The sequence below is a fragment of the Pinus tabuliformis genome, chromosome 7 (assembly GCF_031772625.1).
Source record: "Pinus tabuliformis cultivar Carrire ecotype Pingquan chromosome 7, CPIR1, whole genome shotgun sequence".
NCBI classification, from domain to species: Eukaryota; Viridiplantae; Streptophyta; class Pinopsida; order Pinales; family Pinaceae; genus Pinus; species Pinus tabuliformis.
The window spans coordinates 1,701,324,968-1,701,397,056 of NC_142293.1; positions in this window are offsets into that span (position 1 = coordinate 1,701,324,968).

Consider the following 72,089-nt stretch of genomic DNA (forward strand, 5'->3'; position numbering starts at 1 on the left):
TGTCATTGATGAACTATTGGATGAATTGAATGGATCAATTTACTTCCCCAAGTTGGATCTTCGTTCAGGATATCATCAAATTAGAATGAAGATTGTAGACATTCTGAAAACAACATTTAGAACTCATGAGGGTCATTATGAATTTTTGGTCATTCCTTTTTGTCTTACCAATGCACCTTCTACATTTCAAGGTTTGATGAATTCCATTTTCAAACCCTTCCTTAGAAAATTTGTGTTAGTATTTTTTGATGATATACTAATCTATAGCAAGTCTTGGAAGGATCATGTTCAACATGTTGACAGGGTACTCAATCTATTGGAGGAGAAACAATTATATGAAAAAGGCTCTAAATTTTTCTTTGGAGTACAAGAGGTGGAATATTTGGGTCATATTTTATCTCATGAAGGTGTTAAGGTAGACCCTAACAAAATTAAATCCATTAAGGAATGGAAAATCCCCACATCCATAAAGCATATGAGAGGATTTCTCAGGTTGACAGGGTATTATCACAAGTTTGTTAAGGAATATGGGAGAATAACAACACCTCTAACAACATTATTGAAGAAAGATGCATTTTTATGGACTTTAGAAGCAACGAAGGCCTTTGAACATCTTAAAGAGGCAATGTGCCAAGCACCGTTTTAGCTACGTCGGACTTCACAAAAAACTTTATTGTGTAATGTGATGCCTCAGGAAATGGAATTGGTGTTGTTTTAATGCATGAATAAAGACCCATTGCTTTTGAAAGTCGTCCAATCAAAGGAAAGTATTTACACAAAGTTATTTATGAGAAGGAAATGTTGGCATGTGTATCATCTTGACCCACATCAATTATGGAATCCTCTTTTCCATTCTTGCCGAAATCTCTCTCCACCTTCTTTAAATGTCGTGGATGACTTGTTGGATGCCAAGTCCAACAGTTGTCTACAAGATGACCTTGCTTATGGAAATGAGTGCAAAATAGTTGCATCTTCTTTTCAACATGGTTTCCATTATCCAATGGACCTTTAGCTTTCTGTCTCTTTTGTTTTGAAAGTTTCTTGTGTATGGCTATCCTTTTCCAACACCTCGAAACAATATGGTTATTCAAACCACAAAAGGAACATGTAAATTCTCCAAATCTTATGTGAAGATTCCCATGTTTATCATAATCAAAAGAAACTTGATTAAAGGCAGATTTATACCTTGCACATTCACCTTTTTTGCCTTCTTGAAGAGGTGAATTTTAAGAGGTAGTGGCTCTCTTAGGAATACCAACAATGGTTTCAATGACCTTAGAGCTTTCAACATCCTCTTGTTTTCCATTTCCACTAGTTGCATGCTTATGAGCATCTTCTTGCAAAGTGGGTATAAAAATTTTGCATTCCTCATGAACACAAACTTCATAAGCTTGAGGTAATTAACATGTAATGAAAGTCATTCTTGGGACACCTTCATGTGCCTCCTTGGATTTGGAGCATTCTCCATCATGTTGTCCATAACAAAGACCCAAATACCTAGTTCTTTCCTCAACAACAATTGGCTCAGCTACGCCTTGTGCATGTTTTCCTAACCCTTTACCTTCATAACCCATATTCATCAATAATTTGGACCCTATTACTCTAGTGTGTCTTTGACAAGCACCAAAACATTCATTTTGAGAGGAAATTGAAGATAAACTTGAATTTCAGACCACATTTTCATGCACATACTTGGCTAGGGTTTCCTTGGCATCATGGAGTTGAATCTCCATCTCATGCATCTTTTCAAGAAGCTCTTGCTTCTCCTCCTTCATGGCCATCAACTCCTCTTAAAGTATAGTGTTCTCCTTCCTATCTTCATTCATCTCTTGCACCATATCTTTCATGATGATAAGCTCTTGCAACATCTCTTTATCAAAGAATATTGCTAAGGAAGATGGATTAGAAACATCAATTGTTGAAGTTGTCATCACACTTGTAATGCATCAAAAAGCTTCACAAATCTTCAAAAATTTTCTCAACAAAGAAGCATCTTAGACCATCTCCCTTCTTTAGCTTACACACATAAACTTTCACACAGTTAAATTCTCCTTGCACAAATACAAAACTAATAGCTAATTTTCTAGCTAACCTTGGCAAACCATCTCAGGGTTAAAATGAGCTAACAGTGCTCTGATACCAACTTGATTTGAATGTTGGGAAAACTTTTTAATGCTATGAAAGCTCCCTCATCAATTAAAAAAAAAAATGCATTTAGGATCATCTCAAATTAGCCAAAATGTGAGGAATTATGAGTCAAGTGTTGAGTGTCTTTTATGAGCAATTTATGAGGTTAATTAGGTGTTTAAAACACATATACAACAAGTAAATTGCAGACAAGTAAAACACAACAACTCATAACACCAAGCTGATAAAGGAGTTCACCCCTCCTAGGCTACATCTCCTTGGACCTGCTTCAATGGCTAGTCCCTCTTTGGATTAATGGTCAATTCTATGATTAGATGCACATGTAGTGATCAAATGTCTTTGAAACCTACTCCATTGGATTCAGAAAACCCAAAACCCCAAAAATGACTATCCAAGCTCTACAATTGGACTTCAGTTGATCTAGGTTTGACCACCTTTTCTGGTGGCCCTAGGCTTCCTTAAAATTCAATGTAGCAAAATCACGTTAAAACGTGCCTTTTTGCCTCTGAAACCTGTTCCATTGTGTTTAGAACATCCAAAAATGGCTATCTAACCTCTTTTTGCACCTAATTTGGTCGAAAACTAAAGAAGTTATGACCTCTTCTAGTTTTTCCACTATTCACTCCACAAATTGCACCAAATCTGGCATGATCCTACAATTTCGCCCGATTTTCCGCTAACGGAGTGACAAATTCCCCAATTTTCAGGCGAATTTGTAGGATCGGTAATTGGCCCACTAAACCTTGCCAATGGTTAAACTAAATGTTAGCGGTTAATATTGGAGCGTTCACATGCTGGCAGTTACCCCAGCGGTTAGGCTCCCCTGACAGCTATGGTAACTTCTAGCGGTTAAGGTTGGAGCGTTCACATGCTGGTGGTTACCCCAACGGTTAGGCTCCCTTGACGGTTACGGTAACTACTAGCGGTAAAGGTTGGAGCGTTCACATGTTGGAAATTACCCCGACAGTTAGGCTCCCTTGATGGTTACGAGAATTGCTAGCGGTTAAGGTTGGAGCGTTCACATGCTAGCGATTAAGGTTGGAGCCCACCTCACAAAATCTGCGGCATTAACATTTAAATATAAACACAAATGTTTATTGTTAAGTCACATGGTTGCGGCATAGTGGTAGGTCTTAGTGCTTGTGTGGGCTAGGTCGTGGGTTCGACTCTGCCAACCTACCAAAACATTTTACATGACCTTTGAGAGGGCACGTGGCAACCTTCGGGCTTGCCACATGTCAGCCTCTCATTGGTCCACCTCAAATGCCTTTGACCAATAACATGCCGACACTTGTCACAATTGGATTGAGCCACTTATCAAAATATTTTTGGAATATTCTTTTTGCTGACTGGGTTGTACTGATGCCTAGTCAGCATCCCAGTGAGCCCAGTACCCAAAATTTTGCTTGTTTGACAAAGCAGACAAAAGTCTATCTTTCCCATACGAACTCTATTTTGAGTGAAACGAGTTGCGTTGGGATCGTATCGCTGAGACGGATGCGGTTGTTCAATTTTTGAGTGATTTTGAGCACTTTGATTTTTGAGCAAATTTTTGCCCCTAATCCAGATTCTGATCAAAGAATTTGAAACTTGCCAATGATTCCTCAAGCATTGATATGACGAAGAAAAAGAGTGCGTTTTCCATAACATCATTTATGTTCAATGTATTTTTCAAATTATCTTATTGTTAGGAGTAACCATCCAATGTTAACACTCCCTCAATCCTTTGTTAAACTTAACCTATAATATTACCACAATTTAAATTTTTTTATAAAATGCATAGAAATGACTACACATGGTTTCTTAAATTGAACTTATGTCAGTTGTACGTTAGTTTTTTGGTCACATAGCTATGCTTTTGCTAAACAATTATTTACTTTATTTTAGTTTATTTGATTTCATTATGAAATATAGTAAGGGTTATCTTTTCACAATTTTATTTTGATCATACTTTAAAACCCATTGAACAATTTTAGTCATTTTTGGACATTGACATGTCTTCTTTCTTTTCAATGAAGATGTTGGGTTGGGTTTCATAAAAGTCTTTGAAAGGTTTATGGAATCAATGAATTTAAGGATGTTGGTCCTCAAAGTATATGAGACACTAAGACTCTAAAAAGTTTCAATCAACTAAGTATTTTGCACACTTTGGATTTATCATTATACGAATTTTCTCAATAAAATGGTTCCTTTTACTATTAAGACAAACAATATGTACACATAAAGCATTTTATATTCAAAAAAGAAGAAGAAGAAGCTTGTAAAGGAAATTTCACAAGCTAAGTGCCTTGGAACCTATAATCAAAATTATCCTTGCTCACAATACAAATTTACCACATAGACTTAATACCCATATATAAACGTTAACAAAAATTAAACTAGATGTTTTATATCAAAAGATGCAAGTTTGTAAATTAACCTTCACAAGCTAAGTGTCTTGGAACTTGTGATGAAAATTATCCTTGCTCACAATACAAATTTGCTATATAGACTTAATACTCATATCTAAACATTAACAAAAATTAAACTAGATATGTTTAGTCATCTAGAACACATAATAAGAAGTGCTAAAATATTAAAACATAATCAGTACTAATAAAGGACTCAAAACTACATTGGGTGGTAGATCATTACAATCTTGGAGTAGTTCCTACCCATTTGGGGCAAGTTCAAGGTCCATGAGAATGGGCTCCCATTTGTCATTGTCTTGTTTAGGGCCAAGATGCTTCTAAGCTCTAAAAATTGTTAAAGGTAGCTGAAATTACTTGTCATTTCATTGTAATGTAAAATTAGTGCCTCTTGTGAAGTTCAATTTAACTAGAAAAAAAAGTTTATAAAATTTATTTGTACTAAAATTGCTTAAAAACCACTAACTAGTTGTAAAAATTAATAATAAAAACTATGAAATATGAAAACATAAGCCAAGAGTTACCCTCTTAAAAACTGTAGTGAAAATGCCCCAATTTCTACTCACAAATGTTACATACATTTTTGTTATTGTGCCCACCATCTTGAGTCACAACAATTTAAAAATGAATAGGTGATACGCTGGCCATGTTGAACACATGTATAAGTCCATCAAAATGTTAAGTCATACTTATTTGTATTCCCAAAACCTCATTAAATATACTTAAATCTCATATGCTTGGTCACCATACCCAAATCCATAAATGGCCAGTGCAAATTAAGAAAATCAAAATGAATCAATGATTACTGTTGGCTAGATAAATCATTCTTGCGGACAAGACCGATATCTCTAGTATCAAAAGATATCTAGCAACAAATAGGACAAGCAAATCTACCTTTCTCTAAACATATTGCGATTCATTAATAAAAACTAAATAGGTGTTTTAGACCCTACCTCAAGTCCAACGCTAGTTTGTGGTAGCCATGCTCCAACCGTCTGAAAGAGTTTCCTTTTGAGAACCTGCAATCACAAACAAGCACACATCAAATAACACCTGCATAGCTAATATAATAAATCATGTTCATCATGGTGATCAAGGAATCCATGAAATAAACCATAAAACATAGCTTATTGAGAAAAATAAACTTGATTGTATTAACTTTGAAATAGAAGAACTTTACAACCTTGGTGCCTTGATGTTGTACAAGCTCTTCCCAGGGTCCAAACAGGAATCTCCTCTACTTTGACAAGCCTCACTCTCTTCCAAATGAGATCAAAAGGTATGTAATCTCTCCTCTCAAAAGCTCAATTAAGAAGACTAAGTTCCAGCAGCATTTCACCTCAAAAATATTCAGCTTTCAACCTCCCAAGTAACCAGCCCAATGCTTCATTTTATAGTGCAAAGGAAGGAGGTTACAGGTCCACCTATGAAGGGATAGAGTCCTCCTTCAAAGGGATAAGCTCCTCACATCAAGGGGTTAGCTCCTTAAGGTATGGGATGCATGAACCTTAAAGGAGCGAACTTGCCACCTCAAGATTCCTTCTAGAAGCTTCCAGAAATGACTCAAAGTGAGTTTTTAAGAATGTACTTGCGCCTTTTTTACTTTTACAAGGGTCCGCACCCATTACACAAAGACAGAGCGGTCAGGTGCATAGGGGACATGACCATTAGGTGCGGGACCGCAGGTAATGCTAAGAGAAAGTGCGGAACCAGAGTTTTAGAAAATTTTAAGGGCTTTCTCTTATTTTCAAGGCTTGACATGAAAAACTAAGGTTTAAGACTTGCAAAGGAGGAAATTATGAGCGGTGATAGACTCACACAGATTGCAGAATGTCAAAGTGACGTTTTTTGTGCAACAGATTGCCCCCTAAAGTGCGAAGTCTGTAATAGATGAGGATAGTATTTGTCATCTAAGAAGAGTGAAGTACTTTATCATTTCAAGGATCATCATGTGGACACTCTGGTCGGAACCTGTAAAAACATTCAATACAATATATATATATCTATATATATCTATATATATATATATATATATATATATATATATATATATATATATATATATATATGAAGATATCATTGCTGAGGTAGGCATTCCCATACTCAGATCAAAACTGACTAGAAAACTAACTAAATTGCTCTGATACAAGAATGATTTTGTAATACATCACAAGTATAGACATATGTAGACATAGTATGGACGCAACCATCTGTTTATGAATAGTCCACTGTATAATGAATAACAAAATTCCTCGCAGCCTGGATGGTGGAAACTAGATCCAGGGTCTTGATTTCTGCTTCCCGAACTAGTACGATTCTATCCATGTGAATGAATGTGTCGAAGTCGAACATGGTAGAAACCACTTGATTACCAGTCAATGATGTAAACTGTTAACAAGTGTGAGAGAAACCACCAGTAATGTCAATGGCTCTCAAAGTACTCAGTACAATCCATGAAATGTGAATAAATGAGTTGATGTTGAACACGTCACAGAATCCTTTGATCGAAGGTCAATGATGCAACTTGTCATCGAAGGCGAGAAACCTGCCATTGAGGCATGCAGATTCCAAGGTACTGACGATTTCTAGATCATCTTTCTAGATAATGAGCTGAAGTCGATAGAAAGCGATCTGTCGTAGGCAAGCCCACAACATGAAATCATAGATCAAGTTTGAAGAAATATATTTGGCAAGGACTAACTCAGGGATGGTCAAAATGGATGACAGATATTTTGCAGATGAATGGTTTATTTGAACTGACCTCTTGAACACATAATGACACTGCAGATGGTTTGGTGACAATTAACCCAAAGCTAATACCCAGAAATCGGCTGAAGACTTTCAATATGGTTTGATTAACTATTAGGGAAAGGATTTCCCAACCCAGGTGAACAAAAAGTGTCGTGTTCAAGAGTGGTTAAATGCTTTTCTAAAACACAAAGTATAACAAACAGGTTCATTTTTCTCTCTTTTCCCCCACCATTTCTAGCAAGTACCTCTTTATTTTTGACAAGCTTGAGGAGGATAACATTTGCTTGATTATAAGCTCATCCTTCGGATGAGTCCAACTTAGTTTAAAATTCGAACCCTAAGAAGGAGTGGTCCGTTCCTGTTTAAAATTGAACAAGTCCTTTACTGTTGAATTTTAACGAGTCCAGTATAGGAAAAACTCGGTGTTTTTCAATTTTAGGGAGTTAGAAGAAAAACATAAGGAAACTCCATGGTTGTCCTTTTTTGTAAATTTGTGTCTCCCAAGCCCGAAAAAGTATAAAATAATACTTGAGAGAACCGCTTGACCATTACGATCAAGGAGTAATTTTCATAATTAGTGGCCCTGATCTGAAAAAGTAAAAAAGCGACCAAAGACACGTCGCTTATTACCAATATCAAACTTGAAACGACAAAAGTCCGGCAATATTTTCATGTTTTTACGGTCAGAAAAGCGCTGTAAGTGGACCGTCTTTTTAATTCCGTTTTAACGAGTTTAAAAAGAAAAACTCAGCAATATTTTCATATTTTACGAGCCAGAAAAGAGCGTAAAGAGGACTCCAATGTTTTTGTTGAAAATGACTAATTATCCCTAAAAATCCAATATTCTGCACAAAAACTCAGAAAATTATTCATACCTGTTTAAAATAAATAAAAATGCATCAAAAAGTTACCTTTTTAAAGTGAAAAATAAACAAATTAAAAATTCATTTATTCAAAAAATCTTATAAAAAGGGCTTTTGTAAATTCATTTTTACCGTTTGACTTCAGAGTAAGAAAAAAGAGCTTTTGGGTAAGAAACTTCCTATGAAAATTGCGGAAAATCCGACCGTTGGAATAAAAAACCATCAACTCTAGGTAATCCACATCATCCCTATCTTGCATTTCAACCGTTTAACTTTCATTTTAGGGCTTTAAAAATGATTTTTTAAGGAAAAATTTTGATTAAAAATTCGCTCGCGGGGGGTCCGCAGGTGCACCATGCGGCCCCTGCAGACCCATAATTTTTCGTACAAAGGAAAAAGTCGGAGTCGCGCACCTGCTCCTAAGGACTAGTGCGAACCTAGGCACTGTCCTTAACTAGCGGGTGTTGACCCCGCGAAATACGTTTTAAAACTTCAATTTTTTTTCATTTCCGCCCAAAAAATTTGAACTAAAATGTTCTAATCTGCCTCTTTTGCAATGTAGGTCATACAAAATGCTCATTTGGCGGGAACGGGAGCATGAAGATATGGATCTATCACATTAATTCATCCACCTTCAATATGAGCATTAAAAACATGCGGACTATTTAAATTCTGGGCCATACCCGACATGAGGGCTTAGGTAGACTTCCTGCAATGGCTGGTGGACAGGTGGAGTACACAGGACCAATGTTTCATTATTGGTGGCCACCGGCTCAAAATCGAGCTAGAGGACATATACTTCTTGACTAGTTTGCCCAAGAGAGGTGAACGATTATCTCTATTTGGGACTAGGCCAGGTGGCCAGTTTGTCGCTAGTCTTCGACTAGAGTTTTGTAATGACCAAACAGAGGACAAACGGATAGATATTAAAACTATCTCTTGTCCTGAACTTAAAGTGATTGCATTTACTATCACCAGACTATGCGGGAGTGCAGCATTGCATGTAGCTACTGGATCCCAGATGCGAATGGCAGTAGACTGTTACCGAGGCACCATCTTCAACTGGTGCGAAGCTGTGTTGGCGAATGTAAAAGGCCAACTCACTAGAGCAAAGAATGGACAACTAAAAAACTTTGGATATGGTTTCCTAGTCGTCAGCTTTGGTCTAGAGAGGGTCCCTATGTTGGTCCCACAGCAGCTTTCTATTGAGGATGGACTTCCTCGAGAGCCTAGGATTATGCGCTGGGTTGTAGTGATGGCCCGTCATCCTGAGGAGGGTTCAGAGGTTGTTCGATTTCCACCTGAGTATTTTCGTTGGTTGAGAAACCAAATTTTTGTGATTCAGGATTTTCCATATGTTGGGATGGATTATCATGGTGATCCAGACATGGCTATTCCACCATGAGACCAATGGGATGATTCAGGTAAAATCATTTTCAACACTTTCTAGATTTTAACTATTTTTTTGTTTTGTTTTTAAATCATCCAAAATTGATAGTAAAAAGTTTTAAATGCAGATGTGGGTCCACCGCGACCAATTACTCTCCAACCCTATGAGAGAAGACAACCAGCTGCCGCAGCACCGGCCCCACAGGACCCATCTACAGAGACCTTAACCGAATTGGAGAATCATCTAGAGCGTTTGACAGCAGACATTCCAGAGACTAGCATAGATGATATTCCACTTAGGTTACAACGTTATGTGATTGGGGTCCCAGGACCTTTTAGGAGGTTCCTTTGTAGGATGGCCCAAGCAATGGTTTCTTATCGTGATCATCATCAGTGATAGGATGATCACCTTTGTAGACTCATATGAAATTTTATGTCTTTTTGTACTATCATTTCTGCCGATCATAAGGTTTTTTTCAACCTATGATCGAAGAAGATGTATATTTGACACACTTCTATGCTATGATATATCACTATTACTGGCTATCTTGTATAACATGTTATGGAATGTTTTTAAATTTACTGTCTCGATTATTGCAAATGTTTATTTAACATTCGAGAAGCAACTGCATCTGCTAATGAATTTAATATCTTGGAATATGTTAATATTCAATGTATTCAAATTCACGTTCCAAGAGACGAACTCTCAAAAATAATCTTAATAACACTGGATTTCTAATGGCATAAAATCTGTTAAGCTATAATACAACGAGTTCAGAATCTAACCTAACAATCAAACTCTGAATCCCAAATGAAATGGATTCAGATAATAACTCAATCACTGCACTATACTCTGCAATGTTGTTCGTTGTTTGACTGAGGCTTACCCCATGCATAGATACTAACTCGTTAGAGGGTGAATAGATAACCCAAGCTGCGGAAGAAATGTCCCGTGTACTACGACAAACACCATCAGCAAAACCAATGTATGTTTGAAGAGACGTCAACATCTGCAATATCAAGATTAAAATCAAGATAAGTAGGAATAATGACAAAAGAACTCTCTAAACTAGGCACACATTTCTAATATAAACACACCAGCTAGAAAGAAACTAATCTAACAAAACATCTCCACACCAATCTTTAAGCATAATATCTTTTCAGATAAAGCCCATTTCTAGGTCTACCTAAAGAGACACCATCAAAATCTTCCAATTCATAGGCCCCTTTTGCCAGCTTTCGCTTAACAATATACGGACCATGCCACATAGGTACAAATTTGCCAGCCCCTAGCTTATCGTTTGCTTGATCGTATAGTAAGACTAGATCTCCTTCCGAAAAATTACAGGGTGTAACATTTCGATCGTACTGAGCTTTTATTCGTTTGGCATGAGTCTCGATTGCTAATGCAGCATCACGTCGATTCTCATCTAGCTGAGCTAAGTACAACAAACGTTTCTCCTCTTCGGAAGTGGCTGGGAGTAATTCTATGGCTATTTGCAATGACGGAATTTCGCATTCAATGGGTAACACTGCTTCCAAATCGTAGACCAGTTGAAAAGGAGTGAAACCAGTTGATGTTTTTACTGAGGTTCGATATTCCCAAAGTGCTGAAAATAACATGTTATGCCAATTTGACCTATGAATCCCATTGATTCGTTGGATCATAGTGACTATAACTTTATTGATTGCTTCAACCAGACCATTAGCCTATGGGTAATATGGAGTAGAACTATCGTGACGCAGGCCAAGCTGATCTGTTAGTTTAGTCATCATGATGTTTCGAAAATGACTCCCATGATCAGTAATAATCACTTGAGGAACACCGAATCTAGCAATTATATGATTGAAAACGAAAATTGCAGTAGTTTTTCCATCTGCCGAAAATGTAGGCATCGCCTCGGCCCACTTAGTAAAATAATCTACCACAAGGATGATATATGCATGCCCCCTGGCCGAGTGAGGGTTACATGTAATAAAGTCGATACCCCACTTTGCAAAAGGACCGACGACAATTATAGGGTGGAGAGGAGCAGGTGGAGCACGCATCTTACGATCAAAAATTTGACAATTGTGGCATTTCCGGACTGCATAGATACAATCTTTAAATAAGGATGGCCAGAAATAACTAGCGCGCAATATCTTTTGGGCTGTGGCATACCCAGACATATGACCGCCACATGCTCCAGAGTGACAGTCATTAAGAACCTTTTCAGCTTCTTCATGAGTTAGACAACGTTGGAAAACAGAATCCGCCCCACGACGATAGAGTGTATCTCCAATAATATTGTATTGTTGGGATTGGAAACGTATTTTCCTTCGCTGAGATCGTGAGATTTCAGGCCGAAAAGATTGGGTTTGGAGATAGACAATTATATCTCCATACCATGGATCAAGAGTACTGATAAGAAACAAGGATTCATCCGCAATGGGTTCTTCCGCCATAGTTTCAGACTAAGCGGGAAATCACACATCAGTTCCGCAAAAACCAAAGATTTCTTTGCCTTGGCTTTTTCAAATTCCAAGTCAAATTCCTGCAGGATAACTATCCATTTGGAATATTTGTCCCCTATTAATTGTTTAGTCAAAATATACATCATAGGGTTACAGTCAGAAATTACCGTGGTTTTGCGTAATAAGATGTAATGACGAAATCATTGGATAGCTTGAACCGCTGCCAAGGCCAATTTCTCCACATGCAAATATTTAAGCTCAGTCGGATTCAGAGTTTGACTAAGATAGTAAATCACGTGTTCACTATTGAATTCATCTTCCTGAACTAAAACCATCCCAATGGTGGAATGAGAAGCGGCGAGGTACAAGAAGTAATCCTGGTTGTAGTTGGGAGGATGCAATAATGGTGCATGGGTCAACGCATGTTTAAGTGCATCAAAATATTTGTCAGCTATCTCATCCCAAAGGAATGGAGTGTTCTGTTTCAACAACTTGGTAAAACCTTTCGTTATCTCGGTGTAGTTAGGAATGAAACGACGTAAAAAGTTTGCTTTCCCTTGCAAACTTTGGAGTTGGCAAAGAGTTGAAGGAGGAGGTAATTTGACAATAGCTTCAACCTTCGAGGGATCGACACGAATGTCGGCTTTCGAAACAACAAATCCCAGTAAACGACCCATTTCTATACAGAAAACACATTTGTGTGGATTCAACCTAATTCGATAATGCCTACATCTCATAAAAATTGCTCGTAAATGAGTGAGATGGTCGGCTCTACGTAATGAATGGGCAGGTAAATCATCGAGATAAGGTTGCACAATGTGCTTGATGTCATGAAATGCGTAAGACATAGCCCTTTGAAAAGTTGCTCCGACGTTCTTCAATCCAAAAGGCAATTTGCAATAAGCAAATGTCCCCCATGGACAAATGAAATCCGTTTTTGGTTGATCAGCAGGGAGTATGTTGATTTGATTGTAACCGGAAAAACCATCCATAAAGGAGAACATTTCACTGCCAGCACAATCATCAATAATTTGATTGATATAGGGGGTTGGATAATTGTCTTTAGGACAAGCTCGATTAATATCCCTATAATCAATACATATTCTTATCGTTCCTTGCTTTTTGTTAACAAGAACAATATTCGATACCCAATCCGTTAAAGGAATTGGATAAATGAAACCTGCTCGAAGTAATTTCTCAACTTCAGCTTTAATAGCAGCAGCTTTTTGCGGATGTATCTGACACAAACATTGCCGGACAAGTTTAGCATCCAGGTAAGTTTTGATTTCATGGACAACAATTGATGGATCGATTCCTGGCATTTCTTCATATGACCAGGCAAACATGTCATGGAATTCTTGAAATAGGGCTTTATAAGTTTGGATTTCATCGTCCGTATAGGAAGCACCTATATGAATGTTTTCAATAATTCCGAGTTTAACTGAAATGTCAATAGGAACCGTTCGAGAAATATTTCCCAAATTCATCTCAAAATCAGGATGTTGCAATGGATTCTATGGTTCTTTGACATAATCAGCAGTAAAAATAGATGAAAAATCATTTTCAAAATGATCAAGATCAGGTAAAAATGAAGATCAATGATGAAGATCTTCCCAGGGTAAATCATCTACAGAAAAAAGTTCACGAATCTGCTCATTAGTGTGAACAGGATCAGAAAATGTTGTTGAATCTGAGGTTGATATTGAAAGTGATTCTCCATGGACCACATTCATTGGATCGATTTCAGTTGAACAAGAGTCGGAAAATGACTGTACGACCTAATATGCAATTTCAAAGGGACTCAAAGGTATGGCATTGCCAAATGACTCCACCTCAGAATCAGAAGGTACGATCCAAGGATCATCAAAAGCGATGGTGTTTGATGAAATCATATGAATAGTTGCAAAAGAAGGTGATACATTAGGAGGAGGAAATGAAAAAGTGCCTAGTAAACCAGAATCTTTAACCAAACCTACCCCAACATCCTTGTACGGGATAGCTGTTTTACCGACATGTTGAATACTCTCAGAAGAGGCTGGGTCAGATGGAAAATAATTCAACTGGTCTATTGTAACGATCTTTATGAGGAAACTTGATAAGTCGAAAGACCGATGAAACAATAGCAGTCATTGCGTAAGACCAACTGCGACCCAAGAGAAGGTTGTAATCTAGAGGGGCATCAACCACTTCCACATCTAGATTAACAATTTTTCCTTCGACCCCTATAGGTAGATCCTGCAAAATTCCATCAGGATGAAACCCTCAGCCATCAAAAGCCTTTAGAATAGTCAAGGATTGATTGAGTGTAGGAGAACCTAGCGATCTCCAACACTGGATCGACATAATACACGTAGAATCTCCCTCATCAATCACAGTCCTAAAACAAGGTCTGTTTTTTACTAACACTGGAATTTGGAAAGCCATTTGATGAGGTAGGCGAGGTGTACCATTCTCTAAATCGAAGATTATAAGGTTCAAATCCTGAATATCAACAGCTCCTATAGCCGACAATAGTAATTTACGTTGTGCTGGACATGATTGCGGCACCTCCAAAGCCGACATTGCTGAAGGGGAAACAACTAAGTCTTCAACAATGTTATAATTCTGAGCAACTCTCGCATGTGGATTGAAAGCTGACTTCTGAAGTATACCTTTAGCAGGCAGTTTGATTACTAAGTCTGGGTTAGGTTTCTCGATCTGTAGTGGATCGGAACCAGAAGGAGTTGAAGTTGATGGGTTTGAATTAGAAGATTCTACTTCCTTACCACCAACAAGACTTTTACTACCATAATCTTGCAATCACGTCGCAATCCTGACATGGGACATCATCATTATGGGTTCTTTTGAGGCATTTGAGGAAGAACCTATCATCTTACTATCTTGACTATTAAAAGGATCATTCAAGACAGCAGGTATTTGAGAACCTTTGACGATTTTCGCAACCTCATCTCGATGTGTGCAGTCTCTTGTAAAATGCTCCTCGTCACAGATGAGAGAAGGATAGCGAGGTTTACATTTCTCGTCAGTAGATTCAGTTTTATCTGATTTCTCTTTTGATTTTTGTTTATTTTTCTTCTTCCCCTTCTTTTTACCGCCGGATTTTGATTTGGCCATAGATGATTCTACGACATGGACATCGACAGGAATTTCAGCGGAAGAGTCTCCTATCGGGGAATCTGGTAAAGTTATAATAGGAGAAGAATTCTTTGAAGATTTATTCTTGCTTTTGGTACTAACTGAACCAATCATACCATCAGCGGCATGAGACCCTAAAGGAGCTGCATTTATTTGATTGTGTTTCAGAAGGTCGGGGATTTTTTATGTAAAGTACCCGACTGTGTATAAACGAGGTCAAGGTACTGAGCTTGAGCAATTACTGGCTCTTCAGTAAAAACTCCTGCCTGAGCTACATCCTCAGTGATTTTAGGTAATAACGATTTAACAAACCATTCTGCCAAAATTTGATCCAGAATAAAAACTTTCACTAAACGTCGTCGACGTCGCCATTCATGAATATGATCTGAAATATATGTAGACGTTGACTGTTTAATGAAGTTAATAATTCCGTGCCATTTTCATATCTGACGGGAAACTAAAAATGAGTTAAGAAGGAAGTGGCTAACTGACTAAAATTGTAAAAAGAGCCTCGTGGCAACTCAATGTACCACTTGGCAGCAAGACCAATCAGAGTGCGTTGAAAAAGATGTAAGCGAATTGAATCATCGATAATGGAATTAGATGCACACCAGAGGTGATAAGTCATCACATGGTTAGACAGATCTTCTCCTAACTTCCCCTCAAACTTTGGGATATCACTGGGCAACTTACTCGGCATTGGTGGCCAAAACGGAAGATAATTAATTGGATCGTTTGTAAGGCGCGACAAGTTAGGTAAATCCAAAGTTTCTATGAACGGTAACTGACGGTTCGGGTCTCGAAAAATTTGGGTCATAAGACTAGCCCCAGGAGGAGGATATCCAGGATAACTTGGAATTGGATTTGCATTTGGGATATTATATCCTCTTGGGAAACCAGGATTAACCAGACCAAACTAGGGTTGTTGAGGTTGTTGATAAGTATATCCAGGGTATGGTTGATACTGATAAACTGGGCTTTGCACAACAGGACCGTATTGGTACTGTCCCTGGTACGGTTGATAAGTAAATTGTAGTTGACTTGTGAAAACTGTACTTGGACCAGGTTGTCTTACAGGCATTTGAACCGAAGTCTGAATGGTAGGTCCCGACTGAGGTAAAGAGGCTTGAGGAGTTGATACAGGAATAGTAGAAATCGGAGCTGCCGATACTCTAGAAGTAGGTGGGGTAGATTGAACAGAAGTTGCAGTAGTTGCGGCAGTCGTTTGACGTGGAGTCCGAGGTGAACTAGGCCCAAACTGATGAACTAAACCAAGTGCAGAAGTTTGAATGGTAGATTGGATGGGTTTCTGGGTTGGACCAGAAACCAAAGGTTGTCCAGATTGAGATGACAACTGCACATTGGGTTGCAAAGTCTATTGAGATGAATCCCACACCACATTCATTCTGGGGTATGGACCCATAAAAGGTTGAGCATATTGAGGACCATAATAGGGTTGAGTGTAGGGCTGATAATTAAATGGTACATTTCCAGCTCCTTGAACAAATGGTTGACCAGAAGGTGGTTGGAAACCTTGAGTTAAGTACTGACTCTGAGGTTGATAACCTTGAGGCATGTACTGAAACTGGGGTTGACCTTGAAGTGTATATTGATACGGGGGTTAACCTTGACGTATACATTGAGTCTGGGGTTGACCTTGAGGTATGTACTGTCCCGAAGGTATGTACTATCCTTGAGGTTGCCCCCCAGGCGGTAACTGACTACCTTGAGGCTGCCCCCCAGGCGGTAATTGAGCACCTTGAGGTTTCCCCCCAGGTGGTAACTGACTACCTTGAGGTTGCCCTCCAGGCGGTAAATGACTACCTTGAGGTTGCGGATTTGGAATAGTACCAAATATCATAAGAATTTCTTCTACGCTCAACGGTTGAGTTCCGTTATTACCTGTTGATATCACATGTTCAATTGGTTGAGGAGATCCTCCTGAAAAAGTACCAGAAATTGACTGATACCTAGAAGGAACAGAAGGACCGCCATATAAAAATGTTTCTGGCGTTTGGGAAAACATGGATGACCGTTTCGACATATTCAAAGGAGGATAATAACCTCTGGGCGTAGGATGGAAAGGAATTCGAGGTGGTGAAGAAGCAAGACCCGGATTTTCTAAAAAGTTCATCAATGATACGTACCAAGCGTCACTTCTAAATGGACTGTAGAAGATTGATTCACGCTCCCTAAGTTCTAAAGTTGGTTGATTTTCAGGGAGAGTTATATCTTCGTCCGGACTAACAAGTTCTTCAATGGAAATGAGTCCAGAAGGAAGATTTTGGGTAATAACACTTCCTACCCTGGGTGAACCAGGACCACTAGAAGTTGGAGAAGCAAATCCTGAAGATGGAGTAGCAGCAGGTTCAGTTTCAGGTTCAGAAATTTCAGGTTCTTCAGCTAATTCACTAGTAGGAGAAATACTACCAGTAACTTCGGAAAATGAAATCGGTTCAGAAATGTAATTTGTTGCTTGAACTTGATAATCAGGATGTATAATTAAAGAAGACTCTCCAGCCTCCAGTGACCCAACTCTACTGTCACTAGGTGATACAAGGGCTCGTAGCCCTTCAAGCTGACTTGGTGTATATTCGGGAGGTTGCCCCCGAAGTCTACGGGATTGTCTTGGTAATTCAACCATGATTAAATATTTAATTACTTCACACGCAAACAAAGAAAATCTCAATAAAACCACCTAAAGTCTCTAAAGAAGCAAACAATTGAAGCACACGCCTAAAAAATCTAAGAGGTCAAACCACACACAAACAGTAACTTTCCGTACGGAAAACATTAGTTGGTGATGAAATCCAACGTCGCCGAATTCAATACAGAAATGGCGGTTGGAACAGTTACCCCGACAACCTGCTTAATGAAACAGACTGGCACAAGTTTCTTCACAAAACCGTCTCGAGTGAAGAGAACCCCCCAGAGAGTCCAAGTGAGTCTAGTCGACGTCTGCTCCAGGTACAGTGAGACCCGTCCTTCACCATCACCTTAGGAAAGAATCTTAAGATTATGGTCACTAAGGTTACCAACAGTAACAAATACAACTGGGGGAACAGTCTACGATATGATCTACGCTCAAGGGCAGAGTAACAAAGCTCAATCTCCTTGAAGGCTCCTCCACATGATCAATCCGAGGTTTTCCAACAAGTGACCCCAGGCTCCTCGAAAATGGTTAATCCGAGGTTTACCGTTTTTAATACGAGCAAATCTTCTATCTTTCCAAATGAGACAGACTTGATTGTCTCAAAGGTTCGAACATGATCTCGTGATTGACTCCTTTAAGAGGAGCTTCCCAGATTATATCAATTACAATTGGATTTATTTCCTACCGCAATATATAGCTACTTGTTTGTTTTAACTATCTTAGAGAGTTAATTACTCCCTACTCCAAGATACTGACCTAAGCTATGTTGGTGATAAGAGCCCTAGAAATAAAAGATTGCTAGATCGATTTTAATTAAGAGTTATTTTTATGGGTTGTTTCTTAAGTCAATTGGCATGGAGATGAAACTTTGATGGTGTGAAGACTCGACTCCAAAAACACTAAAAAAAACACCTAAAATGATAAACAATTCATTTTTCCTTCAATGAATTTCTAGCTAAAGGAAAGAGTTTAGAATGCAATTGTTTGAAAAACAAAACTTTCCTTCAACATATAAATGAAAAGAAAATCTTTTTGTCTTTTTCAATAAACTCAAAACGAGACTACTAATTATGCTTACAGAAAATCCCTTTTCTTTTTCAACACTCAAAACTACAGAAAACAATTCTTTCAAAAGAGAATCTACAATTTCTAGAAAACACTCAAAACTATGAAAATATAATCTTGAGATCTAAAAACCTAATTGATAAAAGCTTCAAATCTTTTTGAGGACATTTTACTTAGTTATTCAGTAACTAAGGATTAATTCGTTCAGAATAACAAATCAATAAAAAAACACCCAGCTATGTTTTCTTTTATAAAAATGAAATTCAAAACTTACAACCAAGTTCGTTCAAAGTTTTGCAAAGAGAAAATGAAATCTATTTCTCTGTAAGGACAGATTTCACAAACCATCCAGACTCATCAAGAAGATAAAAGACACCAGGGTGATCTAAAGTTTATTATGCTTCTAATCTCCGAGTCACTACTAAGACCAAGCGAAAATCAATCTGGGCATGCAAAGCTTCTAGAAAATCACCTAAAACAAAAATGCCAATGGAACTCACTCACAAGAAACTTTTGACAAGACACATGCAGATCTGGGCAGAGACTAATAGTCGTAAATAAAAACTAAACCTAACTGGACGAAAAGATTTTAGGTTTTTCAAAAATGTGATAGGGTCCGCAGGCTTCCAGTATAACCAGATGTGGTACCGCTCTGTGCACTAAAGGAACAGTGCGGAGATGTCCGTACTGTATTTCAAGCAGAACGTGCGGTCCTCTTAAAAATTTCGAAAAAACAAAAAACAATCCAGAATCTAAAAAACTTCCCAATCCCACACACATCAAGCAAAAACTAGAAACAAGAACAAGTTTCTCAAGTCAAATACAAAGGAAAATCAAAAACCAAATTCAGTTCCCCAGCGGAGTCGCCAATTTGTTGGCCGGATAAATCGTTCTTGCGAACAAGACCGATCTCCCTAGTATCAAAAGATATCTAGCAACAAGTAGGACAAGCAAATCTACCTTTCTCTAAACATATTGCGATTCATTAATAAAAACTAAATAGGTGTTTTAGACCCTACCTCAAGTCCAACGCTAGTTTGTGGCAGCCATGCTCCAACCGTCCAAAAGAGTTTCCTTTGAGAACCTACAATAACAAACAAGCACACATCAAATAACACTTGCATAGCTAATATAATAAATCATGTTCATCATGGTGATCAAGGAATCCATGAAATAAACCATAAAACACAGCTTATTGAGAAAAATAAACTTGATTGTATTAACTTTGAAATAGAATAACTTTACAACCTTGGTGCCTTGATGCTGTACAAGCTCTTCCCAGGGTCCAAACAGGAATCTCCTCTACTTTGACAAGCCTCACTCTCTTCCAAATGAGATCAAAAGGTATGTAATCTCTCCTCTCAAAAGCTCAATTAAGAAGACTAAGTTCCAGCAGCATTTCACCTCAAAAATATTTAGCTTTCAACCTCCCAAGTAACCAGCCCAATGCTTCATTTTATAGTGCAAAGGAAGGAGGTTACAGGTCCACCTATGAAGGGATAGAGTCCTCCTTCAAAGGGATAAGCTCCTCACATCAAGGGGTTAGCTCCTTAAGGTATGGGATGCATGAACCTTAAAGGAGCGAACTTGCCACCTCAAGGTTCCTTCTAGAAGCTTCCAGAAATGACTCAAAGTGAGTTTTTAAGAATGTACTTGTGCCTTTTTGACTTTTACAGGGGTCCGCACCCATTACACAGAGACAGAGCGGTCAGGTGCGCAGGGGACATGACCATTAGGTGCGGGACTGCAGGTAATGCTAAGAGAAAGTGCGGAACCAGAGTTTTAGAGACTTTTAAGGGCTTTCTCTTATTTTCAAGGCTTGACATGAAGAACTGAGGTTTAAGACTTGCAAAGGAGGAAAATATTATTGGTGATAGACTCACACAGATTGCAGAATGTCAAAGTGACGATTTTTGTGCAACAATTACTCTTTTTTATCATTAAAAAAATAAAATTTATTTATTACAATTAACAACACTTAATTACCTTATTTATGGTAAAAAATACTCGAAATGCGTATGAATTAGTTTACAATGCATAATCTAGACAGTGAAAATGAAAGGAAACTACAAGTAAATGCAAAGTTAATTGAATTTGCCTTGCACCTCTATTTTTCAAATTGAATTTTCTAGCATTTTTATTTTTATATGTCAAAAATGTTGCCAAAAAATGGATCTTTCAATATTGAAGGTTTCGTGAAATCTTTTACCACTACAAGATTATATTAATGGTATTGTTATGTTTACAATTAGATTTTTCTTGAAAATTTTTCCTACTAAATGGTGGCATCAAGTACCATCATCAACCAAATATATCAATGTATTCATAACATTGATACACCATATTGTTAATATCATTTAGGTGCCATGAAATGAGTGATGCACAATGGTGCTTTGGCTTTATTTTTATTTTTATTTTTTTCGAAATATAAATTATATTTAGGGAAGTAAGTTCTTTATTGTGAAATATAAAGAAATTCAATTTTCTAGTAGCATGTGATATCTAAAATGCTTATTTATAAAGATTTTATTTATCAAGTTAAAACTTTTTCTCAATGGAAGAATGAAAATTCCACAATAACGCCATTTATTATATTATTTGCAACTAATCATTTTTATTTGAATATGACCTTTTAAATTGAATTTTGAGAGATCAAATAAGATAGTTTTAAAGGAGCAACTCTAAGTGCACTTATTTTTTTAATGAACTTGTTTTGTGATGAGAATTTTAGTGGGATTTGAATTTTTCAACTCGAATATTTGAGGAGTCTGCTCTGGTTCTAGGGTTTAACTAAGCGAGTGACAGAGGGCAACAAGCACACATGGAGACACAGGGAGGAGGGAGCTCCACTCCCTCCTACAGTAATATGGTAGCAAATAGAGGAAGAGGAGGGAAAAAGAACAAACCTCCACAGCCCTTGGAGGTCAAGGCAAAAAACACCGAAACTCAAAAGGCGGAAGGCAGCAAAACCCATGCAGATCAAGGGGCCCACAAAGAAGACTGTTAGGAGGAGAAAGAGGAAGACAGAGGTCAGGGATCTAAGAACAGAGTTAAGATGGGGCCCTGTAAACCCAAGACCATAACTAAACCTCGAGTTATTCTGAATGATCCAGCTCTGCAAGCGCACAAGGATCACATGGCTAACTATGCCATCATATGCAAATTTATGGGAATCTGGCCATCAGAGAAAGCGTTGTACACCTGGATAAAATACAACTGGAAACCAAAGGGGGAGTTAAATATACATCTTGGATCCAAAGGTTTTTTTACTGTGGTGTTTATGAACATGGAAGACAAAGACAAAATTTTTGAAGGAGGGCCATACTTCTTTGCAGCTGTTGGTCTCTATATGTGGCCATGGACGATGAAATTTGTGCCATAACGAGAAACCTTCACTTTGGTATCGGTATGGATTTGACTATACTCCTTACCTTTAGATTACTGGATGCTAGAGTCTTTAAAAGCTATAGGCAATAAATTAGGTCATTTCTTAAAAATTTCAGAGGCAACTCTAAGGGGAAGATATACATCCTATGCCCGTATATGTGTGGAGATGGACCTATCAAGAGCCCTTCCAGATGAGGTCATTATAGAAGTATATGACGAGGAATGGTTTCAAACAGTTGACTATGAACATATCCCATTCAGATGTCACAAATGTCATGAGCATGGGCATCTATCCAGATACTGTCCTCTTAATGGAAGGGCGGAAAACCTAAATACCAACAAAGGAAAAGACCAGACAGGTTTCACCAAAATAGGAGGAAAAGGAAAAGGAGGAGGAAGAAAGACACAAAAGAACCCTATTGTGAATGATAAAACAAAAAGTTACAACAGTTTTTAGATCTTAGGAGAAAAAGAAGCTGATGGAGGGGATAAAGAGAATACAGAGAATCACACAACGAGGGGGGAAGAAAAAGAGACCAGCATGGAGTTCACTCAGGGACAGTATGAACACACGATGGACCCTTTGAGTACCATGGAAATAGAGAAAGACCAGGAAATGACTCAAAGTGAAAGTTCTATAGAGGATCAAGATTTACAGGATATCATGGAAAGGGAGATCCTAGAGTTGGAAAAGTTTCTAGAATAGGTAGGCAACCTGGGAATAAACGCCATCCCTCAGGAGGATCTGGACAAGGTCCAACAGATATTCCTTATCAAGTCACATCAAATAGCTGTAGGAGTCAAAAGAGGACATAAAAACCTGAAAAACAAAGGGACTTCCTCAATAGGATTAATAACAGGAAAACTAACAAAGAATCCTGGCAAGAGGAGGGGAAGAAAAAGACAGAAAGAACTACTACTGGAGTGTGGAAAACTCATGATTGATTCAGGAAGGATGAAATACCTTTCCAGTTACTCCTTTAAAACCCCACCTCAATGAAAATCACAACCTGGAACATTAGAAGATTAGGGAGTAGAAGAAAATAGAGGAACCTAGGTAAAACGATCAGAGAGGAAAAGCCTGACATAGTATTCATACAGGAAACAAAATTCTCAGTGGAGAGGATCCGCGAAAAACATAGCAAATAGGTAAATAGATATGAATACCTTGAAGTTAAGGCAAATAAATCTGTTGGTGGCATTCTCACTCTATGAGATCCACAGAAATTTGGTATGATTGATGTGGAGGCATCCAGACATCACCTTTCTCTGATTTTCCAACCGGTGGGTGAAAAAAAATGTTACATGATCACCAATGTCTATGGTCAGCAATCAATGGAGGGAAAACTTCGACTCCTCACAACAATGGAGGATATGAAGAGGAGATACCCAACTCTACCCTGGATTCTTGGAGGTGATTTTAACATAACAAAATCACTCATGGAGAATAAAGGACGAACTAGAATACTTGGTAGAGACTCAGTTGCCTTCCAGAACTTCATCACCAATATGAAATTGGTTGATATGGAAAAAAGCAATGGAATCTTCACTTGGTATAACAAAAGAGGGGGTCCTACCCAAGTGACCTGAAAATTGGACAGATTTATGGTTTCAGAGGAACTTCTTCTTAGGGGAAGCAACATTAGTGCACTCATACTACCTTTTGGGGGTTTAGATCACTGGCCTATCCAATTGGAAGCTTCCCTCTTTGGCAAACCAAGGAACACCCCCTTCAGGTTTGAGAACGCTTGGCTCACACATTCAGATTTCCTCACAAACATTGAAAAATGGTGGAAGGAAGAGCTTCACCTTCAAGGTACAAAGATGTTCCTTCTTCACTACAAGATCAAACACATTAAAGGCAGACTCAAAGAGTGGAATAAAAAGGAATTTGGCAACTTCTTCAAAGCTAAAGGAGAGGTGGAAAAGAAACTAAAGGAAATAAACCAGATTCTTATCATAGAAGGCTATACATATGAAAGGAAAGAGATGGAATAGTCACTCCAGTAGGAGTGGGACAACAAATGTCTTCAAGAGGAAATATTCTGGAGATAGAAATCCAGAGTAAAATGGATTAAAGAAGGGGAGAGAAACACCAAATTCTTTCAAAAATCCACCATAGCTCATAGAAACAACAATAGAGTTATGAAACTTACAAATCAACATGGAATAGAGAGAAACACTCATGAAGAGATGGAGAAGGTTCTAATCCAGCATTTTCAGAAAATTGCTGAGGAAACCTCGGAAGACAGATACTAGTTTACGGAAAAATTTACTCAGTACATCCCTAATTGGTTACCAGAGAAGATAATTTCAATCTCAATGAACCAATAATAGAGGAAGAAATTGAGGAAGCCGTGTAAGAGATGAAAAATGGGAAAGCACCAGGCCCGAATGGCTTTAATGTGGACTTTTCCAAAGCTTGCTAGAGGATAGTGAAACAGGATATCCTGGAGGTAGTGGAAGATTCTTGGAGATTTAAGAGAGTCTTAAAGGTGCTCAATGAATCTTTCATAGCCTTAATCCCCAAACAAGATAAGGCCACCTCTCCAGACAGATTTCGACCTATAGCATCATGCAATGTGATATACAAAATCATATCCAAAGTCATTGCCAACCGTCTCAAACCTCTCCTCCCAACCCTAGTATCAGAGGAGCAAATGGGCTATGTGGAAGGAAGACAAGTTCTAGATAATATAATTCCAGCACATGAAATGGTTCATTCACTCATTTCCAACAAACAGGCAGGAATGATAATGCAGTTGGACATAGCAAATGCCTATGACAAACTTATCTGGTCACACATAAGAGCAATATTAAAAGCCTATGGATTTGATTATAATTGGATTAAATGGGTTATGGCGCTAGTTACCACTGCTAGTTGTTCAATTCTTCTCAATGGCTCTCCTTTCAGAACCTTCAAGCCTTCTAGAGGTCTCAGGCAAGGAGATCCTCTTTCTCCTTTCTTTTTCATTCTAATGATGGAAGGGTTAGGAAGAGAACCAGAGATGCTAATGAGGAAGGGAGAATTCAGGGTCTGAGACTCACTCAAGGTGGGGACAAGGTGACACATCAACAATTTGTGGATGATACTATGCTTCAAGGCACACCCACTGTTAAGGAAGCCAAAGCATTCAAATAGATTCTGAGTGAGTTTGCTAGGGCAGCAGGAACAAAGGTAAGTCTCACTAAATCTAAGATTTTCTTTTTCAATACAAATATTTCAATTCAAAGAAATATTTCCAGAATTTTTGGCTTTCAAAGGGAGTCACTGCCTGTGAAGCACCTGGGAGTTCCTCTCACTGACAAACCGCTTCACAAGGATATATGGGAGCCTGTTCTTAATAAGCTAAAAGATAAGATCAGTAAATGGACAAATAGAGCACTAAAGATAGCAAGGAGACTGATTCTCACTAAGGTTCTCCTCCAAAGTATCCCTATCTATACACTATCTGCCATTCCAGCACCAACCGGTGTAATTACTAATATAAGAAACATTCAAAGAGACTTTCTCTTGGGGAAAGGTGAAGAAAAGAAGAAATGGGCCCTTGTGGCATGGGACAAAGTATGCAAACCTAAGTCCCATGGTGGCTTGGGTCTTCATGACCCAGTAATTCTTAACAGAGTTCTTGGTGCCAAAATCTGGTTGAGATTCATATGGCTGAAAGAAATGCAAGCCCCCTGGGCAAAACTCTAGAAGCAAAAATATGCTAGCGAATGGTAGGAGAAAAATCTAATCAGAATGACAGGACAAGTAAGAGGTTCTGCAATTTGGAACAGGGCATGGAAGAACAGGGCCCTAGTCCAAAACCACAGTTTCTGGGAGATCAGAAATGGAAACCTGGCTTGGTTCTGGGAGGATAATTCGCAGCAGGAGGAAAATCTCTGAAGTGAAGAATTAGCAGACATTCACGCTGATACCATCAACAAAGGACTAAGATGGGTAAGTGACTATTGGGACCAATCAAGGAACAATGGGAAATGGAGAGCATGGAAACTTCCAGATTACAGTGGAATGGGCATGTTGCATACTCAAGCTATAGCCCTTCAAGGTCTTTTAGACAAGAGACAAATCTTGAACTCAAACTTGAATGATCAACTAAGATGGGGAAAGAACAAGATAGGTCTCTTCAACCTTAAGGAGGCTAAAAGAATAGATGCAGGGCTTAACCTTCCAAACACTGATAAAATGTGGAAAGAAATCTGGGAAAATCCTCATTGGATGAAAGTCAAACTGTTCAAGTGGCTGGTTCAACAGGGCAAGATTCTGACATGGGATAACCTAAGAAAAAGAGGCTTTGTTGGCCCCTCAAGATGTCACTTATGTAGACAACAGGAAGAAACTACAAATCATCTACTGAATAGATGCACTTTCACTACAATACTTTGAAATTGGGTGGGAGAAGTCTTCGAGTAGACAGATAGAAATGTTTAATGACATCACTACTACGTTGAAGAATTGGCGAATTTTTTTTTCGGATAATGAGATCATTAACTCCGCCTGGATGATAACCCCAGGATTCATAATCTGAAATGTCTAGAAGGAGCGCAACAACAGGATTTTCAAGGAGAAAGCGAGTTCGGTGAGCAGCATCCTTAAGCAACTCAAAGACACTGTTCGTATCCTGGGTGGTGTAGCTACTGGAAAACTCATCGAACAAAGAGAGGCTAGAATATTGGAGAATTTAGAGCTCAAGGTTCATCCCCCTTAGGGTACTATGCAAATTAACAAGAATACCTCAGCAGATAAGTCTTCTTGGCAACCCCCTTCTCATGGTTTTTTAAAATTTAACATAGACGGGGCTTCAAAAGGGAATCCGAGAGAAGCTGGTTATGGAGGGGTCTTGAGGGATGAGGAAGGCAACATACAAGTCATCTTCCACAGTTATATAGGAAAAGCAACCAACAATATGGTTGAGCTCATGGCGATGGAATTATGCCCGAAAATACTGCTCAAGTACAACATTCATAATGTCATCATTGAGGCTGACTCGGAATTAGTCATTAACTCAGTAAAAATGATGGCACTACTCCTGAGAAAATCTCAGAACACTAGTGGCTTCTGCAAGTCTACCAAAGAATCCAAGTGCATCTGATAAGGCTGAGAACTCTCAGGTTGGTGCATGTTTGCGGGGAAGCCAACAAAGTTGCGGACTGGCTTGCAAATGAGGGGGTACAAAACAAGCATATCGACTTGTGTTGCTGGTGGGAGGAGATAACGAATGACAGGTTGAAGGAGGGATGCTCATTCAGGGCTAGCAGTGACCGACAACAGTATCAGGAAAAATCAAGAGACAGAATTTTCCGAAACAGAGTCATAGAGACGGGGTCTCGTTGATCTGGATTTATTATGAAATGTTTTGACATAAGTGAGATCCTTTTTAGGATGCAGGTCTATGTCGGCCTCTTTAGCCTAGGTAACAACAAACTAGTAGTCTCAGAGGGACGGCCGGGAGCTGGATCTTCATCTTCCTTTGGCCCATGCGCCGGAATCCAGATTTTCTCGGCAGGTGAAAAGCCCCAGCTTGTATTCCGGTAATAGCTTTACTGCCCTCTAGGTGGTTTCCGGTTCATCGCATGCTCATTAGGCTGGAAGCGGTTTTTCACAATCGGGAGCGATTCCACTCACCACACGACACGTGGCTTAGGGTGGGGAGGAATTACCGCCCTCATCGTGTAGTAACTATCGTTGCTTTTAGACTAAGCGATATGATCCCTAATTGTTGGATCAAGCGAGGACAATCCACGATCAGGAATGAGCGTGCATGTTGGTGAGGCCGAAACAGTGGTTATGTTTTGAGTTGTTTGCATGACCTCACGGGAATCGCGCGCAAATGGTGGATTTCGGGTGGTAAAAGTGATCACAGGTTATGTCAAGAATGGACCCGATATGATTATAAATTATGGTTTACAGGGTTCATCGAGTCCGATGTGTTTGTTAAAAGGTGAACTTGTTGGCCACCCGATATGTTTTTCATCCGTTGGATCTTTAGCTTAAGATCCAACAGTCAGTTTTGAAATGCTTGTTTGATTTGGTGGGCCACGTCTCTGGGTTTGCTTTGTTGTCTTGCAACCATGGATTGGGGTGGGTCCATCATATTGGTGGGCCTCACCACCGAGGTCGCCATTTGTACACTATTTCTCCTTTTGTAATTGAATATAAGGATCCACTCTTGCCTTAGCAACAAAAAAAAAAGATAGTTTTAAATTACAGAATGATTAATATTGTGGTATAATGTTATGCAAGTTGGTAAAATGAAGTCATTCTAATTTTAGTTATCTTAAAAAAATCATAACATTAAATTTATTACACACACACACACACACACACACACACACACATATATATAATATTGTTTTTCAAACGAAAAACCATAATTTTCATTAATTAAAGTGAAAATTACTTTTTTACATATGCATATTATGCATTCCAAAAAATTGTTTTATGGAAACAATTTGTCATCAAAAAACAAATTCGGGCTTTGAAGCCCATATCATGACCTATCAATTAATACATCAGTAGATAAAAAACATAATAAAAAAATAACAACTTCCATTCGAGATTGATATCTTCAACCCATAAGACAAAAATCAAATTGAAAGTAGTTAGGCAATTTTATCCTTCAATTGCAGGTCTTTCTATAAAAGGCATGTGGTAGTACTGATATATAGTGTCCTCTAGTTGCTCCTAGATCTTCCAAGTCCCCATGTCTTGTTTTGCACCAGCCTTGGAAAGAGCATCAACAATAAAATTACTTTCCTTGTAGATGTGACAACATTAAATCTAATCAAAAACATTATTAAGCCTCAAAATTTGTTTAAAAATTGGTATCAGTGTGTGCATGTGACATCTGGAAACCTCATTAAACCAATTAATTACAATCAAAGAGTCGCCAAAATTTTGGATCCTCTTGCAATCCTTTTCTATGGAAAACACAATCAGAAGTTTTAGGTTAAGCAATTCAACATAATTAATTGAGCCCCTACCCAACCCACTTTGAAGCTTAAAATAATGATTTTTTGTCAGGCATATTATAACACCTCCAACATAGGCACCCCCACCAAGAGATGCTCCATCAAAATATGCCAAGGGAAAAGAGTGGTCCAGTTCTTCAATGATGATATTCTTGGGTTTGGGGAGCACTACATCACTAGGGATTAGATCATAGATAACAATGATTTGAGATGCCACTCTGTTAAGTGTTTGTGGTTTTGATTGGAAGATGTCCTTATTCCTTGCAAGCCAAATACCCCAAAAAAAAATTGGAGGAAGATTCCTGATTTTTTTTGGGGCAACATTATCCCACCATGATTGTTATAATTCTTTCCAAGAGAGGCCCTTCCACCTAGAGTTTAAAGATAAATGCAAGATTTCAGTATTCCATACAACATTTGCATAAGGGAATTCAAGGAACAAGTGAAACATTGTCTCCTCTACATTTTTGCACAGTGTGCACCAGCTTGGCCCCATAAACATGTCTTATGTATATTGTCCCCCATAGGGGCCTTTTTTTCAAGAATATGCCATAAAAACAACTTTTCTTTTTCTAGGAAACCAAAGATACATATTTTCCTCCACCGCCATTCAACATCCTTCGGCTCCCTATCAACAATAATGTACATGTAACCCATATTAGGAGAATATTCCCCAAAAGAGAACTTTACCTAGCACAAACATTATGCATCAGCATTATGCCTTACGTGAGATATATTTAGATCATTTGTACAGTCCTTCCATTGACCTGAGTAAGTTATTGATAGATTTAACTGTGATGCACTTGCCCAACTTTACGCTAATATAGAAGTTCTTTCCAGGTAGGCCACTTGATTCAAGGTATACCTTACGTTTGCATTTAAGATTTCCACCAATTCCAGAGGTAGCAAGTAGTTTGCACCACAACCTACCCAAGGATCAATTCCAACTCCAAATTTTTCTCCAGATCCAACCTTCCATGCCAAACCATCCTCTATCACGTTGAAATATGCTAGAACTTATTTCCATACAATTGAGACATTCAATGTGTAACATATTTACAGATGAAACGAGAACTATTACCTCAAAACGGGTACTTGAGCCCAAAAACCCCAAAAAAACATGAAAAAACAACCCAAAAATGAAAATCGTTTATTCCAGAACAATATTCTTTTTTTAGGGTAAATTTTCAACATTTTTTAAAAATGGAAGTAAAAACAAATTTTCTTTTTTTTTAATGGATGAAAAAAACACCCTTAAAAAATTTGTTTATTCTAGAATAACAAAAAAAAATTGGGTTACAATTTTGACATTTTTTAGCAATGGAGTTAAAGAGAAAATATCTGGACTTTGAAAAACTGTAAAATTCCAACAATTCTCAGACATGATGTTAAAGATAAAATATCATGTCTCGAATCCTAATAATTCCAACTATTTCCATCCATGTTGTTAAAGATAAAATATATTGACTCTAAAAAACCTTGAAATTGTAATTGTTTTCGACCATAGCATTAAAGATAAAATATCGTGACTTAGAAAAACATTAAAATCTTGACAATTTTTCAACCATGCAATTAAAACCAAATATTATGACTACAAAAAAATCTCAAGTTTTCAAAACATTTCAAGCATGACATTATGAAAAAATTTTATGACAAAAACATTAAAAATGAACACTCAAGAGTAATTTATTTTTTAAATGAAAAATATATAGCGATTTTAAAATCTTAGCTTAAGACAACTCGATACATTGCAACAAAAATCTATAAATCAACCATCAAATTGACACGTGGTGTAGGTGAACTCGACCTGTTGTAATGAAAACTTAAAGACCAACCATGAAATTGATACATTGTGGGGGCAGACTTGATTCATTATAACGAAAATTTTAAAATCAACTCTCAAATTGCCCATAATGGGATCGGGTTGTTAGACGAGCATCGACACAGACCCTATAGAAAAAAAATGAAAATAAAAACCAAAATAAAAAAGTAAATGTTTAAAAAAATAAAAATGAAAAATACAAAAGAAAACAAAAATACCCTGCACGGAAGGGCCATAGCTTTAAAGGTTCATCATTTTGAACGAACACGCCTGCGGGTATCCAAGTTGAAATCGGATCTGGCTTTCCTTAAAAGATGCAGAGATTCTTCTGTCCTTCCCCATTTCGCCCGGATCAAGCACAACCTAAACAAGCTCCAGAATCAACATATTTTCTTTAATGCGAGTCTTGCCCTTATTCGCTCAGAAATTTCTAGCATCAGAAAAAATCTTGATCTTCTTTCCAGGAAACTTTTTTCGCTACATTTGGAACTCTCCAGCGTATTGACTGCAGGACTGTGGGAGAGAATTGATGCTTGTTCTACGTTGAAATCTCTACGCATGGAAGAAATTTGGACACAAAAATAGTGCGCAAAATTCAGCAAAATTTCTTCCCAAGAAGGTTCCTCATACTCATCTGGCGTATCATCAAACAACAGGATTTCTAGCAGCCAAGTCTCTGCTCCTAACGCGTGGATTCACATCATAGAATGTGGGTCAGTAGCTTCAGAAATCATCAGCGGTTATAACTCAAGTTTGTTCCATACTTCCGCTCCTCATAATATGGTCATATCGGATTCTTCTTTGAGCTCCTCCCCAACGCAGTCGAACCCTCATTCCCCTCTGATTCATAGGTCTCAGCCAGATCCCATTCTCATGAACTGCGTTAACGTGATCACCCTGCCCTCCAGCATTGTATCTGATACCCATTCCCACCCGGACCCTCATTCCCCTCCCATTCATCGGTCTCAACTAGATTCCATTCCCATGAATTGCGTTAAGGTTTTCACCCTGTCATCCAGCATTGTATCTAATACCCCTCCCATTCATCGGTCTCAGTCGGGTTCCATTCCCATAAACTGCGCTAAGGTTTTCACCCTGCCCTCCAACGGTGTATCCGATACCCATTCCCACCCCCTCGACCGTATTAACGGCCCCTCACCCAACCCTGTCCTCAGCCATCCATGCACCTCATTGCTGTCATCACTGATCCCTTATTTGGATCTCTCCAACCCCTTCGCTCCTTCAATCCAACATTCATACCCACCCGCTCCCCTTGATCTGGACAACCCGAAACTTGAAAGTGTTGCTTCCCTAGCTCCCTGTCCGGTTAATAATCTGTCTCGAACTCCTCCTCCCATTACCGTTCCATCCAAAAAAGACTCCTCTAACTCGCCCTCTGTCCCTCATAAACATATACCACGTTCTGCTGATGGTATTACTAATATTATTAATTCTGATAGCAGTGATAAAAACTTTGCTTTGATTAATTATAATAGAATCAATAATAGTAATAAGATTAATTATATGGAAATAGATAGAAATAATAGTTCCTATAAGGAATACCATAATCATGATCTTAGTAAACAAGAAATTGATTTAATAATAATCATAATAATAATAATAACGACGATGATGATGATGATGATGATGATGTTGTACCAATTATTGTTAATAATAACAATAATCATTTATTTCTTAATATCAAAAATTTATCCCTTGAATGTAACAGTAAGAATAACATTAATAATAATTTATCGATTATTAATTACTGTAATAAACTAAATTACAATAATAAAGTTGACAAAAACTATAATAAGAATGGTAATGATAATAATATTAGTCTTCCCCCTCTCTCTCGAAATAATAAAGTTATCAATCTTTCTAGCTTCTCCTTTCCCCCTTATGTTTTTAAGCTCTTAGGTAAAGGTTTAAATTTTGCCCTGACCCCTAAGAAGATCTCAGTAGACGACATCATCTGTGACATTGAGTTTGGGATTAGAGATTTACCTGACAATATTAAGGACACTATTAGACAAGATTGTGTCGTTGTCCTTAGGAAGGCGAAACCCCCTAGGAGCAACCTCAGCAAAGAGGAATTTGTTGCCCTCAAATCCTTAAACCAGAACAATAATGTCGTAGTTCTGAAAGCCGACAAAGGAGGGGCCACTGTCATCCTTGACAAAGAGGATTACCGTAAGAAGATGTTAGATCATCTTTATAATAGTGGAAGCTATAAAAAGCTTCCCAAGAACCCTCTTAAGAAGATACCCAAGACCGTGGCTCTTGCCATCAAGTCCAGTAGCTTTGTGAATTCCCTTTGCCATAAACTCATTGAGAGCAGTCCCATTACTCCAAGAATCTATGGACTTCCAAAGATTCATAAGGAATGAGCTCCCCTTAGGCCCATTGTAAACACCATTGGTGGTCTGACCTACCTTCTTGCTAAATACCTTGCCTTAAAGCTTAAGTCCTTAGTTGGCCTTACGAAGTCTTTCGTTAAAGACTCTACGTCCTTTATTGAAGAGCTCAAAGGCATAAATCTTGAACCTGAGGATATTCTTGTGATTTTTGATGTAGTCTCCCTTTACACTTTAATCCCTATAAAGAAGGCCATGGAGGTTATCAACCATCTCATGGATCCTGATACCGCTCGATTAGTTGAGATCTGTCTCACTTCCACTTTTTTTAGTTTCGAAGGCGAGTTCTTTGAGCAGACCTGTGGTGTTGCCATGGGCTCACCCCTGTCCCTTGTTGTTGCTAATCTTTTTATGGAAGATTTTGAATCCAAAGCTTTAGCCTCAGTCTGTCTCCTTCCCAAACTTTGGAAAATTTGTAGATGACACTAATGTCATCTGGTCTCATGGCCAAGAGGAGTTGGATCTCTTCTTCAAACATCTCAACAGTCAATCCTCCACCATTAAGTTCACCATGGAACAAGAGGTCAATGGTTGCCTCCCTTTCCTTGATATTCTTATTTCGAAGAATATCGATGGTTCCCTCTCCCACCAAGTGTTTCAGAAGAAAACTCATACTGAGCAATATCTTCATGCTAGTTCCCATCATTTCACTGCTCAAAAGTTGGGCATTCTCAACACCCTCGCTACTCATGCCCTGAGAATATCCGATGAAAAGAGCTTCGATATAGAGAAATCCCATCTCCTTAATGTCTTTGTTGAAAACGGTTATAGCAGGCACCTCGGTCAGAAAGCTTTCCTTAAAGCCTTCAAGAACTCAGTGGTTAAAAAAGAACCTAAAAATCGAATCCCAGGGGTCCATCTACCTTTTATCTAAGGGACCACTGATAAGATTGCTAGGATTCTTAAGAAGCATAATGTTCCCTCGACCTTCAAACCCCTTAAAACCATTTGTAATTCCCTCCGATCAGTAAAAGATCCTATCAACCCCAAGGACATGAAGGGTGTCTATATTATTCCTTGTTCATGCAGAACCCCCTACATTGGTGAGACTGGACGCTCTATTAATCAAAGGATTAATGAGCATGCAGCTGACCTAAAACATGGGAGAACCAAGTCCTCTGCACTGGTGGAACATGCGGAGAAGACTAAACATCATGTTTGTATTGAGGAGGCTCGAGTGATTGCTAAGGTTGCGCAATTTCATCATCGGAAATTTAGGGAAGCTATTGAGTTTGAAAAAGCCCAAGTAATCTCAATAGGGACAACGGTTGGAAGATCAGTAGTTGTTAAATCCCTACCCTATCTTCCTAGTCATCTCTCCCCTCTTCCTCCCCTCCCCCCTCTATTACTGACTTGAACTATTTTCCCCCCTATGAAGCTTCTAACTAACCTGTCTACTTTCTCCTTATTTCTTAAACAAAAAGAAAAAAAAATTGGTCCTATTTGAAAATCTCCCTCTTTTTCCTTTCCTTTTCTATAAGATTGCCCTTGTCATAACTAACTAAATGGATTAATATTACCCATTTTAGACAGTAAGTTTTGGTTCTCTTTAGATAGCTTAACGAATAAATTTATATTAAAAAGTTTCCCAAAACCATTAATGATAAAAATATTACTATTATAATATTATAATAATAATTTATTAATATTTAGTATTATTATTTTTAAGGATAATATTAAAGCAATACTATTAATATTGACTCGTATTAAATAACATTATAAAATATTAATATTATACACTAATACATTGATAATATTATTATAATTAAGATTGCCCTTGTCATAACTAACTGAATGGGTTAATATTACCCATTATAAGATTATTATTTAGATTTAGGTAGTAAGTTTTGGTTCTCTTTAGATAGTCTAGCTAATAAATTTATATTAAGAAGTTTCCCAAAACCTTAATGATAAAAATATTACTATTATTATAATATTATGACAATAATTTAATAATATTTAGTATTATTAATTTTAAGGACAATATTAAATTCATTCTATTAATATATAACATATGACTCAAATTTTATAAAACTCAATAACAACCAAAAAGTATTAAATGACATTATAAAATATTAATATTTTTACACTAATACATTGATAATAATATTATAATTAAATAATTTTAACCAACCAAATCTAGCTGTTTCTTAATCAATTATGGCCTTTGTCCAATCGAGTCTAATATAGCCGTTTTTCCAGTCAAACCTAACTGTTGGAAGATTTGCCATCCCTATTTAACTTGTAGCCATGATCTGATTTTTTCAACTTGTCCTCACAATGAACCACCCTCATTGATTCGAAAAGCGTCAACAAAGATTTTCTGATGTGATTTTTCCGAAAATATTTCTATAAACTCAGATTATAGATCACATAAGCTTAAATTCAAGTAAAAAATTAGATATTGAAAAAATAAAAAATAAAAACAAAAAATAATACAAAAGAATTTTTTTTTAATATTGTTAAAAAAACATAAAAAATAATAAAAAGAAAGCAAATTTTAAATATTGAAAAAAAATAAAAAACAATAAAAAACAAATAATAATAATAAAAAAAAAATCAAATATTGCAAAAAAAAAAAAAAAAACATTTTTTAAAATGTTATAAAAAGAAATAAAAATTTTAAAACAATGAAAAAACACAAAAAGAAAATAATACAAAAACACCAAAAATTCATATATATATAAAAAAAAAGAGTAAAAAAAAACGAAAAAATTAAATTAACAAAATAAAAATAAAATAAATTATATATATATATATATATATATATATTAATGAAAAAACATTTTTAAGATAAAAAAACTTTTTTTAAAAAATACAATACATTTAAAAAAAAAACTAAAAAATTATATTAAATTAAAAAATAATAAAAAGAACCGTTAAAAAAAAATCAAAACAAAACAATTAAAAAAAAAAATTAAAAATTAAAAATTTTAAAATAAAAAAATAAAACATTAAAAAATAAAAATCCAAAATCAAAATAAAACAATAAATAACTAAAAAAATAAAAAATAAAAATAAAAATTATGTGCACCAACGGGCGGGGTTGCACAGCCTCCTCTCCACCCGCGGCTAACCCCGCCCAGGGATGGCTGGGTAATTCCCGGAATCGCCCAACCACCCCAGGGCGGGGAGGCGGGCTGCACGCAACTACCTCCCCAAGGAAAATTTTAAGAACCCCCCAAATTTATAAATATAATAAATGGGCGAATCTCCATGGCATATAGGAAAAATGGAAGGCGATTTTATCAATAATATAATATGTATATATAATTTTTTGGCGAATCTCTCACCAGGAATGGCGAATATTTTACTCAATTATAAAATCTTGTAAGATGTTGGCGAGTCTTTCACTAAATAATAAAACTTTGTAAAGTCCTAGTGAATCTTAGCATAGGCTACATGTTGGTTTAATTCCCCCATTTAAATAGGCTACATTCCAGGTCAATACCATGGGTCAATACCATGTGCCATTTTGGTGAATACCATGGGTAAATACCATGTGCCATTTTTATTTTTATTAATTCTAATATTAGAGTTAATAATGGTTTTTTGCATGGTATTAATAACAATCTAGTCCATGGTATTTGTCCCATAGTATTTTGGCCATAGGTTTCACCTACATATAACCCATTTTTTGAGTGTTCGTAAATATAAAGTGACTTATGGAGTAAATATAAGAAAATGATTTATTTGTTTACCATACCTCTCGTTTATTTATATTTTTATTAATTTACCATACCTCTTTTACAAATATGGTATTTGGCCCATAGGATTCACTTAAATAAAACCTCTTTCTTGAGCCTTCATAAATAGAACGAGGGTTATGGACTAAATATAAAAAGAGGTTTTATTTATTTACGATACGTCTAGTTTATTTATATTTTTATTTATTTACCACACCGTTTGAGTAAGTATAAAAAGACATTTTATTTATTTACCATACCTCCACTTTACTTATATTTTTATTTGTTTACATTGTTACATGTATATAAGGTGACTTATGGAGTAAATATAAAAAATGTTTTATTTATTTACCATACCTCTCATTTATTTATATTTTTATTAATTTACCATACCTCTTTTATAAATATGGTATTTCGCCCATAGGATTCACTTAAATAAAACCTATTCTTGAAAATGGGCGAATAGAAGGTTGTAAGTCCTAATTTCAAGGGCTAAATTTACCTTTTTTACCCTCTCCCTTAAAATAAGGTGGGCTATTTGAGGTGATTTGTAAAAATGCACTATGATACAAAATATTTGCCCACTAAAAATTTAAAACCCCTTAATTTCGCCAAAGGGCGAACATTCGCCCCTAAAATTATCCTTGCACCTCCCCACTAGCGCCCTCAGCCAACCCCGTCCGAGGGTGCACATAATTTTTTTTTTCTAGTTTTTTTAATTAAATTTTATAAGTTTTTATTTATTTATTTTTCTTGTTTTAAATATTTATTTTTATATTTTTGTTTTTATTTTTTTTCCTTTTTAATTGTTTGGTTTTGATTTGTTTTTTTTTTTTTTTTTTTAATTATATTTTTAATTTTGTGTATTTTTTTGGTTCAAATTTTTTTGTTTTTTAAATTTTATTTATTTATTTAATTTATTATTATTATTATTTTATGAATTGTTTTTAGTTTTTTAATTTTTTTTTTTAATTTAAATATTAAATTTTTTTTTTCAATTTTTTTTTAATAATTTTGTTTAGTTTTTTTTTGTTGTATTTTATTTTTTTTTAACTTAAAAAGATCATTATGGATGCATTTTTTAATTAATATTAAAAAATTCTTTAAATTTTATGTTTGTTTGAAATATTTTACTTTTTTATTTATTTTTTAATAGTTTTATTTATTTTATATTTTATTTTTTTTAATTTTTTGTTTAATTTTTTTTCCTACAATTTAATTATGGGTGTCTTTTTAGTTTTTTTAATAATTTTTTTATTATTTGAGTTTTTTTTTGTCATGCTTTTTATTTTTATTTTTTATGTTTTATTATGAACATGAAAATCACAAACATTTAAAAAAAATATTCACACTTAATGCATTAGAAAAGTTAAAGTGTAAAAAATAAACCCTCTAAATAAAAAGGGTTGATGTTGCATCAACCATTTTCAAAATCAAGATGAAAATCACTAACATTTAAAAAAGGTGTTCATACTTGCTATATAAAAAAAAATAAAAAAATTAAGTGTCCTGATGATGAACCATACTTGTTGGTTCAAAACGCGTCGACAAGTGCATTCTAATGTGATTTACGCCGAAAAATCTTCTCAAAAAATTTAAAGTGTCAAAAATCAACCCTCTAAAAAAATGGGGTTGATGTTGCATCAACGCTTTTCAAAATCAACCTGAAAATCACTAACATGGAAAAAAAAAATATTCAAACTTGATACATAAGAAAATTTAAAGTGCCAAAAATATGCTAATTTTTTTTTTTTTTTGGCATCACCACTTTTCAAAATTGGGTGATTTTTTGCTACCTCAAGAAAATGAGTACCAGTTCACTTTCTCGTTTGATCGGTAACTAGTTTATTAGTGATCTTGACCCACTCATTAATGGATAAAAGGGTGAATATATTTCCTACTGACCACTTCAGTCCATAAGCTTGTGGTGCTTATAAACCTTCATCCTACCTTTGTCACTAATTCCTTAGTGAAATAGAACATATTTTTCAAACCCCATCCTCCCCACTTCTTGGGCAAAGTTATTTTGTCCCATTTTACCCAAGGAAAATCCTGGTCATCCTTTGAACCTTTCCATAAGAATATAAAACAAGACTAGAAAATTATATTGAGAACCCCTTTCAAAATCCATGATAAAGACATCTGAAAAAATGGAACGACTTCCATAATGGATTTGATGAGCACGAGCCTTCCTGCTTTAGAAATCTATCTACAGCTCCATACTTTAAGCCACTTTTCAATTTTTGCAATCAACTAAAGCTAGTCCCCCTTTTTGTATTCATTGGGCATCAAATGGAAACATGTATATTTAATACCTTCTTCAAAATTTATAGAGTGAAAGGATAATAGGTTTTGTGCATTTACTTGCTCATCATTGGTCAAACCAACCTCAAATAGTGTAGATTTTTGGAGATTGATCATCATACCTGTACCCTTTGTAAAGAGGACCAACACTTACGTAATGGAAGCCACATCTCTTCTAGACCCATCATAGAACAACAAGATGTCATCTACAAAAAAAATATGAATAATGGTTAAATCATTTGCTACAATATCTCCCTTAATATCTCCACACCTTTTAGCTTTTGTTAATAGTCTTCTTAATCCTTTAGCCACCGAGAGAAATAATAAAGGTGACTGTAGACAATATCCCTGGTGTAATCCTCTTTCAACAAAGTTGAGGCAAACCTATTTATGAGTACTGTAAAGGACACTAACATGATACATCACATAACCTAATTGGTGAAATGAACCTCAAAGCCTAGATGAGTCATAAGCATTCAAAGATAGATCCAACTAACTCTATCATAAGATTTTGATAAGACAATCTTTAACACCATACCCTTTAATTTCTTTGTTTTGACACTATGGAGTCCATCCTGAGAAATGACAATGGACTCATGAATCTTCCTATCCTCTAGAAAATAAAATTTCTCCTTTGCCACATTTTCAGACAACACCAATTTCAATTTGTTAGCAATAATTTTTGTAGTGATGTTATAAACATTGTTGCATAGAGAAATAGGCCTAAAATCATCATAGGAGCAAGGAGAATCATTTTTTGGGATCAAGGCAATAAAATTAGATTTGAATGGATCATGCATGCACCTTGATTGTTTGCACCCTTCAACAACCTCTAGGATATCATCCCCAAGAAATTCAAAAAACTTTGAAAATGATTCCTCCCGGCAACCATTAGGCCCCAAACTTTTATCCAGTTTAAAACTATGAAGGACCTTCTAGAGTTCTTCCACTAACACAAGTTCCATAAGGGATTGGTTTACTTCTTCATTTGTAAAACTAGGGAAATGTTAAGCAAGCATAATTACTTGGAGGAGAGATACTTCTTAGGGAGCCTTGAAAAAATTACTAAAATGATTTATCCCCACCTGGCTAGATATTCAAAATAAGAGACTATGCTTCCATTTCAATCATCCAATTCCCAGATTATGTCTATAGCTCGTCAACCCTTAGAAAATTGTTGGAAAAAAATTATTGGAAAAATGTGATTGCAATAACGTTTTTCATCTATTTCTCATTTTTTATGTAGTAGGGTCCATTGAAATTATGCAACATGAGTACTCCTTGGATGAGGAATTAAATTATATTTTTGAATTAAATTTTTGAATTAAACCTTCACTAAATTCTACTTCTTAAAGGAGTAGAATTCAAAATTTAGAGAGGGAGTAGGTCATATTTTCCAACTTGAAAAGTCTTATAATATTTTCATACTAGAAAATATTGTAGGGATGGGGGCGTTACAAAAGTTTGGAAGGGGACAGGGAAATATGACCAAAAAAGGACCAAGAGGCTAGAAAATGGGTTAACAGTCTATAAAGCAAAGTCTGAAACTTGATGTTGATACTAAAAAAATTGATGTAAAACCAAAAGAGGATAGAATTATCTTGAAACCAAGGCAATGTTTCTCCTAACATCCATGCCTGGAACTAGAAAAATTGAATCCACAACGCTCCACAAGCCCAATTTATACTTGAGAATAGGGGCATTACTTTTGGAGGAGATCCTTCAAGATGGACGCATAAAGCACGACGACCACCAAGACAATACATCCAATGGTTTAAAATACAACCAAAAAAATAGAAAGAAAAATCTCTGAGTAAACCACCAAAGGCTAAGTTACTCATAGACAACCTTCCATATTGTAGCTTCCTCTAGACGATAAGCCAATTTAAATTATCCTCCCACATCCTCGACTTCATCCACCGTTCTCTATCATAATCAACCATTTTGTCATTAAATCCCAAGAAATTATGCCAAGAGTAGGATTGATTGCCATATCTCTATCCAATTGTCCTTTCGAGGCTACCTTCTTACTATTATTAATCATGAAACAAACCTCACATAGCCATTCCTCACAATCAACCATCTAGATACATTGTGCTTTCGATTTGTTTCTCCATTTGGGTGGCATACAACCCCATTAATTTAATATCTTGGCTCTCATATCAAAGCATGGGTTTGCATCCCACTTTTGGGCACTGACTGTTGGGGAGAAGCTTACAGCATTGTTATAAAAATTACTAGCTTTCATTCAAGGAAAAATTACCAATTCCTTTTACCAAATATATAAAATAATTATGTGTACAAAAACTTCATGATATTTCTTACATGCACAAATTCTGACAAATTGTTGACACAATAAAACACAAAAATAATGCTTGACTAAGTTGGATTACGTGCTTGAATCCCTGTTATTATTGGTTTTGTTATTGAAGGATAATATTGCTCCTGTGCTACAATTGTGTAGACTTATTTTTTCTTTGAGATATTCTCGTTATTTATAGCTTTCCTAATTTGTCTTAATATGGGTGTTCTAACTGTGTTGCGCATAGTGTTGTCATTGGTGAAAAAAGGTTTCATTGATGTCAAATGGAATTTTTGAGACAACAATAATATCACTCATGAGTCAAAGGAAGTAGTATGAAAATGAGATTTCCTGAATACCCTCATCTAGTGAAGTCAAAGGAATCTTGAAGTTTACTAAGTTTTTAACAAGGTTATTTTTACCTAGTGATCCTATAAATAATATGGTTTTGTAGGCCTCGTCAAGAAATTTCCAAAAATATATCCCACTCCAAAAAACTCCTCTCGGATGAGAATTTATGGCCATTTACAAATCAGCATTATTGGAGGTCCAAAACTATAGGGCAGGAACCCAAAATAGTAATATGTTAAAAGGTGCACAAATTCTGGACGCATCCATGGTTCATTAGTTAGGTCGACGATGAATCTTAGCATAACTTGCATGCCCCTTAACATGGTTAATGAGTGTGCATCTTTCACATATTAGATAGTAGAGTTAGGAAAGCATGCACACTCATTAGCCACAACACAGTGGCTAATCCATGGATGACACATGGTGCATCTTGAGGCTAGATGTGATGATGTAGAAATCATAGTCAACATAGACGCCACTGGAAACACATGATTGGGTGATGTGACCACATTACACAGTAAGCATATGATGTCATCAAGTGATGTTAGGAAGGTGATGTGGCACCACCTGTCATCGCCATGTGGCAAGCACATTTGGAAATATCTTATTAGTGAAAATCCAAAGTATGGGTGACACATGGCAACCCTCATGGCCTTCCATGTGGAATGATGACATCATGTTAAAATCATCATGTAGATGACTAGGGACCCTAAGGACCTATTCATATGGAACAGTCACATAGACCTTACACAAAGTTTAAGAACAAAGTTTAAGGGCATGGTCATATGTGTTTGTCTTATGGTTAAAGGTTCAACCTTCAAGGCATGAACGTCAGCCCATGGTCAACTAAATTAGCCCCAGGCCATGAGGATTAACATATATGTGTCTATGTGTGTGTGTGTGATCAAGAGCTCAAATGAAACAACACTTGCGACTTAAATCGCACATGAGCTCTGCGGTTGATTATGGTTCACAGTCATTTATTGGTCTTGGGTTCAAATTGCTTCAAACGAGGGATGAATTATTCCTTTTTTTGTTATGGTATAAATGGTTTTCCATAATGAAGCATATTCGATAAGCTATATATGGATTTACGTAGAGGTGGCATGGAGGACAGGACCTGCTAACGCTTATAGTGAGTTGATGTGATTCACGGAGGGCAATCCTTGTGAACCAGTTTCATCCCAAGGCACCGCAATGCACATGATGTGTGTGTATATGTGTGTTTGTTTTGATATAATGAAGATGCCACAGAGGATAGGCTTTTCAACCAAGTTTCATGTATCACACAGTGAGTTAGTGTTATGAAACCAACTCAAGAAAAGATAGATCAACGCCTTATAATTCAGCCTCTTCGAGGAGGCAACCTCCTTTACATTACATAAATGAACAATTCTTGGATGATACAAATGAAAAGACCTCCTTTCTATATATAGGAGTCTAAGGGGTCATAACATAATCAGAGCCGACATAACAATAATAATGTAAGGGCACAATAATAACAATAGTGGGCTTCTATGGGGCACATTAGTAACAATATGGGCACTACATGGGTACATCAATATAATAAGTGGGTTGTACTAATAACAATAAGGGGTTACACTAGTAGTATAGGGGCCTAACATGCCCCTCTCCTTCAAAAAGCGTTGTCCTCAACGCTTGAGTAGTTCTTGATGCTTCTGTATAAAATTCTTGTCCTCCCATGTGGAATCTTCAGCGGGTAAGTTCTTCCACTTGATGAGATACTCTGAAATTGATTGATTTCGTAGCTGTCGGGTTCTTGTTTCTGTGACTGCTCCAGGTTCCAATATGATTTTTCCTTCCTTTTCAATATCTGGCAATATTGTTTGGATTGAGATCTTTTGCAACTTTTGAATAAGTGGCCATACTTCTTTGTCCTTCTTCCATTCATCCCTTGCTTCGTTTATCCAATCTGGTTGGATAATAGAAATAACACAAAATAATGCTTCCACATCCTCATCCTTGAAGAGTCTTCACATTCGGTAAGGTCGCCATTTTTTAAGTGCATGTAGTATTGCCAACATTTCCTTCTCATAAATATCTTGCTTTAGATGTAGCAGTAAAAATACCCAATCAAAACTTTTTTCACTATGATGTTGATCTACCTGTTGTTTCATTTGATTTTGCACCGAAGTGGCGTTATCCTTTAAAAGTTGGAGAACTTGATGTTGATGCTCGATGTGATCTTTCACTGCTTGAACCTTTTTCTTCTTGATATGTCCTTCTATATTTAGAGTTTGAGGAGTGGTAATTTCTTCCAATCCTTTACAAGATATGGTCGGATTCATTTCTTGATGCTCGATGTGATCTTTCACTTCTTGAACATTTTTCTTCTTGATATGTCCTTCTATCTTGATAGTTTGAGGAGTGGTGATTCCAACCAGTGAATTACAAGATATGGCTAAATTCATTTCTTATTTCTTGATGTGATATTTCACTTCTTGCACCTTTTCCTTCTTGATATGTCCTTCTATCTTGAGAGTTTGAGGAGTGGTCATTCTTGCCAATAGTTTACAAGATATGTTCTGATTCATTTCTTCTTTCTCTAGGGTCGGGTCCTGGCATAGATCCTCTTCTTTTGATGTTTCTTGATCCTTTTCTTCCTCCTCTTCATACTCTATGTAAAATAATTTCTTCTCAGCACACTTATGACCTTTAGTGCATTTTCTATCACAATTGTAACAAAGCCCTTCTTCTCTTTTTTCTTCCAATTGTTGTGGTGTAACCCTTGTAGGTTGTGGAAGGCTAAGAGGAACAACACGTCCATCTTTATAGTTGTGAGGGGTAGACTTCCTTGTTGGCATAATTTTACTTTCAAATATGTCACAAAGCCTTTTTACTCTTTCCAACTGTTGTGGTGTTGCTCTAAAGAAGGTGTTGCTCTTTGTCTCCTCATAATGTGTTATCATTTCCTCCGTGAGAATTGACCACGTAACAAGTTTTTTACGAGAACAAAGCCCTTTATACCATAAAAATTGATCCGGTTCTAAATATGAAGATGCAATACATACCTTTTGTAATAGTGGTACACCATGTAGATCAAAATATTTCTCCATCTGAAGTATCCAATTTACTGGATCCTTGCCATCAAACTTCCTCATCTTGCTTTTTTTTTATTTTGGGACCTAGAACTTGAAATGATTGTAACTTTGTACTTGCAGATATTTAAGTTTTGAAATTGCTATCTGTAGTAGCCCTCTATGTCCTCTTTCCAATGCCACCAGTCTGATCCAAATTGGATTCCCCAAAAAAGAGTTATGCACAATCTCCCAAGATGACCTGATTATAGACCTTTCCAGAAGAGCGAACTTGTATGAAGTGCCACGTGTCAATTTTTCGACCTATGGATTTGAAAAATGCATACAAGAAACTACAGTCCGTCCTCTTTCTGTACCTTCTTACAAAATTTCAATCCAATGCTCAGAGAGAAAGTTATGACTATTTTCCCCAGGTCACCTGTTTTGAATGTAATTCAGGAGTCTGCAAAAAGACCAACTTCCTCAGATCATATCTCCGAAAATATCGTGCGAAAAGCTCTGAAATTCGGACCCAAGGTTCAGCGCGACTTCTTCTCAAATGGGTTGTTTTTGCAACTTCTGAAACATCACAGAAAAAAGTTATAGCGAAAATTCCACGATGACCTGTTTGGAGCAGTGAAACCCTAGAATCCAAACCTCCAATACCAAATGTTATGAAACCAGCTCAAGAAAAGATAGATCAACGCCTTATAATTCAGACTCTTCGAGGAGGAAACCTCCTTTACATTACATAAATGAACTATTCTTGGATGATACAAATGAAAAGACCTCCTTTCTATATATAGGAGTCTAAGGGGTCATAACATAATCAGAGCCGACATAACAATAATAATGTAAGGGCACAATAATAACAATAGTGGGCTTCTATGGGGCACATTAGTAACAATATGGGCACTACATGGGTACATCAATATAATAACTGGGTTGTACTAATAACAATAAGGGGTTACACTAGTAGTATAGGGGCCTAACAGTTAGTGGCACAATGGATAAGTCATGTATATGTATGTGTGTGTATATATATATATGTGTGTGTGTGTGTGTTTTGATACAAAAAAGGTGCCATGAGGGACAAGATTTGCAACCAAGTTTGACGTACCACATAGTGGGTGAGCCCCATGGTGGATGTCATATGTGTGTGTGTGTGTGTTTTGATACAACGAAGGTACCACAGAGGAAAGGCTCTATAGCCAAGTTTGATGTTTCACATAGTGATTTAACCCCGCAATGAATATCTCATATATATATAAATATATATATATATATATATATATATATATATATATATATATATATATATATATATATATATAATGTTTTGATACAATGAAGATGCTATGGAGGACATGCTTTGTAACCATGTTTGATGTGTCGCATAGTGAGTCGGCCCCATGGTAGATAGACAATATATATTGATATAATGAAGGTGCCATGGAGGACAGGCTTTGCAAACTAAGTTTGGTAGGTCACACAATGAGTGAGCCCCATGGTGGATAGACCATATATATGTTTTGATACAACAAAGATCCCATGGACGACATGCCATATATATGTTTTGACATAAAAGGTTTGATGGAGGACACATTGTGCCAATAAGTGGTTTATATATTTGATACAACATAAAGGTGTATTCACCAAGTTTGGGTTATAGGTTGACATGTGGATTTTTCTCCATGATTAATGAGTTGAAGCATACTATAATAAAATGGTATGTGAGAATGGTCAAGTAAGGACCATCTTGTAAGACAATTGGCATGAAGTTCGTGTTGTGTTTATCGAGATCCTGGTTTAAGCCCTAGTGGTTTTCAGGTCAGATTAATTTTTATTTTAATGCCATATGGTACATTTTTCTGAATGCTTAGCATACCGGTGGTGTGTATTTGGTTTGGCACCCAAAAAAAACCATTTTTTCTAATGCGCCCTGAAAAAGATATTTTGTATAAAAACTAATTTGATTTATGGTTTTATATGGCTTTTAGGGAATTTCTAGACTCATTTTGAGTTCAAATTGAATTACAAAAAAAGTTTGACGATCAGGCTCTATGGTGAGAAGCTCTAGAAGCATGGGAAGTCTTTATGTTGTGCTTTTGATGATCAAAATCTCTATTATGTGATTTGGGGCTTATAAGAAGGTTATAGTTAACTTTGAGCATATGGCAGAAACAGGTTCTGAGATGAGGTTTATGTGACCAAATTGAAAGGCATGTTCAAGTTGAGTGTTGAAAAGGTATGAATGGAGATTAAAAATAGTATGATAGTAACAAGTTATTCAGTTCAAAGACTTATATTTGAAGAGAAGTGGATCTAGTTTGAAATATTTTGAAAAGAGTTCCACAAGAAGTTGAACAAGGAGGATGGCGCCTCCACTAAGGTTTGAGCCTAAAGTAAGTCAGAGCTTGCTCATCATCAAGGTTGGCGCCTCAATCAGGTTGGAACCTAGAGCAAGTCAAATCTTACTCACCTTCGAGGTTGATTCCTCAATCAAGTTGTACCCTACAATGAGTTGTTGTTTATACACTTTCGAGGTTAGTGCCTCAATCAGGTTGTAGCCTACAATGAGTTGTTGTTTGTACACTTTCGAGGTTAGTGCCTCAATCAGGTTGTAGCCTACAATGAGTTGTTGTTTGTACACTTTCGAGGTTAGTGCCTCAATCAGGTTGTAACCTACCACAAGTAGCATCATGCATACTTTGGGGTTGGGTGCCTTCAACAAGTTGGAGCCTGCAAATCTATTTAAGGAATCAAGGCATAAGAAGAAGAAGAATTTGTGGTTTTCTCCCATATAGGTTTCCACATAAAATCTTGTGTTTCCTTGTATTTCTTTGATGGCTTCTTGATGTTTTGTTAATGAGATGGTAACTTTATAATGCATAGTTCTATTTTTTGATATGCTACAAATGGTTACGAGTCATTGATATATAATTATTCTTTTATGAAAAGTTGTTAAATGGTTAAATTTCTCTCACACTAATTCACCCCCCCTTTCAGTGCGATATTTGGTTCAACAAGTGGTATCAGAGCAAATTACCTTAAGGAACAATTAACTACTAGAAGGTTGAGATCAATGAAAGATGGAAACAACTAGGATAGTGGGCAAGCCACCCATATTTGATTGATCCAACTATTCCTTTTGGAAGATAAGAATGGAGACCTATCTCATATCCTTGGGAGAAAATTTTGGGCAATTGTAGGGACTGATTATAAAGTCCCTAACTCTATTTTGACTGATGTAGCTGATAAGGCACTTTACACATCCAATTCCCAAGCCAAACATGCTATATTAAGTGGATTGGAAGACTCATAATTTGTCAAAGTAATGCAGTGTAAATAATCCTATGAGGTATGTAAGAAACTCCAAACTTATTATGAAGGGGATATGAAAGTTAGAGAAGTCGGTTTGCTAGCTCTCAAGGGTCAATTCAAAAATTTGAACATGGAAAAGGATGAGGATATTTCTTCATAGTTTCATTGAGTAGATAATATTTTCAACTCCATTGTAGGTATTAGTGAAGAATTCAAGGATAGTTCTATTGTTTAAAAGGTTTTAAGATCTCTTCCTCCAAGACTCAATCCCAAAGTATCATCCCTTGAAGAACTGGAAAAAATGGAAAAATGAACATGGATCTGATTCATGGAACTCTCTCATCATATGAGCTAAGAGTAAAAATACACAAATCTAGAGTCAATGAAGAAACTTTTAAAGTAGCCAAAGAAGAGAAAAATTAATAAGATCAAGCAAATTCTAACTTTGATGAAGAAGAAGCCAAGTTTGTCTAAAGGTTAAAAAGAGGAATCGACAACTTCAAAGGTAACCTCCATTTCAAATGCTTTGAATGTGGAAGGATAGGTCATTATGAATCTAAATTTCCTTATGATAAGATGAATTATAATGATGATGAGGAAAAATTCATGTCTAAGCATTAGAAGAAGAAGCAAACCAGTAAGAATAATAATTTCTACTCAAAAGAAAAAAGTGATAGTGAAAGCAATGAAAGTGTGACTGATGAAGAAAAAGGTGGAATATTATTCATCATTGAAACTGAAAAATGTGGAGTAGAAATAGATTATGAAGGAGAACTTAGAAGTTCATTGAAGAAAATAAATATCCTTAGAAATAAGGAAGGTAAACTAATGCAACAACTTCAATACAAAAATATAAATGAAGACACCATTATTGCTCTCAAGGTCTAACTAGAAGAAGAAGAAAGGGTAAATGAATTTCTATCTAAACATCTAAATTAGAAGGAACGAATTTTTGAAATACTATAGGAAGAAGTTGTCCTCTTGAGAGAAGAATTGGAGCAACTCAAATCAAGGTTTCACAAAGGGACTAAATCTTTAGATCATATTCTCATCATGCAAATGTCTACTATAATTATAAAAGATCTTGGTTATCAAGAAGGTTGTAAGGAACCTAAGAAAAATGCCCCCCCTAGTGCATCAAATGAAGATCATCCCAAGAGGCTAGATTAGACATTCATTTCACCTAGCGGCAACTCCCTTGAAGATCTTAAGCAAGTGATGAACCAACCCAAGCATACTCATTTCAATGAATCTTGGGATAATACCAGAAAGAAGAAAAGTACACAAAATGAAAGAAGCTCTCTCATAACAAGGAATCTTCTGAAAGGAGCCACAAGTAGTAATGAAGCAAGTATTGAAAATCAACAAATGAATGTGGCTCCTCCAAGGAGTCCTCTGAAAGGATCTTAGGATCCCCAAGAAATAATGAAGCAGGTATTTCAAATCAGAAAATGAATGTGGCTCCTCCAAGGATTAACTTCGAAAGGTCAAGATCTCCATCCACATCCAAGTATCAACACAAATTCCTTGGTTATTGTTTTTCATGTACAAAGTTTGGCCACAAAGCATAGGATTAGAGGACATATGGTGTAGCCAGGTATAGAGGATATGACCAGGTGCCTAGATGGAAACATGTGGATCAAATCAAAAGAATACCTCACCTATTTCTGCAAATATTGGATCCTGGTGTTGAATGTTACATATGTTACAATGAAGGTCATACAACACGAGATTATAAACTCAACTTGAGATGAAATGATGAACTTGCTATCAATACACGGATTAATTCTTCAAGATGGAGAAGAATAAAAAAAGAACCTCGGTTAGATTTGAATCCTTAGATCTAATCCCTTAGTAAATGCTTCTTCAAGATTGTTATTTGTTGGATCAAAACTTGAAGAAGTAGTTCTATGCAGGTAGAATGAAGACCTTAATATGAGAGCAACATGTGAATAGTGACAGGGAAAGATTCCATTAGCTAGTATGACTTGACAATAATATCTCAGATGTAAATTAAGGGGTTAACAAACATGTACTATCATATGTAGTAAGAGAAGTATGGTATCAAGGGAAGATTTTGTCAAGTGCAGGATTATACAAGAACATGAATAGTTGAACCAACTTTGGAAACATGGTCTATGGGGGGGACTTTAACTAGGTACATAGGAAAGCACATGTTCTTAGGGGGGAGACTTTATCAAGATGTGTAATAATAGGAAGGCATTGTGGTATTAAGAGGAGACTTTGTCAATAAACATGAATAGTTCAAGAAGCATTGGCAGCTTCCTCATGGAAAATTTTAACATGTACAAAACAAATTGTGAAGTATGAAAATATTGGCATAGATGGCAGATAAGGAGACTCCAAATGATCAAATTCAGACATAAGAATGTTACTTTTGGTAGACAGTCATAACCCTTTGCCATTGATTCCAAAGGGGGAGAAAATGAAAAAATTGATATAGTTTGGCTATGAGCAATACATTGATACAAACATTGACTTTCCACAAAAGGAGTAGGAATATTGGAAGAGAGAATGTATGCATTAACAAAAGGAAAGAAAGAAAGAATAGAGAAACCTTGTTGTTATACAGGAGGAATTTGTTCTAGGATTAGCTAATTGACATCATGACCATCAATATTTGATGGTGTTGCAATCAATGACAAAGGAGGATATTGTTGCACATGGTGTGGTCATTGATGAAAAAAAGGTGTCATTTATGTCAAAAGGAATGTTTGAGACAACAACAATATCACTCATGAGTGAAAGGAAGAAGTATGACAATTGGATTTCCTGCATACCCTCATCAGGTGAAGTTAAAAGAATCTTGAAGTTTATTGAGTTTTTTACAAGGTTATGATGCCATAATGATCCTATAAACAATATGGTTATGTAGACCTCATCAAAAACTTTCCAATAGTATATCCCAATATGAATAACTCCTCCCATATGATAATTTATAGCCATTTGAAAATCAAGGTTATTGGAGGTCCAAAACTATAGGGAAAGAACCCCAAAATAGTAATATGTTAAAAGGTGTACAACTTCAGGACACACCATGGTTCTTTAGATAGTTCAACAATAGATATTGGCAAAACTTGCAAGACCCTTAACACGGTTAAAGAGTGTTTATCTTTCACATATTGGATAACAAAGATAGGGAAACATGCACACTTGTTCGCCAAAGTATGGTGGTTAATTCAAGGATAACACATGGCACATCGTGATAGGCTAGATGTGATGAAATAGACAACACAGTCAACATAGATTCCTCATGGAAACACATGATTGGTTGACATGGCCTCCTTACATAATAAGCGTATGTCGTTAACACGGTGATGTGGTGCCACCTAGCACTGCCACATAGCATGCACATTTGGAAACCTTTAATTGGAAAATATCCCAAACACAAGCGACAAATGGCACCCCTTACGAGTTTCCACATGGCATGAGGATGTGATGCTAACATCATCACAAGTATGACCAGGGAGCCTTAAGGACATGGTCATATGGAATTGTCACATGGATCTTTGCCCAAAGTTTAAGGGAATGTTCATATGTGTTGGTTGTATGGTTAAAGGTCTATACTTCAAGGCATGTATGTCGACCTATGGTCAGCTAAATTATCCTTGGGACCACGAGGATTGACATATATATCTATGTGTTTGTGTGTGTGTGTGTGTGGCCAAGTGCTCATATGAAACAAACCTTGTGACTCAAAGCACACATGAACTTTGCCTATGATTACAGTTCATGGCTATTTGTTGGTCTTGGGTTCAGATTACTTCAAGTGAAGGATGAGTTATTCCATTTTTGTTGTTATGGTTTCATTATTTTTTGATGATAAAGCAGAGCTGACAATTTGTATATGGCTTTACGCAGAGGTGGCATGGAAGATAGGCCTTACCAACCATTATAGTGATTTGATGTGGTTCATAGAGGACAAGCCTTATGAACCAATTTCATACCAAGGTGCCATGGTGCAAAGGATATATATATGTGTGTGTGTCTGTACATATATACATATACATATATATGTTTTGATACAACAAAGGTGCGATGGAGGACATGCCTCACAACCAAGATTGACCTATCGCACATTGAGTTGGCTCCATCGTGGACATATATATATATATATATATATATATATATATATATATATATATATATCAAAGGTATTGTTGTAGCGTTTTCTATCTTTTGTCACAAAATTGCTTCAGAAGATGTAGGAGCCTCCTAGAGATAACCTTCAAGTTGAAGGAAAGGGTTAATGCCTAGGGCACCCAAGAGGAGAGCTTTTGAAGATTATTTGAGGGCTTTTTGCTGCACTCCATATTTCACATAAATTGAAATAAGATAATTCAGATATTGGCTCAATGGCCCTTCACCAAGGTATAATCATGCAGACACATAGATCTAAAGACTTGGGTAGATATGGCTTATCTCAAATAGGAATGTCTTGATCTTGGTGGTCGATACACAACAATATGCAACTTAATATTGTTGTCGTAGTAAAAAGGAACAAGAGGAAGGAAAGGAGGGAAATCGATGTAGAGGGTTGAACATAAAAAGGAATCTTAAGCAACAATATCCAGCAGAAAAGTGGAAGAGTGAGGAGGTGAAATTGTAGAAAAATTGGAGCGTGAATTAAGGTCTCAAGATTCATACCTCATGGATACATATTGTCACCAATTAGCATAAATAAATATGTGTTTACATAGCTACTGCAGGCTATAAAATAACACAAGTAAATTTTTTATTAACACAGGTAATTTTTACTACTTAGCAGCATACATACAACCATAAGTGAGAGTGAAACCAATAGCTTCATTACACAATTTCAGAGGAGGAAAGACATACATGAAATGATATACAAGGGGAAAACATATTGCACATTGCTTCGATTAGAATCAACAAAACAATTTCATTAATCTTTGAATACGGAGTCCAAATCACCATTCCATCACAGTTAACATTAGTATAAGCCCGAGCACCTCAATGAACAAGAAAAATTGAACCGAAGTGGAACCTCTTTCTCTACAAAACAGAGTTCAAAACTTGTAAACAAACATAATTGGGCCTCAAGAATTGTAGAATTTTGGAACCTTTGTAAAGAGTTTCTTCCCCGTTTTTATAAGGAGAGGGGAAGCTTGAAAAAAGTTACAAAATATCTCAATCATGATCCAGTTGTCTGATCGACTAACTATCACATCACACAAAGGTTCTGCTGCCCAAATCACTACAACGGATTTGATTCCTTTATTTAAAATATGAAAATTATAGAATAATAGAAATGGAAAACTGAATGATGTTCAAGCAAAATATCTCCATGCCATTCTTGTGATTGCCTCTGATCAGGCCATGCCTCTGCCACAGTGTTCCTCCTCAGTTACAGGTTGGTTTTCTTGTCATTTCTCCCTTAATTTTTTGAATTACCCATTTTTTGGAGTTGGAAGCGATCAACTGTGATGGCCTTAACAATGCTCTGTAATCATATCTACTCACCCATCCACTTGCCTACACTCTAGGCTATACCATCAGAATCTAATACATCTCGTAACTTCTTATAAAATATTGTTATGATAACACAGAGTTCCGACCACCCTTACCTCCTGTTGCTTGAGCTCCTCAACCATGGAGCCACTGCCTGTGACCAAAGGTTTGATGCGTAGGCGATGTGATATCAAAGCCTTTCATCCTCATAACTTTATTTGAACTAGCCTTCCGAAATCACAAAGTTTAGATGCCTTCAAGCTCCTCTTCTATTGGTCCTCTTCCTGTCTATCCCATGGGGTCAGGTGTCATGACATTAGGCTCAACGCTTGGGTGCTAAAACCTTTTGGGCTCCTGTTGGGTCTTATCTCTCTTTGTGATTCGTGCTTCATCCTTGGTTTTATGGATGATCATGACCAAGCATCACCTATATCAGAAGCCCTCTTCATTGTAACTCTTCTTGAAATGGTTTGATACTTTCAACCTCCGATATCCCCCCTTAGCACTTGGGTGCTCCAGCCAACTTAACGCCCTTGGTCCTTTGAGGTCTTTGTGACCAAGTTCTAGTAGATATCGAAGCACCTCTCATCGAAAGGTTTGAAAAAGAAAATAAAAAGGGTTTTGATGGCCTCTTCCTCCGATATGAAAACCTATGAAGTGACGTCATGCTGACGTCCTCATTTCCATGTGGCACCTCTTGGGTGGTGACACGTGTCACCTAGAATTGTCCCTTTGGGCCCTCCTAGATATTGAAAATTCTTGCTACATGTCCTTGTTCCTCCATGTCATGTTGACGTAATTTACTTGGTCACTTCTCGGGACCAACTACCTGCCGCCATGTGTCCAATTTTGAGGAGAGAGAAAGGCTCCTTAGGGCCTTTGGTTTTGCACTAGTTTCTTTTGTACTATCATGACCAAGCACCAGTCTACATCAAAATCCCTCTTTATTGTAACTTTTCCAAAATTGAATTACACAAGAGTTACAATATTTGTATCCCTAATATGGCTCATAGCACTCAGCAGCCAAATCTTCCCTTGGCTCCAAGTTTTTTGGATCTCTCACGACCATATGCCAATATGTATCGGAAGCCCCTTTTTATGAAGGAGTCTCGATGCTTCCAATCCACGATATTCCTTCTTAGCCCTAGGGGGCTCTACCTAACTTTGTGCCCTTGTTCCTTTGAGGTCTTTGTGACCATGTGCCAACTGATATTAAAAGCCCCCTTTCATTGAAACTTTTTTCAAATGGTAATTAAAAAGAAGTTATGATAACCTCCACCTCTGATGGGCTCTAAGCTCTCCATGCTCAGCCCCTAGCCCTGCAAGCTTGGTCTTTTGAAGTCCTTGTGACCAAGTTCCACCTGATTTTTAAAGCTCATCTTCATCAAACCTTTTGGAAAAGGAATTAGATTAAATTTGCGATGCTCTCAATCCTCCGAAGAACTTCCCTCTAATATTCCTTCCTGATATGATATGTTTCTCTTTAGATCTGGGATTTTCCTCTTGGCTTTGAAACTTAAGTGTTGGTTTTGGCATCCTCCTCGAATTTTTGGCCTCTGATATTTGCTCTCCTTTTGACCCTTTTGATGTCATTTGGCACAATTCGAAAAATAATGCAGTAGGTGACAACATCGACTCCAATTAGGGACAATGCCTTGCTAGCAAGGTGTTGAGAACCTGCAGACTAGTAGCCTTCTATCCATTGGGCATGGAGTCATTTTATTTAAGTATATGAAAACAAAAACAAAAACATCAAACACTTACAAAATTACTGGTATCTACAATGGCTCACTAGTATGTACAGTGGGTGAAAGTGGATCTCTTCATTGTTGGAAGTAAAGCTTGAGAAAATTCCCATTCACATGCATCTCAATCATTTCACCATTCAAGTTTTCCAGTGAGAAATTGTTGTTCCCATTTTCCTCAGCAACCTTGAAAGGTCAAAACCATAAAGGATCAAATTTTCCATGTTTTCCTTTATCTTCTCGTTAGACATCCCACCTGAGCACCAAATCCCCTAGTTGTAAGGTTTTTCCCTTTGCCTTTCTGTCAAACAGAGATTTCATCTTTTCCTGATACTGAATAAGATTTTGAGTCACCTCCCCCTGGCTTCTTGAATTTCTACCAGCTGATGGATCCTCATGGTTAGAGAGTTTGGCTCTTCATCAACACCCTATAGAATTTTGGCCATGGGCATTGCCAATATGGGGAAAATTACATCTTTCCCATACACTCATTCAAAATGAAATTTTCGTATTGATCTCTTCTTAGTAACTCTATTTTCCCACAAAGAAAACTTCAGTTGTGATTCCTAGTTTTATAATTCTCTGATATTGCCTTCTTAAGAATCCTTACCATTTATTTTTTGTTGATTTAGCCAATCAATCCATTTCCCTGTGGGTAGTTGCTAGTGGAGTGACCCACAATGATGTTGTACTTCTGGAAAAAACTCAGAAATTTGGGTGATTTTAAAACTTGAGCATTATGAGTGATAATATTTCTTGGGCAACCAAATGTTGCAAGGATATTCTCCTGCATGAATTTGATCACCACAACATCAGTTGCATTTATAGTTGGGATTGCCTCCACCCACTTAGTGAAGTAATCAATGGCTGTAAGGATCTATTTATGTTGACCGTTGGAGGGTGGGTGTTTTTCCCCAATGAAGTCTAAACCTCACTGTTTGAAAGGTTTTTCAATGAAAACAAGGATTAAAGGAAAATGTGCTAATTTTTGGCTTTCAAGAAACATTTGTCACTTCTCATAGGCCCGAATGTATGCATGTACCTCACCAAATAGCTTGGGCTAATAGAAACCTTCTTTGAGAATTTTATGAGTTGATTCTCTCCAACTATAATGCTCCCCACACACACAGTTATGGAACTCATCTATCACTTTATGGATCTCTTCTTCAACCAAGCATAAAAGAAAAATCCCCACTGGGTCCTTCCAATACAAGTGGCCATTTAAAATGACAAAATTCTGGGTTTGTAGCCGTAAAGCTTTGTATTTAATTTTATCAAAAGTGACTGGACAACTAAGAATAAGAAAATAGTAGATTGTGTGTTTATACTAGTGAGAAACAAGGTACTTCATTTGGATTTTCTGCAGTGAGCTTTTGAATTTTTCTCGCTCCTCTTATGTTCGACTTTCTTCCTCCTCTATCAAAAAATTTATACCCAAGGCTTGGCAGTTTGATTCAGACAAGATTTTAGCTAATCCCCGCCCCTTGATTAGCTTCATGGGTTTGATCTCCAAGTTGTATTCTAGGATTTTAGCAATCCATTTACCTCTTTTTCCGTCACTGCCTCCTTGTACCAGAATGTCTTTCACAACTTATTGCAAGACATATGTCTTGAAGGTATCTAGGGCCTTAACTAAGTCATAGAAATGCTTCTCCAAAATGTTATACTTTAACTCAGCATCCTATAGCACCTGGCTGAAAAACGTTATTGGTTGCTCATGTCCTTTATTATTTTTCTACAATAAGAAAGCAACCACTGTATGAGGAGAAGCAAAAGAGAAAATAAAAAATGGTTTTAGGTAGTCAAGGTTGACTAATACAAGGGCTTCTGCAAAATCCCTTTTAATCCTAGAGAAGGATTCTCGAGACTCTGAATTCCATTTTACTTTGTTTTCCTTCTTCAACATTTTTGTGATCTCTTTTACTATCTCGACATAGTTGGGTATGAATCTCCTCAAAAAGTTAATCCTGCCCAGAAAAAAACTTGAACCTATTTCTTATTCCTTGGTAGGGGAATGTTGTTTATGGCTTCCACCCTCCTGGGATCAATCTTCACCCCTTGAATTTCTACTATGTGCCATAATAGTTTTCCCTCACTTAGAGAAAACTAACATTTTTAGGATTCAGGGACAAGCCATACTTTCTACATTTCTCAAAAGTGAGTCATAAGTGTTTAATGTGTTCCTCACCTGTTTTAGAGAAGACAGTAATTTCATCCAGGTAAATTACTACAAACTTTTCTTTCTCTCCCATAAATTCTGTATCCATTGCTCTTTGAAAAGTGGCTCTTGCATTTATGAGACCAAATGGCATTCTTACATACATGAAGTTACCCCAGGGTGTGGTGAAAGAAATTTTATTTTGATCCTCAAGATGCACAACTACTTGATTGTATCTAGAAAAACCATCCATCATAGACATATAAATAGAGCCCACCACCTTTTGCATAATGTAGTCCATTTTAGGCAAAGGGTAATTATCCAGTGAGGCGTTGTTCAGATTCCTAAATTCCACACAGAACCTTATCTCTCCATTATTTTTCCTAACGGAACCATTTTCACCACCCAATCTGAATATCTCAGGGCTACAATGATTTTGGTCTAGAGTAATTTCCTTACTTCCTTACCAATGGATGGGAGTAGAAGAGGATTGATCTGTCTAAGTTTTTTCTTGTATGACTTCACCCCATTCTTTAAAGGAATCTAATGCTGAATAATATTATTATCAAAAGTTTTTAAATCATCATATGACCAAGCAAATAGATCCCTATAATCTCTAAAGAGGTTCAAATACCTTTGCTTATACTCATGAAAAATTCCTTTTGTCAGGTTTATTATCCCGGGATCCCTTTCTGAACCAATGTTGCAATCCTCCACCTGTTCTTCAATTTCTTGTTCAGTTGGTTTGGTAGCTACATCATTTCTGTTGAACAATCTTTCCAGGGGAACCAAACCTCAGGTAACAGTGTTACCCTTCAACTATAAAATCTTGTGCCCCACAGTGGTTTCTTCCCAACCGGCCTATTGCTCATCTATCATCTTCTCGTCCCCTGGGTCAATTACTAAATTTGAGAATTGCCCAATAAATTTCATGAAGCATTTGATATGCTCCTCATATTCAAACACCTGCCAATGTCTGACATTATTTGGCACTGAGGGCCTGTATCTAACTTCGACCTCATACCTAAGAAGTGGATTTTGAGGTGGTTTAAAATTGTTGGCAACTATGCCCAAGGAGTCAGTCATTATATTTCTTTCTCTGGGGAAGAATTAAATGTTGAAGGCTAAGAAAAATTCACCAATTAAACCTCACACCTCATTACAGTAAAACTTCAATCTCGGATGCTTGGTTTTGCACTGATTTCTGATATGTTTCACTACCAACTCCGAATCTCCAAAATCAACCAAGCACCCAATGTTCATATTTTTGGCAGCTTACAGGCCCAAGAGTAAATCTTCGTACTCAGAAACGTTATTGGTGGCCTCAAATTCCAATTTAAAAGAGAGAGAGAGATCATATTGCCTTTCGGGGATATCAACAACACATCTGCCCCATTTCCTTCCTGGAAACAAGCACCATCAAAGTATAACTTCCACACCATATCACAATCTGGAAATTGTTGATATAGTTGGACAAAAGGTTGCACTTGCATCTCTTCTAGGATCAGATCATCTTCCTCTAACTGAAGCAAGATAACTCTTTTTATTTACCATACACATGAGCGTAATTTTAACAATCGACTCTTGTAACTATATTAATAAACCTTGATTCTCTATACAATTGTCTTTCTTCTCCATTGAATACATGGATGGTAGCATAAGTCAAATCCAATTTAATGGATCCTCCAATATTGGGCCCCCATGAACTTGATAAGAGCATACCAAATTTTGCAGGGATGCCAACCACTACAATATCCATCACTACACTCTTCACATGGATTTGAGCTAAATTGACCATCGAGTCTTTAATCGACCCTAGACATTTTATTATCTTGGAGTCAAAAGAATACAAATATTTATATGGCCTTGTTATTTGCAGTCCCAATTGCTCCATAACAGGCAATGGCATCAGATTTTTAGAAGTTCTAGAGTTAAGCATGCAGTTATGTAAGAGAAGTTCATGAATGACCATAGTGACATAGAAAGGGGGAGTAGAAGGGTCTTGTTCCTCAACATGGGGTCCAAATACAACCATGGGTATTTCTTCTTGGAGGTTCATGCTATCTCACAGAGGTGCTATGGTGGATGGACACATAAAATGAGACACCTGTGATTTATAATTAGGTTGTTTTAATAGTTTAGTCTAAGGGACAAATATTTTGACCTTCTCCAACTCCCTTTGAAGATTAAAAACAACATATCTTCTATCAGCTATGACAACATTAATCGACTCTTTCTCTTTCTCACATGCTAATTTGGATGGTAAAGGAAAGTTCTCTATTTTAGAGACCTCAGGTTTATGAAGAAAGGAAATTGGAGGCTCTTTGATTCTTGGTGAGGCTTGGTCCAGAGGCTTCTTTCCTTTCTCCGCTGGTTTTAGAGGATTTGGGGAGAGGACTCCTCATTTTGGTCCTGTATTCTAGATTTCTTTCCTGGAAGATCTAAGATCATATTTCCTGTGTAGTTGGGCCTGTGTGAAGTTAAAAATTGTCTACAATAGTTGCTGATCTCACCGTCATCCAGCGGGGCCTCCCAATCATCCCCTTCTACTTCATTGGCCTCTATTTCATTTTCTCCCTCTGAAAAAGAAGAAAATTGATTTTCTTGGACTTCTATAGTTTCTTTGTCGTTCTCCTTGTTTGGTAATTTAATTGGTGTTAAATTACTTACATGAATTATCAACCAGGGCTAGTAAACTGATGAAATGTATGTGCATTGTTTGTGCTAGGAGTCCTTATTACTTAAAAAATTCCTAAGTTAATTTGAGATATCGAAATGCACATGTTTCTCTACAACTATGTAAGTAAATAAATCACTCATAAAAATGAAATTGATTCTATTTCTCTTGCTTAAAAGAAAAATCACACTCTTCTTGAAATGAACAACACACTTACTTCACACTTACTCAAAGTAAAATCAAACACACACTTTTCTTTTAAATAAAATCACACATATACTTTGCTTGAAATGGATTCACATGCACACTCTTGCTTTAAATGAAATCACACTTGCTTTAAATCAAAATCACACTTGCTTGAAATGAAATCTCAACAATGTACATAGATCTACTCTTGACAAAAAGAAAGATTAACTCTAAGGTTTTGCAAATGGGGTAGCAAGCTAAGTGGGCTTGATTGTGGGGAAAAACTCCACAGTTAAGCGCGCTTGAGCCAGAGGAGTTCTGGGATGGGTGACCTCCTGGGAAGTCCTGGTTACCGGGTGCAAGCCCCGGAAGTGATGATTGATGCTATGTGATTCGTTCTCCACATTTCACTAGTTTCAATCCCACTTCTTCACCCCTGTGAGCATCACCCGATGCAATGAGTGCTAAGTGAACTATTCAAAAATCATGAGAAATTAGTCAGTTACGACTACCTCTCATGGAAATGGTCATACGTTTGAATGACTTACTTAACGCAGTTGAATCCCAAAAATGATATCTAATATAATGCACTGCGTAATCCCCCATACTTAAGATTAACTCTGTAAATGAAAATCTGATCTATACAACTGAAATGTAAAGCTATGCTACTAATCTATGTCCACTTATACTCAGTCCACGTGCACAAGAGATCTCACTTCACTCAACAATAAAATGATTAAATGAACCCGCTGCAAAACAATATTAAACTTATAAAAATTTAAATTTAAACTAAAAGAATCCTACAGAAAACATAGAACAAAATACTAAATTACAATTAAAAGGAAACCTTACTATCTCGAGGGGGGCCTCTTGCAAGAAGCAGGTATCAATATGATGCCTTCAAAAGATGATTAACCACGCATTGGAATCACATAGCAGAGAAATAAGAATGAAACAAAATATATATATAAAATAGAGTGTTTATAACATAAAATTCCAAGTCTGTGTCTGTTATGCCGAGAGGCATATTTATAAAACTCCTATGCATTAAATGTTTCAGAGCATTATGCCTTATGCTAATCGACACTAGATAAAATTAACATTAAGAGATAAAATATCGTGATTTACTCATGATTTGATATCAACAAAGCAAATCATGAGGCTGAATATCTACATTCGCTAATTCCTAGCTCGCTTTATTTGCCTTCATGAGTGGTTGAATTTGGCTTTGACCGAGCTGCCATGGTGATTTCCTTATTTCTGTAGCCAATAATCCAGTTATTGGTACAATCGGAACTATTGGATCCATTTCATTGGTAATAAGAACGGGGATGAATAACTCATCTAGCGTTTTGGTTCTGACCAAAAGAGGGTTCATCCGAACCCTCAAAAAATAACCTGGAGAAGAAGAACAATTCTTGGATAATTGATGAGAACAGACCCTATACGGTTCGGACCAAAGATGGAAATAAAATTGCCGAAAAATTAGAAGATAATATCTACATTTTTTAACTAGGAGATCAGCACCCTTTATAGCCGATCTAGGTTAGGAAGATAGGAACAAATCATTGTACCTACTAATTTCCACCTCCCCATTTTCCATTTTCTTCGACTAAAGCTTCACAACCCATCAAACCTTGGACTTAGCTATAGAATCATACATCAATTGTAGAATCATTGTAATTCAGTAGCTCAGGTAGATATTGAGTTAAATAATAAAGACAAATGATATTTATGAAATAGAAGATGATTATGTACCTGCTATGCCATAAACCTTGTAAAATGATACCCAAATTAGAGTTATGAAGGTCAAAAAGGGGAGAATGGAGTATAAGAAGGTTGTCAAAAAGAGGCAATTTTGGGGTTCAACACTCCTCTGGATCATCTTCCAAATACAATGGAGGCTGAATGTGATCTTGTTTCTCCCTTCTCTCCCTTTGCAAGATCTTCTTAGGAGGTCTCCTATACTGAGTATTGAAACTTCGGTTAGGAGCTGGTTGGTTTTTTAGAGGAGAGCTTTTGTTTTCTAATTCCAGTTTCACAAGCTTGTTAGAGAGGTTTCTTATCAGCTTGTTCATTTCCTCGAGTTTCTTCTCTTGAGTTTCCTTTCCCTGGTTTGATTAACTAGCTTACCCTTTTCCTCTTCCCCTATCTCCATGATTTGTTCTACCTTTGCGCTTCCTAGTAGAGGTAAACTTTGCCTCAACTTCTAAAGAATCTATTTGGTTTTGGTCCATGGAGCGAAACTTCCTTTCTCTAAGAGTGAAACCAAAACATGGTTCAAAAGCCCCCACAAAAACCACTTTAGTAGCAGCCTGTGGAGGTTTGATTTCAGCAGGGAGACTATTGTACAATTTGTTAAACCTTTTTATGAATTCTGACACATCTTCATTATGTTTTTTCTTCATAGCATTGAATTCAGTGAGGATATACCCATGGTCCCTTTTCTCTCCCCATTTTTGCATGAAATAATTCTCCATCTCCTCCCAGGTAGTGATTGAAGCATTTGGTAAGGATTTAAACCATTTCCTGGCTTCCCCATCAAGGGACTGGACAAAAAGTCTTAACACCACATCTAGGTGTTCTACATTGAGGTTTTCTGCAAATGCACAGAAAGTTTCTACATGCCTCTGTGCTAAAATGTCATCTTCCCCTGTGAATCTTGGCAAGAGCTTGAGATAGTCTTGTGGCATACCATTCAAGGGTTGTGGCAAGTCCAATGGGGTATATTTGTTTAGGATAAAGCGTAGGATAACCATATTTTTTTTGTAAACTTGGTGGTACTTTATTTATTTATATTATATGTTCAAAATCAAATTTTCCATTTGTTCCAGGTGGCCTCCACCTACCCGAAGGAAACCAGGTAGCCACCACTCAGCATTATAGGCTATCCAAAATTTAAATAAGTCTTTCTCTATCAGCCTAACAACATTATCTATACTATCTATACTGCAATTCAATTTTAACAAGTAAAAGCTATTCGTCATGGAACTTCAACAAAATGTAGCTGGACCTATGTTTTACTCCTCATCCAAGGATATCATTGGGGCTGGCGCTTTGGCACTGGAACCCAGCATCTCGCTCCTCTTCATATCCTGCAGTGTTTGTTCAATTCTCCCCAGTGCTAAGTTGTTTCGATAAGTTTGGATTTGGATTGTCGTTATCTCCCTGAGTAGCTCTTCTCTGATGGGATCTTTCTCCTTGGTGTCCTCATGTGCCTTCGAATCTCTACTTGCTTCTTGTTCTCTATTGAGGGTCATAGCCTAGGCCACCACATTCTTCATGACCCAGTATTGTTGGATCATTTGTTTGAAGAGTGTGTGTCGTCCGTGGGAGTTACGTGGGTCATGAACCATGTCCTCCCATTCTTCCATGGGAATGTCTTGGTTTCTTATGTTGTCATTTAGTTCTCGCTCCCAGCCATCTATTTGGGCTTTGACCTCCAGTGGGTTCCTTTCCATGTATGCGTCAATGAGGGTTTTCATGTGTTCTCGTCTTGTCTTTCTCCCTCTCTTTCTTTGCTCTTTGTTGGGGCTTCTCACCCCCTATGCAGTCTTTTTGCATGTGACTCTCTTGCCCTTCTTGGTCACTTATTTTCCATCTCTTGCCATAATGTCTTCGTCGTTGTTACTATTTGCTTCTTTCCTTTCTCTAGCCTTCACTCTATATTGGACGTAGTTTATGGTGAGGCCTATCACATAACCATAAAAAGTATCAGTATGATGTTGGAATAACACCTAAACAATTTTCCACTTAACTGAGCCATGTTTGGTATCCTGCTCAAGACCAGACGGCCTGAGATTTTTTGAGGTTCCTTTCAGCTTTCCCCCCATCGTCTCATGGTTTTGGGTTTTGCTGACCCTCTCTTCTTTTAACCTCGGGTTAGACTCGCTCCGTCATCCGTCGGTCAGACAGCTCGACAAAGGCGTCCTCACATGACCATCACCAGGGTAATTTGAATTACTATTATGTACTTCGCAGGGAAGCTTGGCCATGGAGACCCTATCCGGGGGCCTAAACAACAGGACCATGGCCCTGTTCTTCGCAACACTAGGTAAATTCCTTCTTTTTTCTCTTTTCTCTATCCTCTTTATTCTATGTAACTCTCCGTTTTTTCTCTCTGTTTTACCCGAGGAGTTCCCAGAAAGATTTGCAAGGGCCATGATTTATCGAATTTCATCTCTTGAGGTTACCATGGTGGAATACTCTCCACTCCCGTTACCTGCACCATTCCCTTCGAGCCTCAAGCGCCACCTGGTCAGAGCGAGCTTCCTCGGCCTAGCATCCTTACCAGGTTTGTTGATCTTTCCTCTACTTGCTCCTTTCTCTCTGAGTGCTTTCTTCGGCACTAGGGTTTTAATTCTATCATCACTCATTAAGAAATCGATATTCTTCACCCAACCAGGGTTCCAGGAGTTCCTGGAATCAGCTCTAACAGAATCCCTACGTATCCTGGGCACTTTCCCTAGTCTTATAATGAATGGCATCCCAATTCTTATGAGGTTCAGGGGTAGTAGAGCAACATACCGACTATCAGAGTTGGCTCCACTACTATCCCCGGGCTGCGTCTTCATTCCCCTACCACCTTTCTTCGCTCCTTCCTTCGTTCTCGCCCTCTGCATGCAACTACCTACTGTCTCTCTTCCCTTATTTTGTATTCCCATTCCCATTCTGTCCTTGCACTTCTCTACCACCTGTTTATCGTATTTACTCACCGCTCTATTCCCTACGCCATCAACTTGGGATGATGACCCTCCGTCCTTTCTCACACTAGCTCTCATTAACTCTCGCTTGCTCTCGGCTGCTCTTGCCACGTGTCCTCTTCCATCGTCCTGCCACTTGATGGCGTCCTCCTGCCCACACTCCCATTGGCCCCCCTGCCATCCTCGCTATCTTCCTTTCTCAGCTCCACTGACCTACTCTTGGGGTTTGCTCCTTCCCTGCCCTGTCCGTCCACCTACCCTTCCCCCTGTCCTCTCCCTCCACTTCCCAAACTTATTCTTTTCCTTGCACTCGTGTGGACAATGCCTGCCACTTCCCGGTCCCATCTCCACTGACCCACCTCCTCCACGTTGCTACACCCCGATCAGGGATTCTCCTCTTCTTCCTTGTCTTTATCTAGGATCTTCACTAAGTTCTCCATTTCCTCCATCTGTGATAGCTCTTCCGCTTTTATATCTAAAGTTCTGCCTACCTGGCCACATCCCCAATTTTCCAGATTGTCTGCTGCCACGTTGCCCATCCTTCGGACATGTGTAGGGATGATATAGTCTATCTGTCTGATTATCTTACTGATCTCTTGGACCAGCCATGCAGTTCTCTAGCTTTGGCTGATCTTTTCCCACTGTGTTCCTTATAGCTTCTTCACCATTTCGATTGCCATTTTTGAATCTCCTTCTACCTGTAGTTTTTGAAATCACTCTCTTATCGCAATTTCCAGTCCTCTTTTCAAGGCATGAAGCTCTACTTCATTATTGGTCGTGTTGCCACAGTCCATAGCATAGACCTTAAGTGTCTTCCCCTTGTCATCTTTGAATAATCCTCCTGCCCCCGCCTTTCCAGGGTTCCCTTTTGCAGCTTCATTGAAATTTAGTTTGATGAATTCCTTTGGAGGCATTTTGAATTGGTTTGCCTCCTCTCTTTTGGTGGTATGGTGCTTCCATGAAGATGTGTTCAACATACTGGGTTTCAGGTTCAGGCATTTCATAACCCTTTTTTTCCTGTGGATTAGTTTTCCAATCCTCCTCTTACCATTTCTCTGCCAGTATAGTCTCTCGTATGTTTTGGATTATCTGGTTCTATTTTTCTTCTTTTTCTCTTCTTTCTTCTTTGAAGATCCGGTTGTTTCGTTCCTTCCATATTTCCCATAGGACAAATCCTAGTGAGAGTCTCTAAGCTCGGTTCAGGATTGTATTTTGGTATGGCTTTTTCCGCTAGTTATCTATTGTTGTCTTCATGTTATTTGGATTCTTGTCACTGACTCCAAAGAGTTGATGGTGTTGTTTCCATAGGTTATCACTATATTTACAAGCATTGGTCAAGTGATCCATTGTCTCTACCTATTCTTGGCATAAGACCCATATCGAGAGACCTTGCATCCCTTTTTTTGCAATTGATCCCATGTTAGTGAACGTCCGTGGTGTAGGATCCAGATGAAGAAAGGAACCTTCGGCCATGTCTTTTCCTTCCATATGCTTTCCCAAGTATTTGTTTCTTGATGCCTACTGTGTTTTTCTTGTAGTTGATAACCTTATTTAATGTAAACATTCCTTTGATCCTGTAGCCCCATCTTAGAATGTCCGGTCCTTCTTTTTTTGCTATTTTCCTAGTTTCCATTTCATTTTTGTATAGCTTCCACTGGGGTGTTTCTGGTGCTTCTGGCCAGTCCTCTTTTTGTTTCCACTTTCTCCAGTATTCTCCTAGGTCTATGCACCAGAAGTTTTGCACTATTTCCCCCCCTTGGATATTAGTGTATTGGTTGATTTCTTCTAGCTGAGGCTTGCTGTTTAATTTTTCTCTCTGTTGCCATGCTTCTTCCCAGAAATTAGCTTTGTCACCTCCTCTGATTTCCCAGAAGCTATGATTTCTGATCAGATTCCTATTGTCTATGGCTAGGTTCCATATTGCTGAACCTTTCTTATCATTATGGATTCTCAGCTTTCCTTCAAGAGACCTGGGCATGTCATACTTCCTTTCCCGTAGTTGTTTCCAAAGGTTGACCCCTCCCTGTATCCATCTCCACCATAACTTTGCTCCCATTACCTGATTCAGTATGTAGGGGTCTCAAAATCCAAGGCCTCCTTCTTTTATGGGTTTGCTAAGCCAACTCCATGATAGCAGCGCCCATTTTTTTTTTCCATTCTGGGCCCTTGCCATAAAAACTTTTTGAAAATGTCTATCATTTTTTGGCATACTGTTTTGGGAGTCGCTTGAATGGTTAATTGGTATATCGGGATAGATTGTAATACTGATATTAGTAGTATTACATGACTTGGCATGTTCAAAGTTATGAATGTCCAGTTTTGCATCTTTCTTTGTATTTTTCCCAACAAGGGTTTCCAGTTAGCTACTCTGCTCTGCTGATCATTTAGCTGAATGTCTAAGTATTTCGTAGGGAAATTTCATATTCTGAATCCCATAATTCTTGCTAGGAAGACTTGTGAGGGCGCTAAAGTGTTGAAGAAGAATATATTAGACTTATCTTTTTTTATCTCTGTCCCTAAGGCACTAGTGAAGTCTGTGAGGATTTCTATAATTTTTCTGGCTTCTTTGAGCGATGCCTGTCGATACATCATTACGTCGTCTACAAATTGTTGGTGGGTTAATGGAAGGTCATTCCCCCATAGTCTGAGGCCAGTATATTGTTCACTTTGGACTTTCGCATTTATATACCTTCCGAGGCCTTCCGCTGCTAGGATAAACAAGAAGGGAGAAACTAGGTCGCCTTGCCTGAGCCCTCTGGTTGAGTTAAATGCCTCTGTGGAGGATCTGTTAAGAATAATTGATAGAACTGGGGTGGTTACCATTGACATTATCCAACTTATCCATCTTGCATCAAAGCCAAATTCCTTCAGTATTCGTTGTAGATACTCCCAATTCAGTCGATCATAGGCTTTAACCAAATCTAATTTAACCAACATTCCTTTGGTTTTTTATTTTTTTAATGAGTGAATTGCCTCCTGTGCCACCACTATGCCATCTTTTATTTGTCTGCCTTTGACAAACCCTATTTTCTCTTGAGATATCAACTCAGGTAATATAGGTTTTAAAAGGTTGACCATAATTGTAGCCATGATTTTGTATATGAAATTACAGAGTGCTATTGGTCTGAACCCTTGTGATTCTTCTGAATGCTCTGTCTTCGGGATCAGGGCCAAAAATGTTGAATTTAGGGTCGGGTGAATTCCTTTGGTATACCTGGACTCCTCCACTAATTTCACCGTGTCTTCACCTAGGAAAGGTCAAGTCGCTTTGAAGAATTCAACAGTGAATCCGTCTGGCCCTGGTGCTTTGTTTCTCTCCATATTCCTAATTACCTCTTCCACCTCTACTTTAGATATTTCTCTTAATAGAGCCATGTTCTGGTCTCTACTCACCAGATTGGGGATGTGCTATGTGATTTTATTAATATTATCCTCCCTTCTAATGTTTGGTTCTATCAGGAGCCTTTTGAAGTGTTGAACTAATAGATTCTCCATTTCTTCCTTTTGGGTGAGCCGATTGCCTTGCTGATCCACCAAGAAGAAGATTTTATTCTTCTGCCTGTGTTGTATCATTGCTTTGTGGAAAAACCTTGTGTTTCTTTCTCCTTCCTTTAACCATTGGATTCTTGATTTCTGTTTCCGTAGGATTTCTTCTTGTTGTCTTCTTTCTTCCAGTTTTTTAATCAGCTTCCCTTCCTCTTCTGCAAGCCTTTCACTTCTACCTTCATTGATTAATTGCTGATGTACTTTCTTCATCCTTGTTTGGATTATCCCTTGTTCCTTCTATATGTTACTGAATTCTTCCTTGTTCCATTTCCTTATTTTACCTTTTAGATCTTTTAGTCTAAGTTGAAAGGTATGCATCTGGTTCCTCTATACTATCTCATTCTCATTCCCATTCCACCCACCCTTCATTTTTTCTATTAGGGTCGGCTCTCTTAGCCAAAATGCCTCAAACCTAAAGGGTTTGTTTTGGTTTCCTTGATTCATTTCTACTTCGAGTTTAATAGGCCAATGGTTTGACCCTAAACAAAGAAAAATTGATGCTTAATAGAATATGTCTTTGCCAATGAATTGTTATGTTGCCAAGAATCTGTCCAACCGAGAGGCTATCTGTCTGCTCCCTCCCCTTCTGTTGTTCCACGTATATTTTCCATTTATAGTTGGGATGTCTACCAATTTTTCTCCATTTCTGACTCTTCTCTTTGCAATCCTCTTATTTTCTCCTTTATTTTTGTTGTCAAATTGAAGTCCCCTGCTATCAGCCAAAGTTTTTCATCGTGGAGCTTACTAAGCTTATTTATTTGTTGGAGGAATTTTTCTTTTTCCATTGGAATATGAGGGCCAGATACTGTTGAAGCGAACAAAGTTCCTTCTACAATTTAATTACTCCAAAAGACTTGGAATATAAAGATATCCATGAGGATACAAATATTATATATTAAATGTGAATAAGAATGAAAATAAGAATGATTTACAATGAGAATGAGAGGCTTGCTTTTATATCAGGCAAGTGCCTCTTCACGAAGAGTCATGTCTCATTTAGACATGCTTCTTCAACCTAATTACTAGTTTAACTAATCATTATTTACAATTATTATTATTTACATTATTTTACATTATTTATATATATTTTATTCATTACAACTGTAGGGACTAAGAACCATTCTCTATTTCCAATTAGATAGAACCACGCTGTGAGGATTCTTTTCATACCCACCCAATAATCCACTGTGATATCTGCTAGGTTCCATAGTATTTCTATACCTCCCGTACTACCTTTTGCATCTATGGTCATGCAATCATACCTTTGTTTTATTTTGCTTAGTATGTCTTCCATTCTCCCTCCTGTAATTTTTGTTTCTTGTAGCAACGTAAGTTGAGGTTTTTCTTTTCTTAGTCTCTCTGTTAAATGTCTCTGCTTTCCTCTGCTGTTGAGGCCTCTTATATTCCAGGATGTAATTATCATTGGGTTACTTTGTTTATTTGTTGGAATACCGACGATAGCGATACCACCCTCCCTGTATTCACTAGCATTTCTCCCATAATCTGTATAGATTCCTATAGGTTTCTTCGACCTCTTTTCTTTCCTCCTTTCATTTTATTTGAATATTCTTGGGAGTTGTCCTGGTGCATCCTTAGTTGTTCTACCATCTCCACCTGCCCCTGCCCCTGTTTAGCTTGATACTGCTGGAATGTTTCTCTGTATAGTCTTTTTTGGTCTTCTGGAATGAATCTCTCATCTAGGTGTCTCCATTCATTCAATAGTTTCCTCAACACCTCTTCTTCCATGCTTAATTCTTCTCCCCTACTTGTATCTATTTCCATTGTAGTGTTATCCATCTTCTCTCTGTCTCCCTTCTCCTCCTTCTTTGTTGGCTCGCTTTGGGCTTTCCTCTTGGGTTTTAGCTTGCCTTGACTCGAACTGCTTTCCTTTCCTTTCCCCCCTAATAGTTCATTGTTTGAAACTCATTGTCTTCTTCTTCTTCTCCTTGTAACACATCAAAGCTATTTGTTCTGCTCGGCTGAGTTTTTTGTTCTTCCCCCCCACATTGGTGTTCTCTCTTACTTTTCACTTCTTGAAACCCTTCCTTATCTTCTTGATTTTTCCTCTGTTGTTTGTTCATATTTTTCTCCCTCTTCTATATTCAGTAGGCACTCCTTAAATAGGTGGTCATACTCATGACATCTTCTACATCTGAATGGGATGTGTTCATAGTCTAGAGTTTGCTGCCATACCTCTTCATGGTATTCTAGTTCCACTGTGTCTGGGATAGGTTTAACTATGTTCATGTATACACATATTCTCGCATATGAAGTATATCTTCCTTTTTTGGTTGTTTCCGCTATTTTGACGAATCTTCCTATCATATTTCCTATGCCATCTAGTATCTTTGGGTCCCAGAAGTCCATTGGGAGGCCAAATAACCTAACCCACACTGGGGCTGCCATAATTTTTTCCTTGTCTGGGTCATAGCATTCTTCCTGGTATCTCATAAACAATCCAGCATTATAATGAAAGTAAGGACCATTTTCAAATACTTTTTCTTTGTTTTGCAGGTTCGAGAATATTATCGTGAAGAAGCCTCTAGCTCCCTGCTTTAGCTCGATATGGCCTCGGGGCTGCCAGTTTTGTTGAATCCATTTGGTGAGGTCCTTTTTTGTCGGCTATACTCCGATGAACTTACAAATTAGCGTATGTTCTTTCATGTAGCTTTTGTATCACTCCAGTTTGTTCATTGATATGATAAATATCAGTTTCTCCATCGCACATCGGTCCAGGTGGCTCTAGAGACACACAGGGCTTATGAATGCTCGAAAATCAAAGTGTTCATAATGATGTCAAACTAGGACCAAAGTGTAGACCTCATCGTTTTGATCGTGGCAGTGCAAACGGTTCGTCAATCCGAGTCTCGATGAGAAAGTTAGAAGCAATCAAAGTTGGGTTGAATTTTTGATCCCTAGGTAGGCTTAAGGGGGGCACAATTTGGACTTTTTCCGACCATCGGATTCCGGCCAAACTAGGCCGGATTCTAGGTGAAATCGTGGGGTCGTTAAATTGTATCCTAGGCTAAACATCTGAATTTGAAAAAAGGGCGTTATTTGTTATATAAAACAAAAAATATATATAAATAAAGGGGGTGGGGGCCACCAA